This window comes from Mesoplodon densirostris, chromosome 1, assembly GCF_025265405.1.
Source record: "Mesoplodon densirostris isolate mMesDen1 chromosome 1, mMesDen1 primary haplotype, whole genome shotgun sequence".
In the NCBI taxonomy this organism is placed as follows: domain Eukaryota; kingdom Metazoa; phylum Chordata; class Mammalia; order Artiodactyla; family Ziphiidae; genus Mesoplodon; species Mesoplodon densirostris.
This window is the reverse complement of record NC_082661.1, coordinates 197,709,282-197,770,229: the sequence shown is the minus strand read 5'-3', so window position 1 is coordinate 197,770,229 and position 60,948 is coordinate 197,709,282. Positions and strand designations below refer to the sequence as shown.

The 60,948-nt window shown below is 39.8% G+C and overlaps 1 protein-coding gene across 1 annotated transcript; it reads left to right on the top strand.

Annotated features, from left to right (window-relative positions):
* The first annotated feature begins 284 nt into the window (after positions 1-284).
* Positions 285-33,160, top strand: HPSE (heparanase). The gene is made up of 12 exons (XM_060114056.1): positions 285-588; positions 11,771-11,916; positions 13,667-13,792; positions 18,485-18,658; positions 20,995-21,163; positions 21,480-21,527; positions 22,032-22,125; positions 22,570-22,676; positions 23,804-23,918; positions 26,786-26,904; positions 28,079-28,225; positions 32,872-33,160. Exons 1-12 carry the CDS (start codon positions 359-361, stop codon positions 33,029-33,031), a joined length of 1,635 nt encoding a protein of 544 aa, XP_059970039.1. The 5' UTR covers positions 285-358; the 3' UTR covers positions 33,032-33,160.
* The last annotated feature ends 27,788 nt before the right edge of the window (positions 33,161-60,948 follow it).

Below are 60,948 nucleotides of genomic sequence, written 5' to 3'. Positions count from 1 at the left end.
TTCTCACCAGCGCTCACCGGACATTATGCTTCAGGAAGCCGGTCCGGGATGCCCAGCGCTCCTCCCCGGGAGCTCCCTCCCCAGGCCTCCCGGGCGTTGGATCCTAGCCGCGTCCTCACCCTTCAAATGGGTGTGGGTGGTTTCTTAAGTGGACGTGACCACCGCCGAGGGGAGAGCGTGCAAGGAGGTGGGAGCGAGCGGGGAGGCGGGGCGGGTGGAGACGGAGCAGTGGGAGGGGTGAGGAGTGAGAGGGCGGCGGAAAGGAGAGAAGGACGCTGTGGCCGGGCAGGAGGAAGTGCGCCGGGTCTCGACGGTCGCTGCGCACCCCTGGCGGGTGGGGCCGCCAGGTGAGCCCGAGATGCTGCTGCGCTGGAAGCCCGGGCTGCCGCTGCGGCTGCTGCTGCTCCTGGGGCCGCTGTGTCCCTGCTCCCCGGGCGCCCTGGCGGAACCCGCGCCAGCTGAGGCTGAGGACGTCGTGGTGCTGGTTTTCTCCACCGAGCGGCCAGTGCATCTGGTGAGTCCCGCGTTCCTGTCCTTCACCATCGACGCCAATCTGGCCACGGACCCGCGGTTCCTCACCTTCCTGGGGTAAGTGCGGGCCTGCGGGTCCTTGTCCTCTCTCCTGCCCTGCTGACATCACGCCCGCCCTACCGGCCGCTGTCTTCCCTATACTCCGGAACCTTCTCACCTCTCTCTCTCCCTCTCTCTCTCTCTGTTTCTCTCTGTGTCTCTCTCTCTGTCTCTCTCTCTCTCTCTTTTTCTCCCCAGCCCACCCACTGCAGGTCCCCCAAACCCTTCTTTCCCGCCTTCATTCACTCAGCAAGTGTTGCCTGAGCGCCAACTAAAGGCCAGGTATTAGGGGAAATTGCGGAAAGAAACTTCCCATCCGCCCCAGAAACTCGCCGGAAGGAGGGGGCCCGGCAAGTGCACCTGGAGGGCTTTGAGCATTTGAATTTGCTGCACCTTGTAGGACAAGTAACACTGTGCGCCAGGCTTCAGTCTCGTAAACTCTGTTAGTAAGGTTAAAGGAAAAAAACAACTTTTTCCTTGGGCGGGGGGTTAAGGAAAAGGCCACAAAGGAGAATAAGCTTACTTACTCTATAATAAGACTTTAAAAGAGCAGTTTTACGTTCACAGCAAAATTGAGCACATGGTACACAGATTTCCCATACTACACTCTTTAAAAATTTGTTTAATATCACATCAGTGAGACCTGGAAGACTATTTCAGTGACTTACAGAACCTTAATAAAAAGCTCTCTCTCCAAGCTGAGACTGCAAAATGTGGCACTGCTTTACTAGCTGTACTTTTTTTTCTCACTTGAGAAAGACTGAGGCTAGTGCAGGTTCCCTGGTCCCTGCCCGTGAGTGCAGGCTGATTCCAAGATAGGGCGCTGCAGGGACAGACCCAGGTCATCTAGGCCACTCATCTAGGTCATGAGAGCCTCCAGAGATGACCACACCTCAACCAGCGCAAACAACTCGAATCCTGCCTTGCCAAACACCTACAGGCTGGCCTTTCTGTGCCCACACCTGCAGCTGCTACTGCTAATTTCAGTCACTTACTTTGAAAATAAAAGCAGGTAGCCTAAGGCTGCGAGATTGGCAGTGAGACCAGCCTGGATTCCCAGCTCTGCCCAAACCGGTGGCTTGGTTTTTACAGGTTGCTTGGCAACTCCAAGCCTTGATTTCTTCAACTGTAGAATGGAACTTCTAAAACCTTCCTGTAGGATTGCTATGAGCATTGGATGAGATAATAAATAAGCACTTAGTGTTTGACAGTGCTCAAAATTTGTTAATTGCTTCTTCCTGGGAATTGGTGAGTATTTGCTAACCATTCATCAGTTCTCTGTGCATTTCTTTCAGTGGTAGTTAACCTCTATCTTTCCCCATGTGGCAAGAAAGGAAGAATTTCCTGGTGGAAAGGAGTTCCCACTTTTTCCCCTTTCCCTTATGGAAAGTTAGCTCATATCAGGCACCAGCTGGCTGGGAGACAGAAAGATTATTCTGGTGAAACACTGAACTAGAGGGCTCCATATCTGAGGACCCCAGGCCTAGCTTGGGATGGGGGGGTGGTGATAGGGGAAGAGAGAGTGTGAGGTGCCTTACTGCAAACAGAAAGATTAAGCAAATGACCATTTATTGAAATGTGAGAACGTAAGCCCTTTTCTGCTGCTGCAGCCAGCATATACCCTACCCCTCCCCAAGGAGGAGCATTTGGGTATCCTTTCCTGGAGACACAAGTCCAAAAGAAAAAACCTACAGTACGACTTTTGGGGTCCAGTCAATCTAACCAACTTGCTAGCAATGCTCCCCACCCCCAAACACACACAGAACTTCCATTCGTCTTAAACACATCTCTTAATTTCCCATAGCACTCTTTCTTCCCCCCGGTCTCCATCGTTTTGTTAAAGGCTGGAGGATAACGAAACCAAAAAAGCATAGCATGCAATCAATAAGACTGTTTGTTTACAAAGCACAATGTATTCCTGTTCATATGGGCTTCTCTCCAGGGCTGGCTCCTGACCCCTCCAGGTCCCTTCCCTGAGCAGAAGCTGTTTTCCATGCCTACTCCCCAGAGGCATCCACACAATTCTCATCTGAGCCTTAAAGACTGCAGCTCAAAGAGGAATGAGCTCCCTCCCCTTCTCACCTAAGACAGAGCTTCTGAATTAGGGTCTGAGGGTCCATCTCCCCAGGATGGCTGACACAGTGCCCAGAGTGACCTGGCCATCTCAGAAGACAGAATATTTAGCTTCCATCTCAAAAGACAACATAGGGCTTATCATCTATCACAGGAGCGGAGAGTCAGATGGGCATTGTTGTATTTCAGTTCCTCAAGAGTGAAGCTGCTTGGGTGAAGAGGCAAGAGCTGAGCAGATGAAAGCTGAAGTACTAAGAAGGGGAGGATTATAAAAATAGCTGGCACTAATTGAACCGTCGTCATAGGCCAGGCCCTGTTCTAAGCACCTCCTAGGCATTAATTCGTTTAGTCCTTGCTACAAAACTGTGAGGTTAGTACTATTATCATCCCCATTTTTAAAATGAAGAGATTGAGGCCTAGGGAGATTCAACAACTTGCCCATGGTCAGCCAACTATGACATGAAGGAACAGAATTTGAAGCCAGATGCTAATTGTAGACACACGAGTACACAAAAAGAAAAGAAAGCAGTTCATATTTTTTAAAGGCAGCAGAGGAGGGATGGTAGAAAAAGATTGTCTGGAAATAAATTGAGAACACTGATGTAATGAAAAGAAGCACTGTCTTGAGAACAGGAGAATCATGGCCCGTATCGCTACGGTACTTCAAAAGAGGCCTAAGCAAATTCGTCTGATGGCACGGTTCTGGTTTCCCACGGTGGCAAACAGATGTGTTTTGGGTTTTTTTTTTTTTTTTTTTCCCCACATTTGCAGTTAAAGAACATGGAGTACACAGAACTTAAATGCCAATGGTAGAACAATCTAGAATCAGAAAGGAGCATCTTTTCAGTTTGCCCTCTTCCTGGAGGTAACTCATCAACAACCCAGTCAAAAACTTCCTAAGCCCAACTACGTGCAAAGCTCCCAAGAGGCCCTGGCCCTCAAAGATTGGAGGACAGAGACCAGTAGGGCTAAACAGAAATAGAATGTGGGCCTCATGAGTAAGCCACATAATGTAATTTAAAGTTTTCTAGTAGCCATATTCAAAAAGGGAAAAAAGAAACAGGTCAAATTAATTTCAATAATATATTTTACTGAAGTTTTCTAGTAGCCATATTCAAAAAGGGAAAAAAGAAACTGGTCAAATTAATTTTAATAATATATTTTACTAAACACAAAATATCCACATTATTATCATTCAACATGTAATCAATACAAAATATTAATCAGATATTTTACATTCTTTTTCAAACCAAGTCTTCAAAGTCTGGTGTATGTTTTATACTCCCAGCACATCTCAGTTCAGACTAGCCACATTCCAAGCTGCATGTGGTTACTGCCTTGGCAGTACAGCCACATTTCAATACAAGCACAGTTCACTGATTCAAGGTAAAAATTAGAGCACTGAGTCAGCGGTAGAAATCACAGAGCAAAAACGTGGTGCTACACAGCGATTGCAGTGAAAAGGCAGCTGTGCTTGCATTTCATAAGGATTTGCTTATTTTATTTCAGCAAAGTTCATCCCTTTTTGCCAATTTGATAAATATTTATTATTAATAACTTCCAATAATCAGATTCCTGCATCTTCATGGACAAAGTTGCTTTCCATATTAGAAAAGCACTTATTAGTAATGTCAAATGCATGTTTTGATAACCAATGTTGGAAATAACCTCAGGCCCTCTTTGTGCCTGTTGCTGAGAGAAAGAACCACAGCCAGAGAAACAGAAAACTGAGAACAATCAACAAGCCATAGGCTCATAGTTTCTGACCCCTGAGACTCTGCACTTCCCCCTGGTTGAGCAGCGCTCACTGTTCCCTTCCTCCACAAAGTCTTTCATTGTGCAGCCTAGAGCCCTTTGCATGGTAACCCTACGCCGTTTTCCCTGGAGAATATTCCGGCCTCCTCTTTGCCCTAGCTAAACCTTGGCTCTTCTTTTGAAGACCCAAGTGGAGAAGTAGACACAGCTACTTCTCTGAAGTAGCCCTTTGGAGTAGAAGCTGTGCATTCTCCCACACTGCAGCCTTCCCCCATTCCCCAGTGTAGCTTCTAGATAATTGCCCACTGGTTTGAACTCCAGACTGCTGTGGTTCAAATCCCCATTGGCTTGTTACCTCGGGCAAATTACCTAGCCTGATTTTGTTAAGGTTCCTTGTCTGTAAAATGAGGGTAATAATGACACCTACCTCTTTGGGTTGTTTGGCCATTAAGTGAAATAATCTATGCAAAGTGTGTAAAACACTCAGTTTGGATAACTTGATGCCTGCTAGAGATGACTGTCCCGATCCAGTGTGGGGTTTGCTCTCTCCGCGGCTGGCTCCCCTCCTGTGCTCCTTGCGACCGAACTCTGGTCCCCTCTTACTTACTCCTCATTACTGACTGAAGATCCACATCGATCTCACAGTTTCCTCTGCACTCCCACGTCCCACCATCATCCTAGATGACTTCAAGTCCACTTGAGTACTGTCTCTCAGTTTCTTCACACCCACATTTTCTAAGAATCTTCACTCAGTGTTTTACTGGAGCCAGTTTCCACCAGCTGGTGAAATGTGTGCATTGCTTCCCAACTCCGCATTCAGTGACATCAACACCATTATCTTGAAATCAGCCTTGATGGGAATATTTACACCATGGAAATTGGCAAATGCAAAAAACAGGGCAGTTTTCTGGGGGCAGGGGGCAGCTTCCTAGAACACACCATTTCACTCCATTTCAACCACCTGATGCCATGGCTATGCCTTGGCTCTTCCCATCACTAAGAACCTTTCAACATCTGAAATCTTAAATTAAAATCTCCCATTCTTGGACAGTACTCCTTACCCTCTTAGCGTTTTTTTACTTTGTGGATCCCACCACAACTATTTTTTAAGTACCTCCACTGAATAGCCTCTTCCTTTTACTTCTTCCATATCTGATTTGGGCTTCTTGATTTATCACATGAATCATTTTTATGATAATAGTCCCCAAACTCCTGCCCCATTTTTCTTCTTGCTAAAACCCAAACCTAGCTTAGTCTAACTATATTTTCCCTCTTTGGAATCTATAAGGTGGCCATAAAGTCTGGAAATGGAAAATATTATCTAATCATGTACTGTCATGCATATTAATAAACCACTTATAGGTATTTGCCTCTGCTTCCAGTCTTAGTGGCCACCCTGCATAGCAGGGCTATTACACTCTTGGGGGCAGAGGGGACTCTCTCAGTGACATGGATTGATGTTGTGCTGTAAATTCCTGGCCTCCAGACTTACTTGGCCTTTAATGCTACTCCTTAACACTCCTTTTCTGGGCTCTCTCATTCTCCACTTCCTTCAAAACTCTGATCCCACTTCCACTTCATCACTCTTAGTCTATGACCGCATTTCTCTTCCCCAAAGAAAATGAAGTCGCTAGATAGGAACTTCCTTTTCTTCCTGCAGTCGAACCTGCAGACAGCATGGCTACCTCTAGCTTTCTTCCTTTCTCTCTTCTCAGCCCAGTTCTTCTAGCTCTGCTGTGGATCCTGTCCCCTCCCCAAGGACTTTGCTCTAGCAATCATCTCTTCTCTCTCCTGTATCTTTAACCTCTCCCTTTTTGTTGAATCCTTCTTCTCAGCGTAGAAACATGCTCAAGCCTTTCCCATCTCAAACACCTCCCAGCACGTGTGTCTCTGCATTCACCACCCTCTTTCTCCTCCCCTTTGCAGACTTTCTTACTAACCATGCCTTCCTTGGTCCACCCTCATGATGTCCCCATCATCGTGTCATAAAATCAATCTCTCCCACATCATCAGTGACCTTTTATTGCGAAATCCAATGACTACCTTTCAATCCTTATCTTATTTGTCTCTATTATGGGTTGAATGTCTGGGTGTCCCCTCCAAATTCATATGCTGAAGTCCTAACCCCTGGTACCTCAGTCTGTGACCTTATTTGGAAATAGTGTCATTGCAGACATAACTAGTTAAGAATTGGTCAGAATGGAATGGAGTGGACCCCAATCCAATATGACTGATGAGCTTATAAAAAGGGGAAATTTGGAGACAGACATACACAAACAGAGAACCCCCTGTGCAGATTGGAGTTATACTGCTACAAGGAGCTACCCGATGTTGGGAAAAAGGCCTGGAGCAGATCTTCCCCCAGCACCTGCAGAGGGAGTATGGCCTTGCCAACACCTTGATTTCAGACTTCTAGCCTCCAGAACTATAAGACAATAAATTTCCACTGTTTAAGCCACTCAGTTGGTGGTACTTTGTTACTACAGCCCTAGCAAACCAATACAGTCTCCCAGAAGCATTTGACAAGGTTGACAATGGAAACACTCATCCCTGTGTCACTTCCATTTCTGGGGATTTCCCCCATCTCTCTAACAGTTCTTCTCCACCTCTTCTTCTAGCTTATCTTCAGTGTTGATGTTCCTCAGACTTCTGACCTAGGCCTTCTTTTTTACTTCACATAATCTCCTGAGTGGTTTCACCCACTTCCATGGCTTGAATTACTGTTCATGCAGTGGTATGCCAGAAAATGTTTCACAACTGGCTCTCTGGGAGGAGAGGAGACTGATTTAAGTTTTCTTCCGATTTCTGTAGTATAAATATCCCCACCATGGCTGACTTCAAACTGCCAACAGTTTAACAGCTGGTTCTCAGAACAAAACAGTTGGCTCTCACAAGCTGGTACTAGTCAGTGCAGGGTGGCTCCTACTCATCTCTGCTTTTGTGTCAGAGATAAGCAACTTATTTTTACACATAAGGTAAAATAAAAATACCTGCAGACGTTTCTTTCCCCTAACAAACTGTTCCAGAAATGGAATATCTGCAGCTGCTTTTACGTGTTCTTTTGTTATTTCCACGTCGTTGTGGTGGTAGTGCTGATGCCGGTGGATTTTTCCCCCCTTTCTTTTTACTGTATATGATAGAAATACTGTACCTTTGATCAATTTTGTTTTTATGACAAGTTTGCAGCTGTTTTAAATCTGTTTTTTGTCAGAGGGCATCAAAATTGTATCTCAAAACAAGAAAATATTCCATTACAAAGGAGACGAACAAAAATGTCCTTCATACCAATACTTCGAAACATGTGATTTCCTTTACTTGGCAGGAGCCGTAGCACTGGGTTTTAATTTTGTTCAGAAAACAGTCTTTGTCTGGACCCACTTGCCCTTCCATCAGGCTGGACTTAACTGTTCATTCACTTGACGAATATTTCTTAAGCACCAGCTGTGGGCCAGGTACTCATCTAGGTGCTGAGGAGATTCTGATGAGCCATACAGAGTCCCTGCTTTCACAGAGCTTAGCTCAGGGGCGGGGATAGATAGTAAACCAAATCAACAAAAAAGGAAGCTAATTTCAGAGAGTGGTGAACGCTGTGAAGAACATAAAGGCAGGGTAATGTGGTCGAGAGTGACCCTAGAGGTCACTCTAGGTGGTACAGTCACGTCTTCTGGGATCCTCAGGCATCTGAGCAAGGCCGTGCACAGACGCACATCTTGTGATACCACAGCTCCTTCCTGCTGCTCACTTACCCTTCCTTTCCCAGACAGCACCAGTCTCTCCTGTCTCAATTACTTACAGATACCAGTTACACAAATCTAAATGAGCTTCCTCTATCATCAAACACAATCAAAATCAAAATCGAGGACCAGAATTGGTGCCTGGACAAAAGCAGTGGAACAGGGCCAGCCCAGAGTGGCTCTGAGAAAAGTTCCTTGTATCAGTTTTAGGGCCACATCTCTGCACTTGTGGGCTAGGGATTCACTAGTCACTGACTTCTAGACTGAGGACTCTCCATTCTACACCTCGCCTTTACGTGTCTTCTGAGCTCCAGGCACACATGGCCAAGGGCCTAATGGCAATGTTTCTTGGTTTCACTGGCATCTCAAATTCCACAGCACTGTGCCCTGCCCCCACCTTCGTCCCCATCTCCAGTCTATCACCTATTCTTCATCTCAGCAAATGATATTACCATCTTCCAGATGCTTCCCAGGGGTGATCTTGGACTCTTCTCCAATATCCAGTTAAACACCAAATCTAGTACTTCTGTCTCCATATGTATCTTGAATTTATCCCTCTCTTCATCCCCACTGTTTTTACCTTACCTCAGCCCATCACTTTCTGTCTACATTAATGTGACCACAGTCTTAGTCCTTCTATTCAGTTATTTACACTGCAGCCTGAGATTCTTTTCTAAAATAAAAGTCTGGTGTGGACACCCCACTGCTTTAAATCCTTCCATGGCTCCCCACTGCCTTGATATAAAATTGGAACTCCTGGACATGGTGGCTTACAAACCCTCCATGATATATGGTCCTGCTTGCCTCTCCAGTCTATCTTCTCCCAGCATCTCGCTGTCCCCAATCTCTAGGCTCTCGCCACACCTATCAGCTCTTTGGTGGTGCCATATTCCCTTCTTCTACCTCTGGTGTTTGTACAGACTTTTCCCTACACCTGGAACACTTTCTTCAATCCCACCTCACTATCTTCGATATGGATAAGATTTTTTCCTTTTGAACATCTAACAGTGAAGACACGTGCCCCTGGAAAACCTCTAACCACCTCCTGCCTCTAGGGCAAAGTCTGGGTTAAGATCCCCTTTGTATGTTCCGATAGCATTGTTTTGGAATTGCCTATTTACTTGTATATATATATATATATATATATATATATATATATATATATATATATCACTGTACTATAAATTATATGAGAACAGCAGCTACCTCTGGCTTGTTTGCCATTGTAGCCCCAGCAACTAACATAATGCCTGACACAGAGTGTGCCTACAATGAATATTTATTGAATAAATTAATGGATGACTATGTCTCCTTTAAGTAACTCTTGTTTTTTTCACCTATTCTTAAAAAGACAGAAACACACACACACACACACAGAGTCACCTTGTATGAATTAAAATATTATGTGCTTATTGGGCTTCCCTGGTGGCACAGTGGTTGAGAGTCCACCTGCCAATGCAGGGGACATGAGTTTGTGCCCCGGTCCGGGAGGATCCCCCTGCCGTGGAGCAGCTGGGACCGTGGGCCATGGCCACTGAGCCTGTGCGTCCGGAGTCTGCAACGGGAGAGGCCACAACAGTGAGAGGCCCGTGTACCGCAAAAAAAAACCAACCAAACAAACAAACAAACAAAATATATATATATATATATATATTATGTGCTTATTATAGAAAATGTGAAAAATACATAAAAGCAATAGGAAAGAGTCTACCGTCCATTTACCACATAATTATGACTCCCGTTATCTCCTTCTATATATATATATTATTTTCATTGTTGAAATCACACTATGTCTACAGGTTGTTCCTTTAATAGTAAAAGTTGTGGTTATTTAAAGTGCAGAGCTCCCTGGCATTAAGTGTATTCACATTGTTGTGCAGCCATCTTAGAACTTTTTCATCTTCCCAAACTGAAACTCTGTACCCATTAAACAATAATGTGCTATTCCCCCTTCCTACAGCTTATTTTTTTTTATTTTTTGGCCATGTCTCGAGGCATATGGGATATTAGTTCCCCGACCAGGGATTGAACCCATGCCCCCTGCATTGGAGTCTTAACCACTGAATCACCAGGGAAGTCCCAAGAGTTTAGTTTTATTTGGGTTCATAGCATAGTGGAAATGGCTTTCTTCTGAATCCTTACTCAGTTCAAGCGAACATTCCCATATATCGTCAAGCGGTTCTGAGGATTTCCTGGCAGATGCCATCCTTCCCAGAGTTCTTTGGTGCTGTCAGGTATTTCAGTCAATTCCATGTTGATAACATCCCTGAAGTCTCACTTTGTGCTACATCTCCTCATGCCAGGACCCACAATAGGTTCAGGGGCCTTCGAAAATATTTCAAGTTCTTTTAAGATCCAAAGAAAATGAACTTTTAGGTCAAAGAAAATGTTTTAATATATAATGTTAACATATTTGTCTTTACATGAATATCATCACAAAATACAATTTAAAAAAATGTTTTATGGTGGAAGAGGTGCATGAAGGCAAAAGTGCCTAGGTAGTATTGTAAATGCTTTCATGTTACAAACAAACAAAAAAAAATGGTGAGGAGGAATCGCTGAAGTTTTTAACGCAAGACACTTATCCTTTGGTCAATTTCCACCTTTTAATTTCTCTTTCCTAAGCAAAAATAAAGAAATCTTACAGAAATTTTACATAGCACTATATATAGTTAAAGCAGGAGCATGCATTGAAATTTTAAATTTTAGGTCCTGTCTTCAGTTCCTAGGATGTCAAGAAATACTGGCAATTAGATAGTCCGCCTGGCATGATTTTCCAATTTGAAATAAACCCAAATGTAAACTAATTAACTGGGCCATTTTGAGAACACACAGCATTGGTTCCATGTGTTTTAAGAGCTTCCCAGAGAGCACTGAAGCCAGGATCACATATGTGAGGCTTCAGAAATACATGGCAAGTGTCCCTGTTACCTGGGTCTTCTGTTTTTTTTTAGTTTTGTTCACTTAAATATTCATGACATCTTCATCTCTCTGAGAGAAGGAATTATAAGTCATTCTAATTCCATTCTATAGCATTCTGTACCATTCTGAGTGCATAATAGGCACCTATCAGGAGTGTTTTGGGCTTGATGACATGTGCATTTAGAATTGCTTGGATTGGAAGTGTCCTAGGTGGGTAGGAATTAGAATCTTACATCATTCTAAGTCATTTGACTTAAATTTAAAAGGAAGGTTTTCCTTGGGGTGGAGGTGGGGCTTGGTTAGGGAGATGAGGAGGACTCCCAATCATTTATGAACTTCTCTGGGAACATAAATTTTTGAAGACAATCTATTTTTCAAAGAAACAGAGTCATCTTTCCACTCTCTCACCTCTTTTCCTCCATGAATCACAAAAGGTTATGAATTTTTTGAAAGTACTAAACATTATCCTGCTTGTCAAGTTGAAATATAAGCTCTTGCCCGAGTCAGAGCTCCAAGTTTTCTCAGGTGCCTAGAAGAGCAGCCTTGCAATTAGGAAGATTCCGATTGAGACCATGTCCCTGTTAGAGGGATATTTCTCCCTCCAGGGCCTGTACAGGTATTAGGAAATGGGTTCACCAAGAGAGAAGGGCGTAAATGTGTTTGACTGCATTGTCTTGGAAAAAATAATTTTAATTTCTTGCTTGTCTTCATAACAGTTCTTCAAAGCTTCGTACTTTGGCCAGAGGTTTGTCTCCCGCATACCTGAGATTTGGTGGCACGAAGACAGACTTTCTCATTTTTGATCCCAAGAAGGAACCAACCTTTGAAGAGAGAAGTTACTGGCAATCTCAAGTCAACCAGGGTGAAACTTTAAAGATTAACCATATATCTAAGTTAACTTGATAACTTGAGTCAGTCATGGGCATTCTCAGAGGAGAGCTATTGCTCACATCTAACAATTAATAAGAGATGAAGGGCTCCCAGCAGACCCGTGGAGGCACCTATACAAAAGGAGGAAGCGGTGGGCAGGTTTCCTCCTCCTGATGTTCTCATGAATGTGAGACATTGGGGCAGGGGGTTTGGTGTGCTGGACACAAAACATTGGGGCAGGGGAGAGTTAATTGTGGTGTAAACAGAACAATGATTGTAGCTAAAAGGACAGAGCTGCCTAGAGGGGCCTGTGGGTAGAAATACACCAAAACAAAAAGAGTATTTCCTGCTCAAGACACAGCACTGATCGAAACCCATTTATTCCAAAAAATGTGGATGAAAGGTATAATAAGGGGACATGGAGATATGCTCTGCTTCTAAGAATGGATTTCAAGCCTTGATTTGTTGGGCAGTGGTTCTCAAACTTTATTGACTAGACATAATCACCTGGGGTGAGTTTGAATATTTGGATTCTTGGGCTCCAACCTTAGGTTACAAGTTTAGCATGCTCCTCAGGTGATTCTGATATTGGGAGTCTGTGGGCTTCATCTGAGAAACACCCTGAGGTGCCACGAGGATTTGCCCTGTGTCTTTCATAAGTGCTATACAGACATCAAATGGAAGCCAAATCATTATCTTAACAGTTATTAAAAAACCATATACATCATTGAATTATAATAATGAATTATGATATATATAAATGAACAATATTTTATTATTTTATATATTACATATTTCCTTCTGTTTATTTTCTGCAGTTAGGAAGTGTTTAGAACCGTTAATAACTGTGCCAATTGATAGAATAGTAATTAGAAAAAATGAAAAAAGCAGGAGCGTTTTCTTAGTATAACACATTGGAATATGTTTAGACCTGGCCCTTTCTCACCAGTCATATGCATTCAAAAGGTCTCATAAATTTAGATAGGAAACTGTCCTTTGCTCATCAATTTTCTTCATGCTATGGGGAGGGGGGATCACTGGGGTTATCTAAGTGCTTCAGAAACATCCTTTGTGAGCACAGGGGTGGATGAGGCACCCGCTGTCAGAGAGCCAGAATGTGCAGCTTCCCAGAAAGGAAGTCACTGGGGGGTCAGCCAGTCCTGACAGCCGCCCCCGGCAGCCCTGCTGCCTTGTGATAAGGAAGCACAGTCTGCCTGATAGGATAGTGGTGGATTTTCCAAGTACACATGTTGTGGTCTCAGGAGCTTTGATGATACCAAATTTGAAGGAATAAAAGTCAACATTCCCTATCCTACCATTTGGCAAGAGGAAATCACCACAAAGCAGATATAGTCCATGTAAAACAAATTTCTATGTATGTTGAAAGTGAACCTTAAGAGAACTGAACTATGTCTTTTTCCGGTGGGTTCTCTAGTAATTTCAGGTTTCTGAGGAGCCTTCTGAATTGTTAAATAACTTGAAGTTATGTCCAATGTATCTATGTCCAGTATATGTCCAGTGTTTCTTCAGAAACCTGCCCTTTGGCTGTTTTTTTATGGTAATTGATTAGCCAGCAAATTTGACATGTATAGTGGAATATATCCTTCTCTGATATTACACTTGACAATCAGAAACTCAATTATCCTGCTTTAGTCTCATAAATAGCTAACTAAATAAGTGTATGGGATTTCAACCATATCATTGTGAAAATAGATTCTCTAAATTTTTTACTCCATTTGCAGATATTTGCGAATCTGGATCCGTCCCTTCTGATGTGGAGAGGAGATTGAAGTTGGAATGGCCCTTCCAGGAGCAATTGCTACTCAGAGAACAGTATCAGAAAAAGTTCAAGAACAGTACCTACTCAAGTAAGAAATGAAAGGTACCCTGCAAGTGTCCCAGCCCCCAGAATATTTGGATGGCTTGAACTTGGGCTTAAATCTAATAAGCCCTATAGCAGTTGTGTAAAGCTGCATAATCCTCAAATGTTAGCAAGAGTTAATGGGCAATCTTCAACCCCAAACTTCTGTTTTTTACTTTTCTTCTCCTGACTTTGCCTACTAGCCACGGAGTGAAATATAGAATCATTCATTCACAAGCTAATAATGACCTTTACTGCTCTGAAGAACTAGGAAGTCAAGGAAGACATGGATATATTCCTTGTGTAAAAGTAAAATACAAAAGTGTGAAGAGTAAAATGTGAAACCATTCACACCTCACTGTCCATTCTGTTTCCCCTCCAAGAAGCAGCCACTGCCCTGCCACTGATGTGTTGTGTATCACTGGCAGGGCAGCTTTCTCATTTTCTTTCCTCTGTGGGTTTGAAAACACAGGACTAGCTCAACTAACCAGGAATTTATTTCCATTCATGGAAACACTTTTCCAGTGTTTAAATGGGATGATGTCATGCAGGGCTTTACCACAAACAACTGAAACAAGCGATCCTTATCTAACTATGAAATATATTTTTATCTGAACGTTGATGTTTTATACCCAACTAAGGGATGAGGTTGCCCCAGATCTCAGTTAAGAAAATAACCTGCTAAGATACGCTACAACTGTCTTCTTTTGACTTTCGAAAAATAAATGATCTTGAAGTTAGTTTGGGTTAGTCAACATTTCTAAGAGTACATATTGACAATAAATTATTTCTTTGTAAGATTTTACTATACACTACCTAGATTCCAGTGTGTACAATGGATTTTTTATTTTTATATTTTTTATTTATAAGGTAAGGGAAAAAGTAACACATAAGAAATCAGAAAATAGGTTATATGCTAATAGAAAATGTGGTCCTCTAAATTATTTTTTGCATTTTAAAGCAGAGGGCAGGTGAGGGGGGGAGCTATGCTAACGGTTTAATAACATGATCTATGGTTGAACAGAATTTGGCAGGACAGGGCCTTCTCAGATCCCGTTAAAGGGATGACAGAAGTCCAAGAGACCCACAGCAGGAAGGCCTTATTTGTAATTAATCATCTGATATAGGCCTGCTAGGAGAAGACCCTATGGTATTAGGTAATCTATAGCTTTATACTTTTTTTCTTGGTCATCTTAAACATATGCCAATTTACCTTAAATTTTTTTTTTCTTTTTTTTGGCTGTGTTGGATCTTTGTTGCTGCACGTGGGCTTTCTCCAGTTGCAGCGAGCCGGGCTACTCTTCGTTGCAGTGGCAGTCTTCTCTTTGTGGTGGCTTCTCTTGTCGCGGAGCACGGGCTCTAGGCACATGGGCTTCAGTAGTTGTGGCGCACGGGCTTAGTTGCTCCGTGGTATGTGGGATCTTCCCAGACCAGGGTTTGAACCCATGTCTCCCACAGTGGCAGGTGGATTCTTAACCACTGCACCACCAGGGAAGTCCTAAATTTTTCTTTAAAAATGTTTGCTACCTCACATGATCTTTTTGGAACCAAGATGGTAGGTTTTCAACATCTTTTTCCTGCCTTTGGGACTGGGGCCTTCATAGTTTCTGCACCAGGGGAAAGCCCTTCTTTTACTAACTATGTAGCTGGGTCAGTATAATTCCAGCCACCCTACTGGCAATGCTAAAATGTATAACAAATACAGATAGTTTATTTGTATTTGGAAATATTTGACTTCTGATTTGAAATTTTCTATTTTAATCTGCATGTATTAGAAACATATAGATAGAAATCTATGGGACTTCCCTGGCGGTCCAGTGGTTAAGACTTCGCCTTCCAGTGCAGTGGGTATGGGTTTGATCCCTGGTTGGGGAGCTAAGATCCCACATGCCTCATGGCCAAAAAACCAAAACATAAAACAGAAGCAATATTGTAACAAATTCAATAAAGACTTTAAAAGTGGTCCACATCAAAAAAAATCTTAAAAAAAAGAAATATACTGCATTTGGTCTGGGCACCAGCTCATTATAAGGTTAAGTATCTGAGAAGCCAATAGGTGTCTCTACACATGGCTCTGCATCCGTGGCTAAGGTTGGTAATGCCTGAGTAACATCGTATGATGCGGCATCATATGATGGAAGAAATAGAAAAAGTCTATTGTGTTAATTGCTTGGTGGCCTGCACCTTTAAAACAGGTGTCCTAGAAGATATAGGTGAGTTTTCTAATTACAGGACCCATTGGATGGTGTGTTTCACTTAAGTAGAAAATGACAAAAACATTTGTCATGAGAATATAGATTCACACTGTAAACCTGTCGGGGCAGGAAAAGGAAGCAGTGATACAGGTATAATGTTGAGTGCGACTACAGAAAGGAGGACTCCCTTATTAAAATAATAATATTTAATGAGCTAATTCTTTTTTCTCCTTCTTCTCCACCTTTCTTCCTCATCATCCCACTCCCACACTGGATGCTGGATACATTTATGTAAACAAAAATGGTATAATAGTCAGTGCCAGTGTATAATGTGTCATTTAGATTGTCTTCATTCCAGGGATCTTTCCACCCTTTCATACAGTAAGAGATAAGAGATTGGATAATGACTGGGAATTGGATAATTATCTGTGAGTTTTCTTATTTTGAGGAGGGAATAGGCTGTGTGGGTTTTATTTTTAAGAGTGGGTTTTAACTCAGTAATATACAGCCCTTATTCTAGGAGATGTTACTGTTACAGAGGGCATATAATAGAATTTCAAGCTACTTAAATTCAAAGTGTTTTTGGAAAAATGAGGAAATAGAGGAAAAGTAAGGAATGAGCTGAATAAATACTAAAAAAATGCAAACATTCTATGTTTTTTGAAAATGCCATAATCCTTGTAGAAGGTCTAGGCAACAATAGTGCTTTATATCTGTAAGAGTTTTTTATGGCTTACAAAGGGTTTTCACATGTGCTATTTCAATTTGGTTTTGTGAGATAGATGGATGATGGTACTAGTTCCAGGATTGTAGATCTGTAGCCAGGGCTCATGCAGGTAAAGGGGTCACTCCTGATCACTCAGTCTATAAGTGGGATAGTGGGGCTGGGAGCTCAGATCTATGATTCCTGATTTAGGACACTTTCTACAACATGATTAGCAGTATATGTCTAAAAGATAACTGTGACTAAGACAGTCACAGGGCCTTTATTACAGGCTCTGTTACTGTGGCACTGTCACCAAATAGCTATGTGATATTGGGCAAAGCACTTTATTTCTTTGGGTGTCAGTTTCCTCATAGAAAAATGAGGGTGGAGGTTTGGGGAGGACTCCATAATCCCAAAGTCCCACGCTGTCCCACACTGTGGCCCTAAGATCCCAGGAACGGGCTAGGACTCAGAGAGCTTTTCAGACCCCAATGTCTGTAACATCTTAATGACAGGCGGCAGTTTTGTAGAAGTGGGTGACACAGCAAATATCAAAAACACCTAAAATAGCTTGCTAGTGTTGTTACCGCCCCTCAGCCGTTATGGGCAGTATTAAACCTAGGGTTTCACTGCTCTGGTAATCCAAGTAGTTCAGGCTGAAGACTTAGAAACAGAGCCACTTTGAAGGAGAAAGGGTGTAAGTTTGCCAGATAGATAGAGATTTTTTTTTTAAACTAGAGAAGTGAATTTCTGTTTAATAGATAACTCTAAATATACATTAAGATCACCAGATCTATGCAGATAATAACTGATTTAAACACTCAAAAATACATTGCTGCCACTCTCAAGAAGAGATTATAGGCTAGCTAATGGTTAAAAAGCTGAGTTCAAAAGTTCCAAAGCTTTAATAACTCCTTAGTGACTCAATTTTTTTCACAGCACATCTAGCCCAAAAGAAATACCTGAGAGTTTCAATTAAGCTGTTAGGTCCGAACAACCTAATAGTAACAGTTCTCATCATGTCCAACAGATGTTGATGCATTCCCTTGCAAATTTAAAAGATCCTGCAGTGCCCCTGTGAGTAAGGTTACCTGGTCAAATTTTAATTTCAAATAAACAATCATTTCTTTGCCCTATTTCTCAAATAATGCACATGACATACACTAAAAATTATTACTTATCTGCAGTTCAAATTTAGCTAGATGTCTTGTATTTTTATTTGCTAAACCGTACCAGTGAATTCACTCCCCAGAGTGCCTTGGCGCAGAGTTTGGAAACCACAGCCCTAGGGCCCTAGGCCAGTTTTTTAATGTAAAATTTCATTTATTTTGAATTAATAAATTATAAGCATGAATTTTTCAAAAACTTAAAAAAATGTAATCAAAGTTACCAAGTTATTTTGTGACTGAGTTTTTGAGTGGAGATATTTAGATTATGAAGAGTGGGGTTTGTGTTGACTAATGAAAATCTGGCCTGCACATGTTGAGCCCTGAGCCATATACTGCAGTTTCCCCAGTTCACCTGAAGTCACTTGAACAAAACCCAAGTGCCAGACCAAAGTCTCTGGTACCTTCCATAGGATTTGATTCAACAGCTGAAGCAAATAAAGTAATATATATATTTTTTTAATTTGCCAGTCCAATTTTGTTGATGCATTCATAATTATAAGCACTCATTGGAATTCCTTCCACTTAACAACAGAAATAGCAATTCATTATGAGGAGCAAATCTGGAGGCCTTCATCACTTCGGCACTCTGGTGCTGACCTAACCACGAAATGGCAACATTTTTCTTTTAGGAAGCTCAGTGGATATGCTGTATACTTTTGCCAGTTGCTCAGGACTGGACCTGATCTTTGGTCTAAATGCATTACTACGAACTGCAGATTTGCACTGGAACAGTTCCAACGCTCAGTTACTCCTGGACTACTGCTCTTCCAAGAGTTATAACATTTCTTGGGAACTAGGCAATGGTAAGTGCTCCCCTGCCCCTGCCCGGGGAACATTTCAATAATAAGGAGATTCCCCTTTGGCATTATTTGTTCCTATCTATGGCCTTCTTTTTAATAATACCAAACATGCTTTTTGCCTTGGAATATTTGTGTAAGTGCTCAGTGGTGTGAGTTTGGAATTACTTGTGGCAGAAAACTCCTTATGTATCCCAGCACCTATCGTAAATCCCAATTTACGTTACATTTGAGCACTTCCACAGCTCCCTGGTTCCCTTGAGACCTTCAGGGTCACTTAGACCTCTTATGCTTGGCAGGTTGGACTCAAGCAGTTTGCTTTTACCTTTCCATTCCTTCCTCTGTTCTCAACTTGTCAATCTCAGCAACCCCATCCCAACACTCATAATGGGTTCAAGCTAGAAGTTCCGGAACAGAGTCTTTCCTGGGTCAAGCTCTTGATTTTCTCTTTTGTCACTCTTTTATTGTAAGGAACTTATAAATTGTAACTAAAGCGCTAGTGATTAGCCACATTCATTCAAACATATTTACAATATGTTCAATATATTTACAATATGTTTACAATATGTGTTTGTTCACACATCAGCTGATGGAACTGAAGATAAAATGGGAAGTGAGATGTAGTAATATAATGAGCACATACTATATTCCAGGCACTGTTCTGAGCATTTCATAAGTATTAGCTTAGTTTATCTTTATAATTGCCCCGAGGTGAACACAATTATGACATTCATTGCATAGAGGACAAAAGAGGCACAAAAAGGTTAGCTAAATAGCTGTGTGATGCTGGGCAATTATCAGTGAGAGGAATCTTAGAGGAGTTAGGATTTGAACCTGGGCAGTCTGGCTCTAGTAGGAGGTCCCTGCTCTCTTGAGACTTCTGTTCTAGAGGTAGGGAGGCAGACCAACCAGAAAGCAAGCAAAGAAGTGATACATGTCTATAGTGGCAGGTATTATGATAAAGTCCAACAGCAGATTTTGGGATTGGGTTGCTGAGGCTAACTGGCAAGTTGAAGCACTGAAAATAGAATAAAAGGAAGGGTCAAGGTAACCATATCTTAGTAAGATGCTGAACAACTTTACTGCAGCAACTATGTGAATAATAGGTCATCTGAACCCATCCTTACCCATCTCTGTACATCTCACCTTCCCTACTTTTCTACCCTACCCATCCCCAGCTCTTGCTCTTCAGAGTAAGATAAAAGAGTGTCATCATGTGCCCCTCTTCCCCGGGCCCCATTTTGCAAAGGGAAGGTCTGGTTTCCGGGTTGAAGGAGAAGAGTAAGATAATTTGGGAAGTAGATTGGACACTTTCCATGCCTCCCTCCCCTCCCTTCAGCTTTGCTACTTCCAGACTCACATGCACATATAATTTGCACTTATAATTCTCAGTAAGACTTTAAAAAAATAAATTTATTTATTTTATTTATTTACTTTTGGCTGTGTTAGGTCTTCATTGCTCTGCACGGGCTTCCTCTAGTTGCGGCGAGCAGGGGTTACTCTTCTTTGCGGTGTGCGGGCTTCTCATTGTGGTGGTTTCTTTTGTTGCAGATTACAGGCTCTAGGCATGCAGGCTTCAGTAGTTGTGGCTCAGGGGCTCTAGAGCGCAGGCTCAGTAGTTGTGGCGCACGGGCTTAGTTGCTCCACGGCATGTAGGATCTTCCTGGACCAGGGCTCGAACCCTTGTCCCTGCATTGGCAGGTGTATTGTTTTGTTTTGGTTTTTTTTTGGCGGTACGCAGGCCTCTCACTGTTGTGGCCTCTCCCGTTGAGGAGCACAGGCTCCGGACGTGCAGGCTCAGCAGCCATGGCTCATGGGCCCAGCCGCTCCGCGGCATGTGGGATCTTCCCGGACCAGGGCACGAACCCGTGCCCCCTGCATCGGCAGGCAGACTCTCAACCACTGCTTCACCAGAGAAGCCCGGCAGGTGTATTCTTAACCACTGCGCCACTAGGGAAGCCACTAGGGAAGCCCCTCAGGAAGACTTTTAATTACATTGTAGAAATAGGTTTTTAAATGTCTTCTCGCACACAATTTTTAAAAAGGTAAATTAGGTTATTAAATACTGAATACAGACTATTTCCTGAATATCCACTAGTTTAATATCCCAATTATTAATTTCCAACTGTTTTATTACCCCCAATACTTCAGTTATATAACTTATATTTTTATTTTCCTGGAATATCTTCTTTATAACTGGAGATTTTACTTTCCTTGACTTTGGATTCTAAGTTTTTGTAATATGAAAAATACTCTGTTGCTTTTATATGCTGCTTTTATGTTTGCTTTTAATTAAAAAATTTTCTAGGTAAGCAATTATTTTGCGAATTGCTGTCTTTCAGAACCTAACAGTTTCCGGAAGAAGGCTGGTATTTTTATCGATGGATTGCAGTTAGGAGAAGATTTTATCGAGTTGCATAAACTTCTAAGAAAATCTGCTTTCAAAAATGCAAAACTCTATGGTCCTGATGTTGGCCAGCCTCGGGGAAAGACTGTTAAGATGCTGAAGAGGTAAGAGCTAGAGGAAGCAGAACCACTTTTCTTAAATATAATATTTTTCTTTGGTGGAGAATCCTCAATAAGCCACCTGTTATTAAACAATTTGTTGCCTGACTAGAAGGTTTACCAAAAGATGAAACATTGACTGGCTCAGAATACCAAAGATTTGGGGGCAGATGGCACCTGTGATAAAATTTGTATCAGAATTAGGAAGTTTGTGTTGCTTTATCCTAAAGTAGTAACCAGCCTATTTCTAGGGAAGACAACACTTGTGCATTTATTGTTCATATAAGGATTAAGTGATAACATAATAGATTTTTTTTTCTAGTTTCCTGAAGGCTGGGGGAGAAGTGATTGATTCAGTTACATGGCATCAGTAAGTATGTCTCCTACTGTTAATACTGAGAAAGTAAAGCTAGCTTTACTTACTATCTAGTTTTCAAAAAATTGTTTTCATTTAATCGCTAATTGACTTTATAGTTCCCGATAAGAAACTGTCTCAAGCAACATTGTACTAGGATCTTAATATTAATAAAACAAAAATCTAAACTTGTTTTAAGTAACATGGTAGTTTCTACAAGATCAAGGCACACTATCGTTTAAGTCATGGAATAGATGTAGCTAATAGTAGCTAAAACTACTATGCTTGCCAAAGAATGGGTAACCCACAAATACCTGCATGTGTGACTATGTTTTCTCAAGACAGAATAAGTGGTCCCTTTCCATCTCGTTCTCTCCTTAGTAGAACTTCTGCTTTTTTTTTTTTTTTTAATAGCACAGGGGTGGGAAGAAGTAGAAAGGAGGGCAAGGGCAGCCAGTTACCTTAAAAGCAGAAAGTAAAGTTTGTTACATTTTCCTGAATATTTTCTGAATCATTTAGCTACTACTTGAATGGGCGAATTGCTACCAAAGAAGATTTTCTAAACCCTGATGTACTGGACACTTTTATTTCATCTATGCAAAAAATTTTCCAGGTAATAGTCTTTTTATTCTTTTTAATGTAAAACCAGAGTCCTTATTTTGTAGTCTAGCTAGTCCTAAATTCTACAGGTATATAAATTTACATGTTTTTCCAATTTTAGAGAGCAGGCTCTAGGTCTTATTCACCTTCAGTTCCCCTTAGTATCGGGTCTTACCCATGTATGTTGATTGGAAATTGAAAATACTTCCAATGGCCTTTTGGTAGAGTGAACTCTCAGAGTCCATAAGAAAAGAATGGGATTATTTACATTCCTTCCACACCTAGTATTCCAATAAAAGTTAATTGTCCAAGACCTAAATGACCACAAAAATATTTTGTAACTATATTGAACGGATGGATCTGGGAATGCAAGGTTTTGAATATTGAATAATCTTCAGCACCATATTTGGTCAGCTTGTTTGCAATTACCGTGGAGACTTTCCTGTTCCATACATAGGCTGTTGAGGAGACCAGACCCCACAAGAAGGTTTGGTTAGGAGAGACCAGCTCTGCGTATGGGGGTGGAGCGCCCTTGCTGTCCAACACCTTTGCTGCTGGCTTTATGTGAGTGAACTTGCACTTGTCTCAGGGACCAGATAGCATTCTCCTGTTCTTCTATTCAGTTGAAATAACTCGTCAGACAAAAATCTGGTCAAAGACAGTTTCTGTGGCTGAGCTCCAAAGTTTGTGCCAGATTTTGCAAGAAAATGATTTACTAAAGTTGGTTGGACATCTTTAACATGTGCCCAAATTAATCATTGTATGAATGAACTGCTTTAGAAGTTTTGTTCCTTAATTATGGCCCATAAATATGTCAAGCATTCCTTTCTCTAAAGAAATACATTGTAAAAGAGTGCATCAAGAGCCTTGACTCTGAGAAGGATTCTGAGTACATGTAGCTCTATTCATAGGTTCCCAAGAAGTTTAGAGCCTGGAAATATGAGGTCACACCTGAGGGGCTACCAATGAATTTAAAGATTTACTAAATCACCCCCTTATCCAAGCACCACAAACTTGATTGCTTTAAAACCAACTGGTTTACTTACATTTCATAACTCGGTTAACACTTAGTCTATAGTTCTACATGCTCATATTCAGCTTTATTCTCTTTCCTCTCCTACCCTCATTCTTATAAACCCCGAGTAGAGCACACATCCCTTATGCTTGTGGAGGCATGAGGAGGAGAGGAAAGAAAGGAGATGTGTGTTTTGCCACTGACTGAACATGGGGGGAGGAAGTGTCCATAAAAGCTTAGGGGTGATTCTACTTATTTCGCATTTTAGTGCTGCTGGCCACCAGCAATCCTTTCTTCAGACCTTACATGGTAATGCGCGTGGAGAGGCGGCGGGTGGAGGTGGGAAGGGCGGGTGTGGATCCCACAGGATGGAGAATAATTGTCTATAAGGGTGGGCCTTTGTCTACTCCGCTTTGCAGATGTTGTCCTACCCTGATAGGGACTCCTATAGCATATTAATAGTCTTCTAGGATTTGTTATCATGCAGAAGTGTGAGAACATGTGAAGTGAAGGATAGTCTCTATTTCATCTGAATGCCTTATTGATAATTAATACTACTTCTCTGCCTTCCTGTCAATTCCTCCCACACAGAGGAATAAATCAGAATAGTGTATAGTTAAAACTGAGTTATTTTATTTTCCAAATCTGAAGAAAGCTTGGCATCACTGTGTTCCAGGTGGCTGGATAAATTGGGCCTGTCGGCCAGAATGGGCATAGAAGTGGTGATGAGGCAAGTGTTCTTCGGAGCTGGAAACTACCACTTAGTGGATGAAAATTTTGAACCTTTACCTGTAAGTGACCATTATTTTCCTATTATCATGAGTAGGTTAGAGTATACTAAGGGCCCCCTGTATTAACCTTTTATAAATAGTCAATTCTCTCAATAAATTCAATGCTCTCAATAAGTAGCCAAACCATGGAAAGATGAATTAGAAGAAACCTTAGAGATCACTCATTCTAACTTTTTTTGTGTCTCAAGAAATTGAGACCCAGAAATAATGTTTTTAATGTGGGTTATTTGGGACATGGTGTGGGTTTTTTTAAAAAAGGAGTAATTTGAAATTTTATGACTTCAATTTTACAAGATAAACTTGAATCAAATGTTTTGCCAAGTAAATCAAAGTTAAAATTGCCTGTAGTATGCAAAGTTTCAAAATTTTTTGTCATGAAATCATAATTTATTTAACTTTAAGATAAGCTAGTACCATGTATTTGTTCAAAAATATCACCATACGATTGGCTATTTTGTTAATAATCTTCAAGATATTTATGAGTAAAGTCTCATTTCCACCCTACCTCCAACTACATCTGGTACTAAATCAGGAAATATAGCCTTTCTATCTAAAAAGCCACCTGGAAGATATATATATCTAAAAATTGGTATAGCATAGGTATAGCCTGAGAAGTATGACCCTTGATTTTTATAGTCTAAAATAGCATTTGAGAATATCTATTTTCTAAGAATAATTCCTAAGGGAATTGCTTGAATATTGTAGGAAAGCTAAGAAGGTCTGCAAAAAGCACATGCCAAAATATAAGCTAGGCTTTTGTGGTTTGTAGATAGATTTCGCCCCAAAATTGCTTTTAGTCTATAGTGGTCCAAGTTCATGGAGTACACTGTTCATAACTTAAAAAAAATTTTTAGCAAAATGTCTTTGCACAAAATGGAATCTATCTCTCCCAAGTATATTATGAGTCATTTATAAAATGACTTAAACCAAATGTGATCATTTCATTAGACAAATATCCAAAATCTACTACTGGCCCCTTCTTAAATGGACCTTGAACAAGGAAGAGAAATAAACAGTTTCTTCACAAGTTGCTTTGAGTCCGATGCCTAGAAATTAGACAGCTTATCCTGTCACTCTTTGTAAATAGTACCAGCTATTTGTGATGTTATCTAAAGCTTCTCAGCCAAACATAAACTTTTGGCTTAAGAATTCTTTGTATATGTGCTAAATATACTTCCTCCTCAAGGTTCACAAGTCAGCTAGAAAAACTTGCAAGAGTAAATGGTATCTTTGACATCTGCAGAATCCCAGGGAATTCGCAAAACAGTCCTGGAAGGTGGCAAGGAAGGTATCTTAGATCCATTTTTCAAATGAGGAAGTTCAAATTGAGATGAGCTTGTGTGATTTGCTAGAGGTCACACAGCTGTCTCAGTGTTACTCTAAAGAATCCTGTACAAATCCTGGCTCTGAGCCTGCTTGCTTTCTACCCCCAAGTCACGGAACCATGCTACGTCTCCTTTGAAAACATTTAATTGATTCTCTTCTTGTCTCCAGTAAAAATTTTGAAGTTAAGCAGAGAAACAAAAGCTGTTTGCCTGTTGAGTCTACCTTACCCAAGCTCAAGAAGGAAGGGTTGGGGTATATATATATTGAGTGCATTAAAAAAAAAACTTTTTATTATGAAAAATTTCAAAGTAGAGAGAAAAGTATATGAAGCCCTAATGTTGTTTAATCCATAATCGTACCCACTCTTTCCCTCCCACCTACTGGATTACTTCTAAGCAAATCTCAGGTATACCACTTTATCCATAAGTACTTCAGTATGTATCTCCTTTGTAAAAACATAACAAAATATAATTATCATACTTTAAAATATGAACAATAATTTCTCAGTATCATTAAATATTTAGTCAGTGTTTCACATTTTCCTTATTGTCACAAATGTTTTTTTTTGTTTGTTTCTTATTAGTCATCCATTTTATACACATCAGTGTATACATGTCAATCCCAATCTCCCAATTCATCACACCACCACCCCACCCCCCAGTCACAAAAGTTTTTAATTGTTGGTTTATTCACATCAGAATCCAAACAAGGTCCATATATTGTATTTATTATATCTCTTAAGTCTGTTAATCTTTAAGTTCTCTCTCCCTCTCTTTTTTTTGTCCCTTGGAATTTATTAAAGAAACCAGGTAATGTTATATAGTGTTTCCCACATTCTGGATTTTGCTAAATTTATTTCTGTGGTATCATTTAGCATGTTACTCTGTCCCCTGTATTTCCTGTAAACTGGTAGTTAGACCCAGAGGCTTGATTTTTGTGGGGTTTTTTGTTTTGCAAGAATTCTTCATAGGTGATATTGTGTGCTTCCATCAAGAGACACATAATGTCTGATTGTCTCTTTTCTTGACCTTGATAGCTAGTGATGGTCACTGCCTAATGCACTGCTTTATTGGGCAGGGGTTGAGGGTTTATAAGGTTTCAGAGGAAATTGTTTTAGTCTCTTAAACAGAAGTTTTATTTTTAAAACTTGGCTTTGTGTGTGTGTGTGGGGTGTGTGTATATGAGTGTGTGTATGTGTCTATATCTAAAAGTTTTGCTTTGAGCTTTGAATTCTTGGATGATTGACAACAAAGAATATTTAAACTGTCTCTGAGCAATGAGTTGCATCCTTGAGATTTATTTCCTAGCATGTATAGCCCTCTGAATTGTGGAAGTGTAGTCCTCCAGTGATAAAAAGCAGCAAACAAGATATTGCCCTCAGATTCGTGGTGGTAATGCAGACCAAAAGATGAATCCTTTTAAAATAGCTCTAGGATAACAGTCACACTCTTTGTAGGATAACTATTTGCTTGACACTGTTTTTGTTAAAGAGTAAGTAAAGATCTATTTTTGTCCCTCCCCTCCCCAATCACTACAACTAGGATTATTGGCTGTCTCTTCTGTTCAAGAAACTGGTGGGCACCAACGTGTTAAAGGCAAGTGTGAAAGGTCCAGACAGAAACAAACTTCGAGTATATCTTCATTGCACAAACATCAACCAGTAAGTGTGTAAGACGCCCTTTACCAATCAGCAAGTTTTAATTAGTAAGCACACAGCTTCCTACTCTAACACCCTGTTGTCTTCTATCTATACAGTGGGTCTAAGGTGTGTCATTGTTCTTTATTTCTTTTCATTCTCATAATGATATGGTGCCAGAGTCTAGCTAAAAAAAAAAAAAAAAAAAAAAAAAGGTTAAACATAGGCATTTGCAGTCCAGCAAAGATTTGTACAATGATTTAATTATCACAATCCATAATGAAAATATATCCTGAATTTAAATAAATAATGATACAAATGAAGCACATAAAACCAATTTTGTATGAATGATTAATCAGTTGAATGACTATGAATGAATAAATATGAATATGAACTCATATGAATGATTACATGAATATACTTATCCCTTTGCTTCATATCTGATTAATAAAGAAGAAGAATTAAAATGAGACCAATAACAACAATAACACTCATGTTTTCAAAAGTTTCAACCCAGTTTCTGGAGTTGAGAGGCCATAGAGATTTTTGTAGTCCAGTACTCTGGCCTTAGGTAGGAAAAATGTTCCTAAGTCTGAGATTTTTCTCTTTTTAGTTTCAGTCTGTCTTTCCTAATCGAATAATATTAAAATGCTAATTCTAGCTACAAAAGCTACACACTGTTTCCAGTTTCAGTGAGTGGGAACTCTGTTTCTGGTGAGTGGGCCCCATTAGGAATAAGTGGGGGAATGGTTTAGGTGGAAAAATCCTGGAAGTGTCAGTAGATTTAATTTTCTTATTTGTTTCAGTCTTTTCATAAGGTTAGGAAAAGCCTGGGTTTATATGGTTTATATCAGGAATTCACATGAACCCTGAAAATTTCCATTTTACCATTTAACTTCCCTACGTTTGAACGTATATGGGCTGACTGGCTTCCTCACAATGCAGCCTAGCAAAGCAGCAAAGATCTCAAAGTGCTAAAGCCCAGAAAATGGAAGTGTGAAGAGCAATATTTTTATCATGTTTTCAAAATAAGACCACATCAGTAGCCTAATATTATCATAAATGGAAGGATACAAAGAGGGCCCATCATCACTATAGATACTAATACTTAGTATTATCCATGACTATATTTTTAATCAACTATTCAATTGCTTAAATTAGATAAATATTTTTATTGAGTTAATCCATTTGCTTTTAGCCCAAGGTATAAAGAAGGAGATTTAACTCTGTATGCCTTAAACCTCCATAATGTCACCAAGCGCTTGCGGTTACCACATCACTTATTTGACAAGCAAGTGGACAAATACCTCATAAAACCTTCAGGACCCAATGGCTTATTTTCCAAGTGAGTAATTTTCTTGGTTCATTTCTAACTTTCACCAAAAGTGAATTTTATTGGTGTTTGTCAGAATACCATGTGTTGATAGGGAGCAAAAAAAAAAAAAAATCAACTATTTCAAGTCCTAACAATTCTTAATATTCAGGAAGTTATATATGAATACATACTAATACAAGTGTGATTCATTCAGAGAGTCCAAAGTGGAAGGATGGGACCACAAACTAGCAGTTATCTTAGGGAAATGTTTTCATTTCAGAGCAACTTGATATATCAAGATCCACTCAATGCATTTAGATTATTTGCTCCAAAAAGACATAATTCTTGGTAACACAGTCACTAAAACAAAAATACCTATATGTAATTGCTATATAAAGGCATAGGAGTTGTTGTAAAATATTATATGGTGCGAGCTGGGTGTGAGTCTCTTATGGTATCAGAGTAGTTTTTTATTGGTTAGAGTAAGAAAAAAGTGGTCAGAAATGTGCCTTTTAGGTGAATTATTTAAAGTTGGTTCTAATGCATTTTAGTTATAAAAGCGTGTCATTGAATATGTCTTACAAAAGCCTGTAATCCAACAGAATACCCAAGAATGACCGTAAGCCTTGAAGAGTTAGGCACACAAACACTGTAAGATTTCTGTCTAATATGTATTGGAAGGAGACTTCTCCAGTGGTCCAGTGGTTAAGACTCTGTGCTCCCAAATCAGGGAGTATGGGTTCAATCCCTACTCAGGGAACTAAAAATCCCACAAGCTGTGTGGTGCAGCCAAAAAAATTAATTAATTAAAATAAAAATTCATTGTGTGTTGGAAGGGGCTCTTTCCATCATGGCTATTCTCACATTAAAGCATAAAAAATTGAGATTACAAAATTCTTACTACCTCCTCCCATCTTTGCAAATGCTCTATGAGTGATGTTTTCAGTGACAGCATCAGAACCTGAAAAAGTACCATAAACATGCTTTCTCCAAAGTCCTATCCCCCATAGACAAGCATTATTAACACTGGGTACCATTGCTTTATTTTTTCCCTATCCTTTATTTTACTATAACTGTAATCATACAACCTCTAATAGGAAAAAGTGAAGGGGAACCCACAAGTTTCCCAAAGTATCTTTCCATATATAGCCTTTGTAGACTTCTAAATGGGCTGCGTGTTTTATAAAATGCCATGGTTTACTTCTTTTCCTACTGTTTAAACCTTTTATTTTCCCTATTGTAAATGCATATTTGGATAATAGATACTTTTCTCTATTTGGGTTTTCACCCTTTTTGAATTGGCTATTTTTATCATATTTCTTATCAGCCTCAGGCTGATAAGAGAAAAGCTTTTCTGAAGTCGTTGAATAATAGTTGAAGAATTAGAGGTGTCTTAAGAGATCATTTTAGATGGGTATCTAAGGCCATTCAGTTCTGTTTGATTCCTCCTCTGTTGGATCTCGCAGCCTCTGCTGGCGACTGCTCTCTGTGGCAAGGATAAAGTGAGCCTCTAAGCCTTTCATTTGCTGCTCTTAGTTCTATTCTCTAGAACAGAGGATGGAAACTATACCTCATGCCTGTGGACAAGTGGGTTTAGAGGATTTTTTTTTCTCTTTTTCTGGTAGGGGAGGTTGGCATACATTCTGTGTTAATTTTTATTTTTAATTAGTTGTCAATGTTGTAAAAATTGACAACTACTAAAGTATCTGGATTTCTAGCTTTTCTTTGAAAATGGGTGCTCTGGCAGCTCTGGGATGTTTTCCCAGTTCGATGGAGTTGAACTGGGGTTGTTTACTTTAGACAGGTCATTCAACTTTCTGTGCTCCTTAGTCCCTACGTGACCCTGCTGTCTTAGGCCTGTCCTACTGCACTGGCACACGTAACTTCCTTGGCCCTTGAGGACATTTGAGTTTGCTACTGTTAATCTGGAACAATGCTGAATACCTCCTTTTCTCCAGAATAACTCTCAAATATTTGAAGGACAATTGGACTGTCCTCTCTCCAGGCTAAATATGCCCAGTTTCTTCAATGATTCTTCTCTTTGCTATATTTATCAGAACTTGTTGCATTCTTATCACACGTTTCATGCTTTATACTTGGAAAATTGGTGAAATTGTGCATAATGTTTTATTACCCTAAGTTCTCTTTGATGAGTATATGTTACTTATATTTTTCTCTCTTTAAAATGTTGCAAAAGCGTCGCAGATAAGTTTGATGAGTGCACAGTCTGCACACTTGCTCACGCTAATGACCTCAGAGGGTTAAATAATAATCACCTTTAAAAAATTATTTTTTACTTAAATAACTTGTATAGTTCCCATAGAAGGTCCTGCATAGTAAGTTTTTAATAAATATTTGAAGTGAATATATGTTAACATAAAAACAGTATTTTATAGTTATCTCAGATAAATTTTGCCCAGCATCACCAATTTTGCCAAATCTGTTGCTTGCTAATTCCTTCTAGCTCTATTTATCTGAAATGTGACAAGCATGTCTTCTATTTCTTGTCATCATGTTACTGACTTACAAATATAAAACAAGATACTACCCTCAAAAAAACCCTACCCTCATTGCCCAGCCTGATGAGGAAATATTCTGCGTGCTTTAAGCTTACACTCAGTATATTGATAGCATCCTTTAGCTATATTTATAGGTGATTAAACAGTATAGCCAGATGGATTATCTTGCCCATGTTTCATCATCTTAACCCAGAGCAGTATTAATTTACAATGATCAGACTTACCTTTAAACTCTGTGGCCTCTCCTAAAGCATTTCTGAGGCTTTTTTGTGTACCCTTGTAATGGTCTTCAATTTCACGGAGAAGAGGTCTTACTACCACCATTTAGAGATGTTTTCAAGGCCTATTTTTGTCTGTGGTTTCCTGATGATGGTCATGGTGTTTCCTCCCACACCCCATCCAGGAACTGCTGTGATATAGGTACTAAGACAAAGCTTGGGTGCATGTGGGCTGAGTGTAACAGCTATGCAGGCTTATTAGCCTCCAGCACAGTCATGGTTATCTTATTACATCTTTAGGCACAGAGCCCAGAGCTGGGCATTTAACCAAGGTTAAATGGAAACCAGTTTTTCTGCTGACTGATACTTAGGATAGAGTGTGAGAGATCTTTAAAAATGAAAACTTTAGGGGCTTCCCTGGTGACGCAGTGGTTGAGAGTCTGCCTGCTGATGCAGGGGACACAGGTTTGTGCCCCGGTCCGGGAAGATCCCACATGCCACGGAGTGGCTGGGCCTGTGAGCCATGGCCGCTGGGCCTGCACATCCAGAGCCTGTGCTCCGCAACGGGAGAGGCCACAACAGTGAGAGGCCCGCATACTGCAAAAAAAAAAAAAAGAAAAAGAAAAAGAAAACTTTATAATAATGTTAAATTGGAAACAATCAAATGTCTAACATTAGACAATTAAGTAAATAAACTAATATGCTCATACAACTGAATCTTGTGCAGCCATTAAAATGATGTAGTGGATGAATGTTTAATGGTGTGAACAAATGTTAGGATGTGTTACAGGAAAAAGAATCAACTTTTAAGAGACTATATACTGTATGCTCATTTTTGTCTAAATGAAAACATGTATGTACATACATACATAGAAAAGAGATGAAGAAATATACATCAAAATCTTAAAAATGGTTATGATGAGTTAACAGGTTGCTTTTGTTATATTTATCTGAGTAATAATGATGATGATAGGTAATACTTTTACAGTGCTTACTATATACAAGGTACTGTTACATGTATTATATACATGACATAGATAAACTGACAGTAATCTAAATTTTCAACAATAAAAAACTTTTTTTCATATATAAAAATTTCATAATGTAAAAAGCATTTAAGAAGAAGATAATAGAGATAAAAGCATCATTTGGAATTATGGAAGTAACTATCAGCAGAACTAAAAGCAGACTAAAGCTTTTCTTCATAAGCTCTTGTTTATATGAGATTTATTGCTGTAAGCATGTATTAATTTGACTTAAATAATAATAAATATGCATAAGAAATAACACTTGTCCTTAATTTTTTTCCATTTTTTGGCTCAGTTTTGATTTTAAATTCCAACAGTGAGATGTAAAGAACACATAATTTTTTTGGAAAATCATTTTTGCTTCACCACAGCAATATACATTCTACCAAAATAGCTTAACAATTTAAGAAAATGAATGCATACCTCCTGGGAAAAGGGGAGTAAGAGGGTTTATGGACATAGTTACAAGTGGGAAATTGACTGTCATTTTGTATTTTAAATTCATGAAATTCACATTCCATTCTATATATTGCTTTATATAAAAATATTTTCAATTTCTTACCATCCAAAAAAATGCTGCAGATCCAGAAGTATGTCATCTTCGTTCTTTTTATAACTCCATCATCTTGCCTAGTATGGATTACATGTGTTCCATTTTCTGTAAAGGGCCAGATAGTAAATATTTGGGGCTTTGCAGGCCATATGGTTTCTGTCACAACTGCTCAACTCTACCAGTGCAGCTTAAAGACCATCTAGGTCAAATACTTAACTGACATAGTGTTCAAATACAAATTATATAATATAAACTGCCACAGAAAAATTTTTTGGTCTTAAAAAGATCTCACGACTTTTATAGAGTCGGTGGAAGACACACAACTTGGCTAACTTGGACGTATCTTTCCCCTTTGCAGATCTGTCCAGCTCAATGGTCAAACTCTGAAGATGGTGGATGACCAAACCCTGCCAGCTTTGACAGAAAAACCTCTCCGCCCAGGAAGTTCACTGGGCCTGCCAGCTCTCTCATATGGATTTTTTGTGATAAGAAATGCCAAAGTTGCTGCTTGCATCTGAAAATGAAAGACATATACTAGCCCAGAGACTGACTTTTTCAAGTGCATTGATAAGAAGAAAGCAAAACTCAGGCTGTAGAAAGGGGAGCAGATGCATTACAGATCAACTGGTGACTGCTTTAGGGCCACTAGGACACTCTCAGTGCTAGATTAGCACAGTATTTTGTTCTAAGTAGACCACTGTTAATAGTAATACTTAGTTCCAGACACTATGTCTGTATTCTGCATGTACTATTTTTATTTAAGATTATTAAAAATGTATATAAATACTCCCAATACAGCCAGGGGGCAAGTAAGTGAAGGATATATTATTAGTTTTAAGAAAGTGTTTAGTTGTTTTTATTTAAAACAAAAACAAAAACAGGGGCTTCCCTGGTGGCGCAGTGGTTGAGAGTCCGCCTGCCGATGCAGGGGACATGGGTTCGTGCCCCAGTCCGGGAAGATCCCACATGCCGCGGAGCCGCTGGGCCCGTGAGCCATGGCCGCTGAGCCTGTGCGTCCGGAGCCTGTGCTCCACAATGGGAGAGGCCACAACAGTGAGAGGCCCGCGTACCACAAAAACAAACAGAAAAACAGTTATTAGAAGATTGTCAGATTCTTTCCTCCCTATGCTTTCCTCCCATAGGGCTGCTGTCAGAAAAAGTTTACTACCCCAACCTTCAAATCATCTATAAAAGAGAGACAATCTCTTTGCAGCTTAACAGAGGGCTAAATTCAGCTGCTGTTTCACTTCCCTCTGTTCTGTTTGTCTCTGTCAGCAATACTTGTGAGAGGACAGATGGTTAGATGTGATAGCACACACACAAAAAAAAGATTAATGGCAATTTGGAGGGAAGGGATTATGTAAACTTCAAATGAAATAAAAAATGACCATAAGTGAAACTGATTTACCAAGAGGAGAAAATTTAATTCAATACATTGTAACCATCTGTTAATGTTTACCTTTAATCTACCTTAAATTCTTGGTTTAGTTGGCTGCAAGTAACAGAAAACCCTGATTCCAATGGCTTAAACCACCACACATTTATAATCCCACATAACAAGAAGTTCAAGTAGGGTGAGCTCCACTGCTCAGTATGTCATCAAGGAATCGGTTTCATTCCATCTCTCTGCTCTGCCACCTTTAGTATTGGCTTCATTCTCAAGCGGCTTTCACAATGGCTGTAGCTATTCCATGGGCCCATTCAGACCTGGCAGCAGCCAGAGAAAGAAGATGAGCAATTTTTTCTGTCTCCTTCATAGACTTTTGAAGGACCCTTTCTCAGAGGTTCTCTCAGCAAAACTCTCCTCATGTCTCCTTGTGTCATGGTCGCATGGCCATTCTCCCCAGTCATTGCCACCATCAATGAGATTCCTCCAATTGTCTCCTAATAATCTTTTGGAATGGGGAGGGTGTTGGGAAGTCTATGACACTGACCACTACTGTTCTGTGCTTTTATCAGTAACAGAATGTATTATTTTCTCCTGTGTCTTAATTCTTAGAAATATAATTCTCCTTCTATTTATGCCTGCTATGAATATTGGCTCAATTAAGTACATTTATAAGGAACTAAAGCTGAAACTTAAAGCTTGGATGCTTTAATATCCTTAAATTTTATATGTAAGTGATTTTATATTTTCACATTTGAAATAAAGTAACTTTTATAACATCAATATTGCATGATTATTCTTTCTTTTTTAATTTAATTTATTTACTTATTTTTGGCTGTGTTGGGTCTTCGTTGCTGCGCATTGGCTTTCTCTAGTTGTGGCTAGCAGGGGCCACTCTTCGTTGCGGCACGTGGGCCTCTCACTGCGGCGGCTTCTCTTGTTGTGGAGCACGGGCTCTAGGTGCGCAGGCTTCAGTAGTTGTGGCTCGCGGGCTCTAGAGCGCAGGCTCAGTTGTAGCGCATGGGCTTACTTGCTCTGCAGCATGTGGGGTCTTCCCGGACCAGGGATTGAGCCTGTGTCCCCTGCATTGATAGGCGGATTCTTAACCACTGTGCCACCAGGGAAGTCCTTGATTATTCTTTCAATAAAGCTTAAGCCTACTGATCCCTTGTTTCCTTCACCACTTTGTTTACACCTCCTACCTTTATTTGTCCTTTCAGCCTCCCCCATACCAACTTGACCTTGAAGAAAAAGACCGTCAGGCACAAACACGATTTCCTCCCTCATCATGTAGATTCAATCATGATCAGTGTTCGGTCCTGTCTATTTTTCTTTTCCCTAACCCCTCTGCCACTTAATAAATTCAAGGCCCATTTTTTCACTTGTCTTATTGTAATAATTACCTAATTGTTCTTCCTGACTTTGCTTAAAATTCTTAAATTTTGCTTAAGGTTTGCTTAAAAATTAAAATGGCTCTCAATTTCCTATAGCATATAAGGTCCTCCATAACCTGGCACCTGCTGTTTTCTTCAGCCTCAATTCTTGCTACTTTCCCCATGAATTCTGCTCTCCCACCCACACATCAGTTGAGCATTCCGGACACAGAGCCTCTTTTACCTTTTGCTCCTGTAACTTTGGTACTGCTCTTTCTGCTCTGCACCTGGAATCTTCTACCTCTCCTCTCTATGTGGCAAACTTTTATGTTTATTAAGACCCAGCTCAAACAGCAGTTTCAATGCCTCCCCTATCATTCAAGTAGCTTTAGTCATATTCTTTGCTCCTATAGCAGTTTGGACATTTACTGTGGCACTTATGATACATCTAAATTGTGGCCATATATCTTTCTAACTTGACTCTAAGCTTATAAGAAAGAAGTTCAATATCTTGATCATCTTTGTATTCCCTATGCTTAGCATATTGTCTGGCACACAGTAGCCAGATGTTTCCTTAATGACAGAGAAGAACATTCAAATTTGAAACTAGCTTAGGTAGTTTGATTTTGAGTATACAGAAAAACTGAGTGATGTTTCAAACCTCAAAAAGTATTGCCTGATAACTTCAAAAAAATTTTTTTTAATTATCACTAGAAAGCTTTTACTGTGGTGGGTGGTTATATGAAAAAAAGGGGCATAGTTATGTGAAGAAAGGAATGCTCTCAGTTGTATATTAATGAATATTAAATGCATTATTAATAAATAGGGTTTTTTTAAACTTTTTTAGAGGAAGCTTCTTGCCTGTCATATTAGTGAGAATTTTTGAGCCCATATGATTTCATTAATTTATTTAATCAATGAAATATATTTATTTTCTGCAACTTATTATATTGGCTCAAAATTATGTCTGTCTTTTAGTTTGGCCCTTTTGATTCACTACATGATAATGGGAATTACCAAGTCCTGCTGTGAAACTTGTATGTTCAGAGCTTGTCAGTTCTGTAATTGTACCCATTTTCTTTTTTAAAACTTCTGATGTGTCTCATCAACCTATTGAAACACCTCATGGTTGATAAGTCTTTTAATTATCCTTCTAACCAGAGTTTTGATGACCAACCAAACTAACATAAATACCCATCTATTTTATCTGATAATGCAATACAAAATCAAAGCAGTAGTATTCAAAATTAAATGGTAGTAGAACAAACAATTAGTTTCAACTGTAGAAGAAAATGTTACCAATGATGTGCAGACCAATTTACGTACTGTGTGCCTTAGAAAAATATAGTGTGAACATTCCTGTACTCACTCCATCCCTGGGTCACAGATTTGTGGTTTTCTCAAGGATAAGGTACTCCTGTCTTCTCCTTTTCCAATTTTATACCATTCTCAATTCTACAGACTTATGGGTTAGAAAGCTCTAGAGCAAGTTAGATACTTAAATATTTAACAGTATTTTTAAAAAGTCTTCCCTATCATTGTCATTAAACACTGTAAGTTTCTTTTTTAATATAAATTTATTTATTTATTATTTATTTTTGACTGAATTGGGTCTTCGTTGCACATGGGCTTTCTCTAGTTGCAGTGAGCAGGGGCTGCTCTTCGTTGCGGTGTGCAGGCTTCTCATAGCAGTGGTTTCTCTTGTTGTGGAGCACGGGCTGTAGGCGTGCGGGCTTCAGTAGTTGTGGAGCGTGGGCTCAGTAGTTGTGGCACACAGGCTTAGTTGCTCCACAGCATGTGGGATATTCCTGGACCAGGGCTCAAACCCGTGTCCCCTGCAGTGGCAGGCAGATTCTTAACCACTGCACCACCAGGAAGTCCAAACACTGTAAGTTTTTATAACACCTTTGATTTAAGTTAAATTTGTTCCTTACTTTTATATATTTGCTGATAGTCACTAGTTTTTAAATTGGTTCTTAGGTTACTTTATTAAATGCAACTTACATATTTATTTCAATTCCCATAGACCTTTCAAAGGACAATAATAAGGCTAGTTTATCTGATTCTGTAGCACTCCAAAATTAATAAGGCAAATTTTCATATTTAACATATTCTTCCTAACCATATTTTAAAAAAATTCTTATGAATCACACACAAATTTAGTAGATCAAGTTCCCTAAGCATTTCAACATCTTAAAAAACAAACAACAAACCTATATAAATACAAGTTGTAGGGCTTCCCTGGTGGTGCAGTGGTTAAGAATCCACCTACCAATGCAGGGGACACGGGTTCAATCCCTGTTCCAGGAAGATGCCATATGCCACGGAACAACTAAACCCGTGCACCACAACCACTGAGCCTGCACTCTAGAGCCCACGAACCACAACTACTGAGTCCGTGCACCACAACTACTGAAGTCTGCGTGCCCTAAAGCCCACGCTCTGCAACAAGAGAAGCCGCGGCAATGAGAAGCCCGAACACCACAATGAAGAGTAGCCCCCACTTGCTGCAAATAGAGCAAGCCGGCATGCAGCGACGAAGACCCAACGCAGACAAAAAAAATAAATAAAATAAATTTATTTAAAAAATACAATTTGTACAAAAATGTCATTTTCTCATGCCAAAGTTACAAATTTACTCCTCTAGCCAGAGTTAATAGAATTACCAATTCAGGTCCTCTACACCAAGTACGGTAACAATTAGCTTTTGATTAGAGAGTCTAGAGACAGGATATAGAACCACTAGTGTGTTGGGTTCAACCCCTTCCTATGCTTAATCATCAGATGTTGGGGGTCATCTAAAGCAAAGGCTGAGACAAGGACTTGGGGTCCAGTAGTTTATTGGGAGGTGATCTCAGGAAGCAGGTGTGAGAGATCAGGGAGAGTGAGATGGAGGAGAAGGAAAAGCCAATACTGAGGTTTGTTGTTGAATTTGCTGCAGTAGGCAATGAGTACTCAGTTCCACCAGTACCACTGAGAAACATTAATGCCTTTCACAATTCTTCTCTTATCATTCTCATATTTCTTAGCAGCTATCATTTTATAGTAATTTTCATAAAGAACACCAACTTCACATAAAATAGTTTTAAGGCCTGAAGCATTATAGTTATTGATTCTACTATTTAAGCTCCAAAGGTACTTTTACAAATTTATTTTTATTATTTTTTATTTTATAAAAAAATTTTACTGGAGTATAATTGCTTTACAATGTTATGTTAGTTTCTGCTGTACAATGAAGTGAATCAGCTGTATGTATACATATATCTCCTCCTTCTTGTACCTCTCTCCCACCCCTCCCATCCAACCCATCTAGGTCTTCACAGAGCACTGAGCTGAGCTTCCTGTGCTTTATAGCAGGTTCCCACTAGCTATTTATTTTAAACATGGTAGTGTATATATGTCAATCCTAATGTCCCAATTCGTCCCACCTCTCCTTCCCCACCATGTCCACATGTCCGTTCTCTACATCTGCATCTCTATTCCTGCCCTGCAAATAGGTTCATCTGTACCATTTTTCTAGATTCCACATACGTGTTTTAATATATGATATTTGTTTTTCTCTTTCTGACTTACTTCACTCTGTATGACAGTCTCCAGAACCATCCACGTCTCAACAAATGACCCAATTTCATTCCTTTTTATGGCTCAGTAATATTCCATCATATATATGTACCACATCTTCTTTACCCATTCGTCTGTTGATGGGGATTTAGCTTGCTTCCATGACCTGGCTATTGTAAATAGTGATGCAATGAACATGGGGTGCATGTGTCTTTTAGAATTATGTTTTTCTCTGGGTATATGCCCAGTAGTGGGATTGCTGGATCATACGGTAATTCTATTTTTAGTTTTTTAAGGAACCTCCATACTGTTCTCCATAGTGGCTGTTTCAATTCACATTCCCACCAACAGTGCAAGAGGGTTCCCTTTTCTCCACACCCTCTCCAGCATTTGTTGTTTGTAGATTTTCTGATGATGCCCACTCTAACTGGTGTGAGGTGATACCTCATTGTAGTATTCATTTGAATTTCCCTAATAACTAGTGATGTTGAGCAACTTTTCATGTGCTTCTTGGCCATCTGTATATCTTCTTTGGAGAAATGTCTATAGAGGTCTTCTGCCCATTTTTGGATTGGGTTGTTTGTTTCTTTAATATTGTGCTGCATGAGCTGCTTATATATTTTGGAGACTAATCCTTTGTCCGTTGATTTGTTTGCAAATGTTTTCTCCCATTCTGAGGATTGTCTTTTGGTGTTTATGCTTTTCTGTGCTGTGCAAAAGCTTTCAAATTTCATTAGGTCCCATTTGTTTATTTTTGTTTTTATTTCCATTAGTCTAGGAGGTGGATCAAAAAAGATCTTGTGGTCACTTATGTCAAACAGTGTTCTTCCTATGTTTTCCTCTAAGAGTTTTATAGTGTCAGGTCTTAAATTTAGGTCTCGAATCCATTTTGAGTTTATTTTTGTGTATGGTGTTAGGGAGTGTTCCAAGTTCATTCTTTTACATGTAGCTTTTCAGTTTTCCCAGAACCACTTATTGAAGACACTGTATATTTTCCATTGTATATCCTTTCCTCCTTTGTCATAGATTAGTTGACAGTAGGTGTGTGGGTTTATCTCTAGGCTTTCTATCTTATTCCATTGATCTATGTTTCTGTTTTTGTGCTAGTACCATACTGTCTTGATTACTGTAGCTTTGTAGTATAGTCTGAAGTCAGGGAGTCTGATTCCTCCTTCTCCGTTTTTTTCCCTCAAGACTGCTTTGGCTATTCGGGATCTTTTGTATCTCCATACAAATTTTAAGATTTTTTGTTCTAGTTCCGTAAAAAATGCCATTGGTAACTTGATAGGGATTGCATTGAATCTGTAGATTGCTTTGGATAGTATAGTCATTTTCACAATACTGATTCTTCCAATCCAAGAACATGGTATATCTCTCCATCTGTTGGTATCATCTTTAATTTCCTTCATCAGTGTCTTACAGTTTTCTCCATACAGGTCTTTTCTCTCCGTAGGTAGGTTTATTCCTAGGTGTTTTATTCTTTTTGTTGCAGTGGTAAATGGGAGTATTTCATTAATTTCTCTTTCAGATTTTTCATCATTAGTGTATAGGAATGCCAGAGATTTCTGTGCATTACTTTTGTATCCTGCAACTTTACCAAATTCATTGATTAGCTCTAGTAGTTTTCTGGTGGCATTTTTAGGATTCTCATGTATAGTATCATGTCATCTGCAAACAGTGACAGTTTTACTTCTTTTCCAATGTGTATTCCTTTTATTTCTTTTTCTTCTCTGATTGCCGTGTCTAGGACTTCCACAACTAGGTTGAATAATACTGGTGAGAGTAGACATCCTTGTCTTGCTCCTGATCTTACAGGAAATGCTTTCAGTTTTTCACCATTGAGAATGATGTTTGCTGCAGGTTTGTTGTATATGGCCTTTACTATGTTGAGGTAGGCTCACTCTTTGCCAACTTTCTGGAGAGTTTTTATCATAAATGGGTGTTGAATTTTGTCAAAAGATTTTTCTGCATCTACTGAGATGATCATATGGCTTTTTTTCTTCATTTTGTTAATATGGTGTATCACACTGGTTGATTTGCATATATTGAAGAATCCTTGCATCCGTGGGATAAATCTCACTTGATCATGGTGTATGATCCTTTTAATGTGTAGTTGGATTCTGTTTGCTAGCATTTTGTTGAGGATTTTTGCATCTATATTCATTCAGTGATATTGGTCTGTAATTTTCTTTTTTTGTAGTATACTTTTCTGGTTTTGGTATCAGGGTGATGGTGACCTCATAGGATGAGTTTGGGAGTGTTCCTTCCTCTGCAAATTTTTGGAAGAGTTTGAGAAGGATGGGTGTTAGCTCTTCTCTCAGTGTTGGATAGAATTCACCTGTGAAGCCATCTGGTCCTGGACTTTTGTTTGTTGGAAGATTTTTTTTTTTTTTTTGCGGTACGCGGGCCTCTCACTGTTGTGGCCTCTCCCATTGTGGAACACAGGCTCTGGATGCACAGGCTCAGCAGCCATGGCTCACAGGCCCAGCTGCTCTGTGGCATGTGGGATCCCCCCAGACCGGGGCACAAACCCGCGTCCCCTGCATCGGCAGGCAGACTCTCAACCACTGTGCCACCAGGGAAGCCCTGTTGGAAGATTTTTAATCAGAGTTTCAATTTCATGACTTGTGATTGGTCTGTTCATATTTTCTATTTCTTCCTGGTTCAGTCTTGGAAGGTTATGCCTTTCTAAGAATTTGTCCATTTCTTCCAGGTGGTCCATTTTATTGGCATAGAGTTGCTTGTAGTAGTCTCTTACGATGCTTTGTATTTCTGCGGTGTCTGTTGTAACTTCTCCTTTTTCATTTCTAATTTTATTGATTTGAGTCCTCTCCCTCTTTTTCTTGATGAGTCTGGCTAATGGTTTATCAATTTTGTTTATCTTCTCAAAGAACCAGCTTTCAGTTTTATTGATCTTTGCTATTGTTTTCTTTGTTTCTATTTCATTTATTTCTGCTCTGATCTTTATGACTTCTTTCATTCTGCTAACTTTGCGTTTTGTTTGTTCTTCTTTCTCTAGTTCCTTTAGGTGTAAGGTTAGATGGTTTATTTGAGATTTTTCTTGTTTCTTGAGATAGGCTTGTATAGCTATAAAGTTCCCTCTTAAAACTACTTTTGCTGCATCCCATAGGTTTTGGATTGTTTTATTTTCATTGTCATTTGTCTCTAAGTATTTTTTGATTTACTCTTTGATTTCTTCAGTGATCTCTTGGTTATTTAGTAACATATTGTTTAGTCTCCAGGTGTTTGTGTTTTTTACATTTTTTTTCCTGTAATTCATTTCTAATCTCATATCATTGTGGTCACAAAAGATGCTTGATATGATTTCACTTTTCTTAAGTTTACTGAGGCTTGATTTGTGACCCAAGATGTGATCTATCATGTAGAATGTTCTGTGCATACTGGAGAAGAAAGTGTAATCTGCTGTTTTTGGATGGAATGTCCTATAAATATCACTTAAATCTATCTGGTCTATTGTGTCATTTAAAGCTTCTGTTTCCTTATTTATTTTCATTTTGGATGATCTGTCCATTGGTGTAAGTGAGGTGTTAAAGTCCCCCACTATTACTTTGTCACTGTCGATTTCCTCTTTTATAGCTGTTAGCAGTTGCCTTATGTATTGAGGTGCTCCTATTTTGGGTGCATATATATTTATAATTGTTATATTTTCTTCTTGGATTGATCCCTTGATCATTATGTAGTGTCCTTCCTTGTCTCTTGTAACATTCTTTACTTTAAAGTCTATTTTATCTGATATGAGTATTGCTACTCCAGCTTTCTTTTGATTTCCATTTGCATGCAATATCTTTTTCCATCTCTTCACTTTCAGTCTGTATGTGTCCCTGCATCTGAAGTGGGTCTCTTGTAGACAGCATATATATGGGTCTTGTTTTTGTACCCATTCAGCGAGTCTGTGTCTTTTGGTTGGAGCATTTAATCCATTCACGTTTAAGGTAATTATTGATATGTATGTTCCTATGACCATTTTCTTAATTGTTTTGGGTTTGCATTTGTAGGTCCTTTTCTCCTCTTGTGATTCCCACTTATAGAAATTCCTTTAGCATTTGTTGTAGAGCTGGTTTGGTGGTGCTGAATTCTCTTAGCTTTTGCTTGTCTGTAAAGCTTTTGATTTCTCCATCTAATCTGAATGAGATCCTTGCCGGGTACAGTAATCTTGGTTGTAGGTTCTTCCCTTTCATCACTCTAAGTATATCATGCCACTCCCTTCTGGCTTGTAGAGTTTCTGCTGAGAAATCAGCTGTAAACCTTATGTGAGTTCCCTTGTATGTTATTTGTTGTTTTTCCCTTGCTGCTTTCAATAATTTTTCTTTGTCTTTAATTTTTGCCAATTTGATTACTATGTGTCTCGGCATGTTTCTCCTTGGGTTTATCCTGTATGGGACTCGCTGTGTTCCCTGGACTTGGGTGGATATTTCCTTTCCCATGTTAGGGAAATTTTCATCTATAATCTCTTCAAATATTTTCTCTGGTCCTTTTTCTCTCTCTTCTCCTTCTGGGACCCTTGTAAGTGAATGTTGTTGCATTTAATGTTATCCCAGAGGTCTCTCACGCTGTCTTCATTTCTTTTCATTCTTTTTTCTTTATTCTGTTCCATGGCAGTGAACTCCACCATTCTGTCTTCCAGGTCACATTTCCGTTTTTGCCTCAGTTATTCTGCTATTGATTCATTCTAGTGCAGTTTTCATTTCAGTTATTGTATTGTTCATCTCTGTTTGCTAGTTCTTTAATTCTTCTAGGTCTTTGTTAAACATTTCTTGCATCTTCTCGATCTTTGCCTCCATTCTTTTTCTGAGGTCCTTGATCATCTTCACTATCATTATTCTGAATTCTTTTTCTGGAAGGTTGCCTATCTCCACTTCATTTAGTTGTTTTTCTGGGGTTTTATCTTGTTCCTTCATCTGGTACATAGCCCTCTGCCTTTTCATCTTGTCTATCTTTCTGTGAATGTGGTTTTTGTTCTACAGGCCACAGGATTGTAGTTCTTCTTGCTTCTGCTGTGTGCCCTCTGGTGGATGAGGCTATCTATGAGGCTTGTGCAAGTTTCCTGATGGGAGGGACTGGTGGTGGGTAGAGCTGACTGTTGCTGTGGTGGGCAGAGCTCAGTAAAATTTTAATCTTCTTGACTGCTGATATGTGGGGCTGGGTTCGCTCCCTGTTGGTTGTTTGGCCTGAGGCAACCCAACACTGGAGTCTACCTGGGCTCTTTGGTGGGGCTAATGACAGACTCTGGGAGGGCTCATGCCAAGGAGTACTTCACAGAACTTCTGCTGCCAGTGTCCTTGTCCCCACGGTGAGCCACAGCCACCCACTGCCTCTGCAGGAGACCCTCCAACACTAGCAGGTAGGTCTGGTTCAGTCTCCCCTGGGGTCACTGTTCCTTCCTCTGGGTCCTGATGCGCACACTACTTTGTGTGTGCCTTCCAAGAGTGGAGTCTCTCTTTCCCCCAGTCCTGTTGAAGTCCTGCAATCAAATCCCACTAGGCTTCAAAGTCTGATTCTCTAGGAATTCCTCTTCCCATTGCCAGACCCCCAGTTTGGGAAGCCTGATGTGGGGCTCAGAACCTTCACTCCAGTGTGTGGACTTCTGTGGTATAAGTGCTGTCCAGTCTGTGAGTCACCCACCCAGCAGTTATGGGATTTGATTTTACTGTGATTGCACCCCTCCTACCATTTCATCGTGGCTTCTCCTTTGTCTTAGGATATGGGTATCTTTTTTGGTGAGTTCAAGTGTCTTCCTGCTGATGATTGTCCAGCAGGTAGTTGTGATTCTGGTGTTCTCGCAAGAGGGAGTGAGAGCACATCCTACTAATCCACCATCTTGAACCAATCTCAAGCCTTGATAAACTCTTGAACAAGATTCAGAGCATTTCCGAGTTGTTGAACATATTGATATGCCAGGAGAATGGTATACTTTTACTCCATAAGGACAGATGTTCCTGTGCTTGGGACACTTTTGAACCTTGCCCTATATACCTCTTCAACTGATTGTTCATTTGTATCTTTTATAATAAATTGCAACCATAAGTGTAGTTCCTTTTTGAGTTCCATGAATCATTCTAGAGAATTATCAAACTTGAGAGAGGGTCATAGGAACCCCTGAATTTGTGATCAGTCAGGCAAAGTGCAGTTAACCTGGGGACCCCATTTGAGGCTGTTATGTGAAGTATGGGCAGTCTAATGTGACTGAATACTTAACTTATGGGGTCTGTGCTAGCTCTACCCAGTTAGTATCAGAATTGAATTGAATTTTAAGACACCCAGTTGGTATCAGAGGATTGGAGAACTGGGAATTGTTGTTGGGGAAACAACACAGAGCTTAACCTAGCGGTCTAGTTTGGGGTATTACCATTTGTCCTCTACAGGGAGACAAGAGAAATTTTATTTTCCTTTCGGATCAGAGCAATTCATTGGACAAATGGTTACAGATCTGCTCCTCATGGTATGTGAAAAGCAAAGTATTTCTAGGGAAAGCGAATGCCAACATTCTTTGTCTTTATACCATATATATCTCTGTATCTCAGCGGACAAGGGCTTTTTACAGGAGCACTGAGAAATCCAGGAAGATTTATTTCCCTACCCCTCAGAACTTTGTATGTGTACTTCAATTAGTACATCCTGCCTCCATCCCTTCTCCCACTATCCTGTCTTGACCTGGTTAATTTGAGCCAAAACTTCAGATCTCAGATTACACATCACTTCTTCTGGAAAGCTTTCTTGACCTTCCCACTCCAAGTTTGACAAGAATGCTCCTCCTGAGTGCTCGCATAGGGTCCTGGGCCTATATAGCACAGCACAGTCATATAGTATCAATTTCTGTCTGCTGTCCCTCTAGTCTGTGTACCCCTTGAAAATAGGATATTTTCTCCTTAATATACCCTTTGCTAAGCAGAGTGCTTTCATAAAATAAGAATTCAACAAATATTTTGTTAAATTAGTTAGTCTCAGACTTTAAGGAGTTTACAATCAAAATGACAAAAACATACAAATTAGTATAATACAAAGGAAAACTATGTAAATTCTGTAAAACAAATAAAGCTGTATTTGTGTTTATGGAGAGAGAAAAATCTTACATAGTTGAAGTGATAGGGAGAGGAAAGGGATAAAGTAGGTGATTAAATAGATAATCCCACTAGGGGATCATAAGTAGAAAAAATATGGGACACCCCTGTAAGTTAATGATTATTCAAGAAAGCAGGATTGGGACTTCCCTGGTGGCGCAGTGGTTAAGAATCCTCCTGCTGAGCAGAACCAAGAAGAACTACAATCCCGCAGCCTTTGTGAAAAAAACCACATTCACAGAAAGATAGACAAGATGAAAAGGCAGAGGGCTATGTACCAGATGAAGAAAAAGAGATAAAACCCCAGAAAAACAACAGAATGAAGCGGAGATAGGCAACCTTCCAGAAAAAGGATTCAAAATAATGTTACTGAAGATGATCCAGGACCTCAGAAAAAAAATGAAGGCAAAGATCGAGAAGATGTAAGAAATGTTTAACAAAGACCTAAAAGAAATAAAGAACAAACACCTAGAAGATGAAAGGACAAACAAACAGAGATGAACAATACAATAACTGAAATGAAAAATACACTAGAAGGAATCAATAGCAGAATAACTGAGGCAGAAAACGGATAAGTGACCTGGAAGACAGAATGGTGGAATTCACTGCCATGGAACAGAATAAAGAAAAAAGAATGAAAAGAAATGAAGACAGCCTAACAGACCTCTGGGACAACAGTAAACACAACATTCGCACCTAGGGACACATACAGACTGAAAGCGAGGGGATGGAAAAGGACATTCCATGCAAATGGAAATCAAAAGAAAGCTGGAATAACCATATTCATATCAGATAAAATAGACTTTAAAATAAAGAATGTTACAAGAGACAAGGAAGGACACTACATAATGATCAAGGGATCAATCCAAGAAGAAGATATAATGATTATAAATATATACACACCCAAAATAGGACGACCTCAATACATAAGGCAACTGCTAACAGCTATAAAAGAGGAAGTCGACAGTAACACAGTAGTAGTGGGGGACTTTAACACCTCACTTACACCAATGGACAGATCATCCAAACAGAAAATTAATAAGGAAACACAAGCTTTAAATGACACAACAGACCAGATAGATTTAATTGACATTTATAGGACATTCCATCCAAAAACAGCAGATTACACTTTCTTCTTAAGTGCGCATGGAATATTCTCCAGGATAGATCACATCTTGGGTCACAAATCAAGCCTCAGTAAACTTAAGAAAATTGAAATCATATCAAGCATCTTTTGTGACCACAATGCTATAAGATTAGAAATCAATTACAGAGAAAAAAATGGTAAAACAACACAAACACATGGAAGCTGAACAATGCATTACTAAATAACCAAGACACCACTGGAGAAATCAAAGAGGAAATCAAAAAATACCCAGAGAGAAATTACAACGAAAACATGACGATCCAAAACCTATCAGATGCAGCAAAAGGAGTTGTAATATGAAGTTTATAGCAATACAAGCCTACCTCAAGACACAATAAAAATATCAAATAAAAAATCTAACCTTATACCTAAAGGAACTAGAGAAAGAAGAACAAACAAAACCCAAAGTTGGAAGAATGAAAGAAATCATAAGGATCAGAGCAGAAATAAATGAAATAGAAACAAAGAAAACAATAGCAAAGATCAATAAAACTAGAGCTGGTTCTTTGAGCAGATAAACAAAATTGATAAACCAATAGCCAGACTCATCAAGAAAAAGAGGGAGAGGACTCAAATCAATAAAATTAGAAATGAAAAAGCAGAAGTTACAATAGACACCACAGAAAAACAAAGCATCCTAAGAGACTACTACAAGCAACTCTATGCCAATAAAATGGACCACGTGAAAGAAATGGACAAATTTTTAGAAAGGTATAACCTTCCAAGACTGAACCAGGAAGAAATAGAAAATATGAACAGACCAATCACAAGCACTGAAATTGAAACTGTGATTAAAAATCTTCCAACAAACAAAAGCCCAGGACCAGATGGCTTCACAGGCGAATTCTATCAAACATTTAGAGAAGAGATAACACCTATCCTTCTCAAACTCTTCCAAAATATAGCAGAGGGAGGAGAACTCCCAAACTCATTCTACGAGGCCACCATCACCTTGATACCAAAACCAGGCAAGGATGTCACAAAGAAAGAAAACTACAGGCCAATATCACTGATGAACATAGATGCAAAAATCCTCAACAAAATACTAGCAAACAGTATCCAACAGCACATTAAAAGGATCATACACCATGATCAAGTGGGGTTTATTCCAGGAATGCAAGGATTCTTCAATATTCACAAATCAATCAATGTGATACACCATATTAACAAACTGAAGGAGAAAAACCATATGATCATCTCAATAGATGCAGAGAAAGCTTTCGACAAAATTCAACACCCATTTATGATAAAAACCCTGCAGAAAGTAGGCATAGAGGGAAATTTCCTCAACATAATAAAGGCCATATATGACAAACCCACAGCCAACATTGTCCTCAATGGTGAAAAACTGAAACCATTTCCACTAAGATCAGGAACAAGACAAGGCTGCCCACTCTCACCACTCTTATTCAACATAGTTTTGGAAGTTTTAGCCACAGCAATCAGAGAAGAAAAGGAAATAAAAGGAATCCAAATTGGAAAAGAAGAAGTAAAGCTGTCACTGTTTGCAGATGACATGATACTATACATAGAGAATCCTAAAGATGCTACCAGAAAACTACTAGAGCTAATCAATGAATTTGGTAAAGTAGCAGGATACAAAAGTAATGCACAGAAATCTCTGGCATTCCTGTACACTAATGATGAAAAATCTGAAAATGAAATCAAGAAAACACTCCATTTACCATTGCAACAAAAAGAATAAAATATCTATGAATAAACCTACCTAAGGAGACAAAAGACCTGTATGCAGAAAATTATAAGACACTGATGAAAGAAATTAAAGATGATACAAATAGATGGAGAGATATACCATGTTCCTGGATTGGAAGAATCAATATTGTGAAAATGACTCTACTACCCAAAGCAATCTACGGATTCAATGCAATCCCTATCAAACTACCACTGGCATTTTTCACAGAACTAGAACAAAAAATTTCAAAATTTGCTTGGAAAAACAAAAGACCCCGAATAGCCAAAGCAATCTTGAGAATGAAAAACGGAGCTGGAGGAATCAGGCTCTCTGAGTTCAGATTATACTACAAAGAGACAGTAATCAAGACAGTGTGGTACTGGCACAAAAACAGAAAGATAGATCAATGGAACAGGATAGAAAGCCCAGAGATAAACCCACGCACATATGGTCACCTTATCTTTGATAAAGGAGGCAGGAATGTACAGTGGAGAAAGGACAGCCTCTTCAGTAAGTGGTGCTGGGGAAACCGGACAGGGACATGTAAAAGTATGAGATTAGATCATTCCCTAACACCATACACAAAAATAAGCTCAAAATGGATTAAAGACCTAAATGTAAGGCCAGAAACTATCAAACTCTTAGAGGAAAACATAGGCAGAACACTCTATGACATAAATCACAGCAAGATCCTTTTGGACCCACCTCCTAGAGAAATGGAAATAAAAACAAAGATAAACAAATATGACCTAATGAAACTTCAAAGCTTTGGCACAGCAAAGGAAACCATAAACAAGACCAAAAGACAACCCTCAGAATGGGAGAAAATATTTGCAAATGAAGCAACTGACAAAGGATTAATCTCCAAAATTTATAAGTAGCTCATGCAGCTCAATAGCAAAAAAACAAACAACCCAATCCAAAAATGGGCAGAAGACTTAAATAGGCATTTCTCCAAAGAAGATATACAGACTGCCAACAAACACATGAAAGAATGCTCAACATCATTAATCATTAGAGAAATGCAAATCAAAACTACAATGAGATATCATCTCACACTTGTCAGAATGGCCATCATCAAGAAATCTAGAAACAATAAATGCTGGAGAGGGTGTGGAGAAAAGGGAACACTCTTGCACTGCTGGTGGGAATGTGAATTGGTACAGCCACTATGGAGAACAGTATGGAGGTTCCTTAAAAAACTAAAAATAGAACTACCATATGACACAGCAATCCTACTACTAGGCATATAACCTGAGAAAACCATAATTTAAAAAGAGACATGTACCAAAATGTTCATTGCAGCTCTATTCACAATAGCCCAGAGATGGAAACAACCTAAGTGTCCATCATTGGATGAATGGATAAAGAAGATGTGGCACATATATACAATGGAATATTACTCAGCCATAAAAAGAAATGAAACTGAGCTATTTGTAATGAGGTGGATAGACCTAGAGTCTGTCATACAGAGTGAAGTAAGTCAGAAAGAGAAAGACAAATACCGTATGCTAACACATATATATGGAATTTAAGAAAAAAAATGTCATGAAGAACCTAGCGGTAAAACAGGAATAAAGACACAGATCTGCTTGAGAATGGACTTGAGGATATGGGGAGGGGGAAGGGTAAGCTGTGACGAAGCGAAAGAAAGGCATGGACATATATACAGTACCAAACGTAAGGTAGATAGCTAGTGGGAAGCAGCCGCATAGCACAGGGGGATTAGCTCGGGGCTTTGTGACCACCTGGAGGTGTGGGATAGGGAGGGTGGGAGGGAGGGAGACGCAAGAGGGAAGGGATGGGGGAACAGAAAGGAAAAAGAAAAAAAAAAGAAAAAAAAATTGCAGAGGAAGGAACACTCCCAAACTCATTCTATGAGGCCACCATCACCCTGATACCAAAACCAGACAAGGATACTACAAATAAATAAAATTACAGACTAATATCACTGATGAATATAGATGCAAAAATCCTCAACAGAATATTAGCAAACAGAATCCAGCAACACATTAAAAGGATCATACACCATGATCAAATGAGATTTATCCCAGGGATGCAAGGATTCTTCAATATATGCAAATCAATCAATGTGATACACCATATTAACAAAATGAAGAAGAAAAACCATATGATCATCTCAATAGATGAAGAAAAAGCTTTTGACAAAATTCAACACCCATTTATGATAAAAACTCTCCAGAAAGTGGGCATAGAGGGAACCTACCTCAACATAATAAAGGCCATATATGACAAAACCACAGAAAACATCATTCTCAATGGTGAAAAACTGAAAGCATTTCCTGTAAGATCAGTAATGAGACAAGATGTCTACTCTCGCCAGTGTTACTCAATAGAGTTTTGGAAGTCCCAGCCACAGCATTCAGAAAACAAAAAGAAATAAAGGAATACAAATTGGAAAAGAAGTAGTAAAACTGTCACTGTCTGCAGATGACATGATACTATACATAGAGAATCCTAAAGATGCCACCAGAAAACTACTAGAGCTAATCTATGAATTTGGTAAAGTTGCAGGATACAAAGTTAATGCACAGAAATCTTTTGCATTCCTACATACTAATGATGAAAAACCTGAAAGAGAAATTAATGAAACACTCCCATTTACCACTGCAACAAAAAGAAGAAATTATCTAGGAATAAACCTACCTACGGAGAGAAAAGACCTGTATGCAGAAAACTATAAGACACTGATGAAAGAAATTAAAGATGATACCAGCAGATGGAGAGATATACCATGTGCTTGGACTGGAAGAATCAATATTGTGAAAATGACTATAATACCCAAAGCAATCTTCAGATTCAATGCAATCCCTATCAAACTACCAATGGCATTTTTTACAGAATTAGAACAAAAAATCTTAAAATTTGTATAGAGACACGAACGATTCTGAATAGCCAAAGCAGTCTCGAGGGACAAAACAGTGCTGGAGGAATCAGACTCCCTGACTTCAGACTATACTACAAAGCTACAGTAATCAAGACAACATGATACTGGCACAAAAACAGATATATAGATCAATGGAACAGGATAGAAAGCCAAGAGATAAACCCACACACCTATGGTCAACTAATCTGTGACAAAGGAGGCAAGGATATACAATGGAGAAAAGACAGTCTCTTCAATAAATGGTGCTGGGAAAACTGGACAGCTACATGTAAAAGAATGAGATTAGAACACTCCTTAACACCATACACAAAAATAAACTCAAAATGGATTCGAGACCTAAATGTAAGACTGTACCCTATAAAACTCTTAGAGGAAACATAGGCACAACACTCTTTGACATAAATTACAGCAAGATCTTTTTTGATCCACCTCTTACAGTAACTGAAATAAAAACAAAAATAAACAAATGGGACCTAATGAAACTTAAAAGTTTTTGCAAAGCAAAGGAAACTACATACAGGACCAAAAGACAACCTCTGCATGGGAGAAAATATTTGCAAATGAATCAATGGACAAAGGATTAATCTCCAAAGTATATAAACAGCTCATGCAGCTCAATATTAAAAAATCAAACAACCCAATCCAAAAATGGCCAGAAGACCTAAATAGACATTTCTCCAAAGAATAAATACAGATGGCCAAGAAGCACATGAAAAGTTGCTCAACATCACTTATTATTAGAGAAATGCAAATGAAAACTACAATGAGGTATCACCTCACACCAGTTAGAATGGGCATCATCAGAAAATCTACAAACAACAAATGCTGGAGAGGGTGTGGAGATAAGGGAACCCTCTTGCACTGTTGGTGGGAATGTGAATTGAAACAGCCACTATGGAGAACAGTATGGAGGTTCCTTAAAAAACTAAGCATAGAATTACCATATGATCCAGCAATCCCACTACTGGGCATATACCTAGAGAAAACCATAATTCAAAAAGACACATGCACCCAGTGTTCATTGCAGCACTATTTACAGTAGCCATGTCATGGAAGCAAGCTAAATTCCCAGCGACAGATGAATGGATAAAGAAATTGTGGTACATATATACAGTGGAATATTACTCAGCCATAAAAAGGAACAAAATTGAGTCATTTGTAGAGACGTGGATGGATCCAGAGACTGTCATACAGAGTGAAGTAAGTCAGAAAGAGAAAAACAAATATGATATATTGACGCATATATGTGGAACCTAGAAAGATGGTACAGATGAACCGGTTTGCAGGGCAGAAATAGAGACACAGACGTAGAGAACAAACGTATGGACACCAAGGGGGGAAAGTGGCGGGGGTGGTGGTGGTGGGATGAATTGGGAGATTGGGGTTGACATATATACACTGATATGTATAAAATGGATAGCTAATAAGAACATGCTGTATAAAAACATAAACAAAATAAAATTGAAAAATAAAAAATAAAAATAATAAAATTAAGAAAAAGAATCCACCTGCCAATGCAGGGGACATGGGTTTGAGCCCTGCTCTGGGAAGATCCCACATGCCCCAGAGCAACTAACCCCATGTGCCACAACTACTAAGCCTGGTCTCTAGAGCCCACGAGGCACAACTACTGAGCCCGCATGCCCCAGCTACTGAAGCCTGCACACCTAGAGCCTCTGCTCCACAACTAGAGAAGCCACTGCAATGAGAAGCCCGCACACCACAATGAAGAGTAGCCCCCACTCGCCTACGCGTAGCAACAAAGACCCAATGCAGCCATAAATAAATAAATAAATTTATTTAAAAACAACAACAAAAAAAAGAAAGCAGGTTTGCTTAACCACAAAACCAAGCAGGCTTGCTTAGCAACAAAACCAGGCAACAGAAGCATGAGACGTGCCCTGAAAAAATAAAACAATGGTGGAATGAGACCCACACCCTGCCCAGTGAGCTCAGTAAGTTAATGATCCTAGGACATGCTCTCTGCACACGTAAAAAACAATAATTTATAGAAAGGTGCTTATTGTACAGAGACCTGAAATACTTTTTTACAGTCCTGGTTGACGATGTAGGGACAAAAAAACTCCCCTGCCCAACCTGGAGGAGGAGCTGATGATGGAAGCATGACGTCTACTCAAAAATGAAGAAGAAAGTGTCTTTTCCCTCTCCTCACTTTTCCTTTGATTATAAAACTGCAGCCCACTAAATTCTTGGGGTGTGGCACCCTCTCACTCACCCACTTGTAAGCCTCACAAGCATCCTATTCTAATAAATCACTTCTTATCTCTCACTTTGCCTCTTGCTGAATTCTTTCTGCACTGAGACATCAAGGACTGGGCAGTTCAGAGCCCCTCCGGAAACAATACCTATTGGTTTCAGATGGCAACCGAGGCAGGACAGTGGTAAGATAAGAAGGTCTAGGGTCAGGTCCTAGAAGAGTCATGGGACGCCACGAGCCAGGAATATTGGGGAGGACACTCCGCCCATGACTGCCCGTTTTAGATGGGCTGATCAACCCTAAATACTAGGGGGCTCTGATCAGGCACCTAGGTACAGGCCAGGGGACAGGGAACTGGAGGAACTGTGGCAGTCAACATAGATTGCCATAGAAAGGTGGTATGGATGTTTACAGATGTGGAAGGGATCAGGTGACAAGGGAAATGGTATATAAAAAGGAAAAAATTTTACTGTTTGGGTTGCTTCTGACAGGATTTGGCAATCTATACTTTTCTTCTTAATTCTGAGACTTTTCTTGTACGTTCTATATCTATCCCTGATTAAAACTCAAGTTTATGTGTTTCTCCCAAGACCTCTCGCCTTTGCAGCTGGCCCACACTCTGTCTGTGGAATGTGTTTCTCTCTAAATAAATCCACTTCTCACCTATCACTTTTTCTCTCACTGAACTCTTTCTGTAATGAGACATCAAGAACCTGAGCTTCATTAGGTCCTAAAGCCAGGTGTGTGATCTCAGTTAAAAGACCGTGGGTTCAAGTCTCAACCTGGGTTTTAGCCAGGTTCGAGTCCTTGCTGCCTGGATTCAAGTCACAATCTGAGTTACACAGTGTTACTACTAGATGAGAAAACTTAAGATAGATGAACAAAAGCTGTAAATTAAACAGTCAGGGCTATGGGAAATCCATGATGGCCACTTGGCTCTTCCCGGCTCCCTGGAAAACTCCATTTTTTATTTAATGGGTTAAAGCCCTTCTTGGCTACAAGGCTGATGCCCTCACAATACAAAAAAAAAAAAAAAAAGGTTAAAAATGTGTTTTTCACTTGGGGTATACTTTTTACAATTTTTAGTAATCAGGGTAACCATTTTATTGAACAAATTATACAAACCTATGTGATCAATTATCCAGACTTATTTTACAAACAAATTAATTTTAATTTGGCTATATTTGGTAAAAATAAGGGTCATTTTAAAGAAAAAAATTATGTTTTAATAGATATAAAATTTTAGTTTTGCTATTTAAGTTCCATATCTACTGTCTAAAACTCACTTTTCAAATAGCTCTTTGTTGCTATGTTATATTATTGTAAAGCTTAACTGAGTTATTAAGAAGGTATTTTAAGCTTGTTTCTAAAGCTGATCATTGTAATCTATTTTTGGATGAAGACTAGATGCCCATAATCTATAACCAGGGAATTATACATACTAAAAAAAAAAAGAAAAAAAATGTAAAGGACTGTGTCCAACCTAGATAAAAGGCCTCTTATCAGGTATTCTTAAGTACGTCATGCCCAAGACAACTGAAGGGGATCAACTTCCAAGACTTAAGGTACTTTTCCCCTAATTACTAGAAGTGCCCAATGGAGGACTTCCTGAGCCCTGATGTCAGTCTTCCCCTCCCTTCAGCGCTTACAAGTGCTGACCCTTTATTCCAATTTGCAGCCAGACCAGTTCTTGCTCACTGTCAACAGCACTGGGGACACCTTCTGTACTCTTCCTTTGCGACAATCTCTCGGGCATTAACACCTGGTTGGGAGACTACTTTGGAAGGGATAACATCTAAAGTTGTAAGTACAAATCTTAATTAAACTGCATGGTGGATTTTTTTTTTTTTTTTCTTTTTGCGGTATGCGGGCCTCTCACTGTTGTGGCCTCTCCCGTTGCGGAGCACAGGCTCCGGATGCGCAGGCCCAGCGGCCATGGCTCACGGGCCCAGCCGCTCCGCGGCATATGGGATCCTCCCAGACCGGGGCACGAACCCGTATCCCCTGCATCGGCAGGAGGACTCTCAACCACTGCGCCACCAGGGAGGCCCTGCATGGTGGATTTTGACACGGGAAGAAAACCTTTGGATGGCTAACTATTGCTCTGGTGAAAGCTGCTATATCCATGGAAATGGCTGCTCCAACAAGGGCTATCTCACAGGTGGGAGCCGTTGCTCCAGCTGAGGCTATTATCCCAGGGGAAAATGCACCCAAGGGTGAGGAGAGACCTCCTTTTATCCCAAGCTACCCAGCGGGCCCATTTTCAGCCTAGTTAGCACCCTCAGCAGCATAAGTTACCAACCAACTGCCCCTACGGTTCTGTCTCCAAGAGAAATTTCTGATAAAAATCAAGGAACAATAAGAGTTCATGTGCTTTTTTCAATGTCCTATCTAAGTCTGGCAGAGGATAAGTTGGAAAATTTTTCTGAGGATTCTGAACTTTGCACAAAGGAGTTTACTGGGTTAATGAGATCTTTTGATCTCACCTGGGGGGATTTACAGATCTTATCCAACTGCTACACCCCTGAGAAAGAGCAGCATGTAATACTGGCAGCCAGAGCCCATGCTGACCAAGTGGCAGCCCAAGCCCAAGAGGGCCATACAGTACACCAGGTGGGAAACAACACTGTCCCTGAAGCAGATCCACAGTGGAATGGCCAGATAAATTTTATTGATAGGGATAGATGGGACCATATGATTAATTGTTTAAGAGGGTATGAGAAAGCTTACAGTGAAACCCGTCAATTATGAAAAAGTGAAAGAAGACCAACAGGGACCCGATGAAAATCCTACAGTTTTTCAAGGGAGATTAGTGGAAGCTTTTAAAAAGTATACAAATGTGGATCCCTCCTCCCCTGAGGGACAGGCCCTTTTGGCTATGCATTTCATAGCCCAGTCTGCCCCAGACATCAGGTACAAAATTCAGAAAACAACTGCCGGTCCTCAGACCCCTATGAATGATTTGCTCCAATTGGCTTATTCGGTTTTCAATAATAGGGATGTGGCCAAAAAGACTGGACGCACCCAGAGAGATAAACGAAAAGCCCAAATGATGACAATGGCTTTGTCCACTCAGAGACCACCAAAGGGGAGGCCAGGCTATCTAGGCCAATTTGGCCATAGCAGACCACAAGGCCCATGGGTACCCAGACAAAATCAGTGTGCCCTGTGTGGACAGAAGGGACACTATAGGAAAGATTGTGATTGATGTGCCCTTTGCAAACAGCCAGGAAATTGGAAGAGGGAATGCCCCAGATGCCAGAGAGCGACGGGGGCCCCTCATCCTTTGATGGTTTCACAATCAAAGGACTGAGGGGGTCCAAGGCCCAAGATAGCCCTGCCTAAAATTACCATCTACATAACTAATGCTGAACCTCAGGTGGTCATAGAAGTGGTGGGCCACTTGATAAAATTTCTTACAAACACTGGTGCAACCTTCTCAGTCTAACACAAAAGATTGGAAGCCTTAACAACCATAAGAACTACAGAAGGGAGTATCAGGAAAGAGACAGGGGCACACTTTCCTGGGACACCTTTTGTGCAACATCAATGGCTGGTCATTTCTATATTCCTTTCTGTTCATGCCTGATTATCCTATTTTTTTTAATGGAAGAGACATATTAACTAAGTTAGGGTCCGCTCTGTTTCTCAAGGGACAAGGAAGGCACCCTTATCACCAAATGATATTAACAAAAAATAAAGAAGAACAGATTAAATCTATAACTGAGATAAAAGACTCAGTAGACCCTAAAATATGAAACACTGACGTTCTAGGCCTAGCCAAAAACAAACAGATTGAGGCCGTAAGTGACCCTCTTCCAGATTTAGAAACTGTTTGGGAAAAAATGGTTTGGATCTTCAAAATCATGGTTATAATCTCTTTTAATGACTCCTTTAATGCTTAATTTCTTTTAATTTATATCTTTTTGTAGACTCATCCTCTGACCCTTAACATCCAAGAGGGCTTAAAGGATGATGCTAAACAAAGTGATCTTCATTTACAGTTCTCCCAACAGAGAAGGGACAGTCAGCCAGGTGTTTTACTCCTTCCCCAGGCAGGCCTACTTCCCGTCTCAGCAGGAAGCAGTTAATGATCAGTTGTCACCCCTTACTCCCTTTTAAGCATAAAATGGTAAACACCTGGAGGGGGGAATGACAGGGACAGAGTAAAGGGACAAAGCAGATGATTAAATAGTTAATCAATCCCACTAGGGTATTGTAAGTAGAAAAAATATGCAAGACCCCTGTAAGTTAAAGATTACTCAAGAAAGCAGGTAGTGCAAGAGTGTTCCCTTTTCTCCACACCCTCTCCAGCATTTATTGTTTCTAGATTTTTTGACGATGGCCATTCTGACTGGTGTGAGATGATATCTCATTGTAGTTTTGATTTGCATTTCTCTAATGATTAATGATGTTGAGCATTCTTTCATGTGTTTGTTGGCAGTCTGTATATCTTCTTTGGAGAAATGTCTACTTAGGGGCATATACCCTGAGAAAACCATAATTCAAAAAGAGTCATGTACCAAAATGTTCATTGCAGCTCTATCTACAATAGCCTGGAGATGGAAACAACCTAAGTGTCCATCATCGGATGAATGGATAAAGAAGATGTGTCATGTATATACAATGGAATATCACTCAGCCATAAAAAGAAACGAAATTGAGCTATTTGTAATGAGGTGGATGGACCTAGAGTCTGTCATACAGAGTGAAGTAAGTCAGAAAGAGCAAGACAAATACTGTATGCTGACACATATATATGGAGTTTAAGAAAAGAAAATGTCATGAAGAACCTAGGGGTAAGACAGGAATAAAGACACAGACCTACTAGATAATGGACTTGAGGATCTGGGGAGGGGGAAGGGTAAGCTGTGACAAAGCGAGAGAGTGGCATGGACATATATACACTACCAAACGTAAAATAGATAGCTAGTGGGAAGCAGCCACATAGCACAGGGAGATCAGCTAGGTGCTTTGTGACCACCTGGAGGGGTGGGATAGGGAGGGTGGGAGGGAGGGAGACGCAATAGGGAAGAGATATGGGAACATATGTATATGTATAACTGATTCACTTTGTTATAAAGCAGAAACTAACACACCATTGTAAAGCAATTATACTCCAATAAAGATGTAAAAAAAAAAAAAGAAAGCAGGTTTGCTTAACCACAAAACCAAGCAGGCTTGCTTAGCAACAAAACCAGGCAATAGAATCATGAGACATGCCCCGAAACAAAAAAAACAATGGTGGAATGAGACCCACATCCTGCCCAGTGAGCTCAGTAAGTTAATGATCCCTAGGACATGCTCTCTGCACATATAAAAAACAATAATTTATAGAAAGGTGCTTATTGTACAGAGACCTGAAATACTTTTTTACAGTCCTGGTTGACGATGTAGGGACAAAAAAACTCCCCTGCCCAACCTGGAGGAGGAGCTGATGATGGAAGCATGACGTCTACTCAAAAATGAAGAAGAGGGCTTCCCTGGTGGCACAGTAGTTGAGAGTCCGCCTACCGATTCAGGGGACACGGGTTCGTGCCCCGGTCCGGGAAGATCCCACATGCCGCAGAGCGGCTGGGCCTGTGAGCCATGGCCGCTGAGCCTGTGCGTCCGGAGCCTGTGCTCCGCAATGGGAGAGGCCACAGCAGTGAGGGGCCCGTGTACCGCAAAAACAAAACAAAACAAAACAAAACAAAACAAAACAAAACAAAACAAAAAACAATGAAGAAGAAAGTGGTCTTTTCCCCCTCCCCACTTTTCCTTTGATATATAACTGCAGCCCACTAAGTTCTCGGGGTGTGGCACCCTCTCGCCCGCCCGCTTGTAAGCCTCACAAGCATCCTGTTCTAATAAATCACTTCTTATCTCTCACTTTGCCTCTTGCTGAATTCTTTCTGCACTGAGACATCAAAACTAGGCTCTTCAGAGCCCCCTGATACCACATCTATCAGTTTCAGGAGGACTGTCTACAGTTCTAAAAGTCATGGCATTGGTTATGGGCAGATGCTGTTCACATTTAAGTTTCAGGCCAGAGAGTATGCTCAAACAAAATAACAGACTCAGAAACTCAGCTGTCATCTGCATCTCCCCACAAAATCCAGCTCCAAGGCTCTTTTCCCCACCAAGTACAAAAAGCACTCTGATGGCAAGTCTGATGATTGCTCTACAGTAATGAGCCCACCAAGGGAGCTAGAAGAGGCCCAGCTCCAGAGGCCCAGCTCCCAGCTAGAAGAGGCACTCCCATTGAGGGTGACAATGGCAGGACAAGGTCTAGGACTAGTACTTCTGCATCAAGCTGCAGAGGAAGGTCTGGCTACCCTGGAAGTTCACATTTTCTCTGTGTCTCCCTTGAGTTCCATTCATCAGAGATAGGACCACATACACTATTCTTATTCCTCATTTAAATCTCCTTAAAATGATGAAAAACTAAGGAAAAGGTGGGATATTTCCCTCAAATCTATAGAAATACACACTGACAGGCTTCTAAGAAGTATAACTAAGAATCACATCACATAGATAATTTCTACTTTGGGGACAATTTAAGTGCTTGATATGCCTACAGAAACACATTGTTCCAAAGGCCAAGGCAATGTCTACTGAATTTGAGTCTGAGATGTCTTTGTTGAGTTTGAGAATCCAGATGAAAAGACATCGAAACTGGTAAAAGGTAAACTGAGGCATATTAACATTTTTAAGAGTTTATTTGAACATTTATCTATTCAAACGGTCTAGAACCAAACTGGAAGTGGTTAGGAACACACCTCGGACAGGAGTCAGGGAAAAGATACATGAAGAAAGTGTGAAGCAAAGTAAAAGAAATTATTTGATTGGCTACAGCTTAAAGCCTAGCTGGCTATTTGTGACTAGTTATCCCTAGCATTCTGATTTCCTAACCTTGAGGCAGTTACAAACTTAGATTTGAGTTTGCTTATTTAGGCTGCCACAGCATAGAATCACATCAGTCTAACGTCCTCCTCATTTAATTAATTTAACAAACATATGGAGGAGGATGGCTGTGTGATCAGGAGGCCCCCTCCAACAATGCTGACCCTTGGCCTAAACCTCTTAC

What these genes read in the sequence shown, in the direction of transcription:
- HPSE (XM_060114056.1), top strand. Translation starts at nt 359, where the DNA reads ATGCTGCTGCGCTGGAAGCCCGGGCTGCCGCTGCGGCTGCTGCTGCTC. An exon ending in GATTCAGTTACATGGCATCA is followed by an intron (nt 21,528 to 22,031) that starts GTAAGTATGTCT and finishes TGAATCATTTAG; the next exon opens with CTACTACTTGAATGGGCGAA. An exon ending in CTATGCAAAAAATTTTCCAG is followed by an intron (nt 22,126 to 22,569) that starts GTAATAGTCTTT and finishes TTCCATACATAG; the next exon opens with GCTGTTGAGGAGACCAGACC.